Source organism: Rhineura floridana, chromosome 3 (genome assembly GCF_030035675.1).
Source record: "Rhineura floridana isolate rRhiFlo1 chromosome 3, rRhiFlo1.hap2, whole genome shotgun sequence".
NCBI lineage: Eukaryota > Metazoa > Chordata > Lepidosauria > Squamata > Rhineuridae > Rhineura > Rhineura floridana.
Genome location: NC_084482.1, coordinates 26834087 through 26899019, shown reverse-complemented (window position 1 = coordinate 26899019; position 64933 = coordinate 26834087). Strand labels below are relative to the sequence as shown.

At 46.4% G+C, this 64933-nt stretch overlaps 1 protein-coding gene and 1 pseudogene across 2 annotated transcripts; both read left to right on the top strand.

Annotated features, from left to right (window-relative positions):
• Positions 1–5192: 5192 nt before the first annotated feature.
• Positions 5193–18667, top strand: GPR84 (G protein-coupled receptor 84). Of its 2 annotated transcripts, none has more exons than XM_061621736.1 (2): positions 5193–5353; positions 16260–18667. In XM_061621736.1, the coding sequence occupies exon 2, from the start codon at positions 16333–16335 to the stop codon at positions 17479–17481; it is 1149 nt and encodes a 382-aa protein (XP_061477720.1). In that variant the 5' UTR covers positions 5193–5353; positions 16260–16332; the 3' UTR covers positions 17482–18667. The 2 variants fall into 2 exon arrangements, with proteins under 2 accessions (XP_061477720.1, XP_061477721.1); XM_061621737.1 differs by lacking the exon at positions 5193–5353 and adding an exon at positions 12057–12109.
• Positions 18668–42145: 23478 nt separating this feature from the next.
• LOC133382512 (5S ribosomal RNA) lies at positions 42146–42264 on the top strand (annotated as a pseudogene).
• The last annotated feature ends 22669 nt before the right edge of the window (positions 42265–64933 follow it).

The window sequence follows — 64933 nt, the reverse complement described above, 5'->3', positions numbered from 1 at the left end:
TCCGCTTTGGCTTAACCGCGAAAAATGCAATTCGCTTTTTAAAATCGGGAATCATCCGCTGTGCCTTCAGCCGCTCTGATGCAATACCGCAGACTTTACAGCTGTGGGCGGTTCTTGGGCGTTTCCTTCCCTCATTCCCAGCCAATCACGTATTTCCACTTTTGCGCATGTGCGCGAATGTCCGGGGAAAGCCCGGGAAAAGGGAACCAATCAGAGCAATGGTCCAGTGTTGGGGGGGGGCTCTGCAACTTCTACTGTGCAGATACAGGAAATATTGGCACAGGAATACCTCGCATTAACGTACTCAGTGGGACCAGAGTGAGTACGTAAACCGAAAATGTCCTTAAAGTGAAGCACTACCTTTTAAAACTTTTTTTACCTCTCCTTCATGCAGAGCCTCAAAGCCCCACGCCTCTCAGCTGATCGCACCTCCCAGCTGATTTGCGGTGGCGTGATTGTGTCTATTTCCACCCCCACATGCTAAAGCCTCTGCTGCTGTGCTGCCGCACCTCTCAGCTGATTGCACCCCCCAGCTGATTTGCAGTGGTGCGATTGCATCTATTTCCACCCCCACACGCTAAAGCCTCTGCTGCTGTGCTGCCATGCCTCTCAGCTGATCGCGATCGCGCCTCCCAGCTGATTTGTGTACATTAAGTGAAGGTCCGTATAGCGGGGTATTCCTGTAAGTGGTTTGCTAGAGCATCGCACTGCGTTTCTGGAGAAATAAGTGGAATTGCCAGCCATGTGTATCTCCAGAAACGTTAATATGCGTAAAGGTGGAAATGCATACAGTCGATTTTGCGAAATATCGCAAATACAAACTAACAGAAATACAGGTATTATTGGCATATAAGTGGTTTGCATGTTTCTTTTATCAGTGGGAACACCGCAAAGCCTGTGCTGGCTGCTTCAGTGCAGCTTTGCACGGCAGCTCGCAGGGCTCTTTTCTGCAATTTTAATATGGATTTATGGGTGGGGGGAGCGAGTTGTGTAACTAGGGCGCCCTCATCATCTGCAGGGATGCTTTGAGCCACCCCGCGTGAAACTGACTAGCCTGTTCCCTGCTCTCTTGTCAATTTCAGAGGGGAGATTTTTTTGTGTGTTAAAAAATCCCTTTTAATAATCAGCATGTTAACCCCACGCAAAGTCGACATGACTACGGCTTGCCCCATTCTCTCTAACCCCCCCAATACCTCGCAGAATTGCCTGGATCTCTCAGGCTTTGCACAGCAGCGCATGGGGCTCTTTGCCCACATTCCCTGCCCGAGCCAAGAGCGGCCACCCACGGAGGGGTGCTGCTTGCTTCCCTCGGGGGCAGCATTCCTGGGGAGGAGCTGGGAGCCACAGCCAAGCGCTGCACTGTAGAAAAGCTCAGCAAAAACACATAGATTTGTTTTTGCGTAATATCGAAAATACAAGCGTGGCAAGCGGCAAGGAACTCCATTACTGACACAGGAAATTCAAACTTTCGCGCTCTTACGTTCAAGCGCATGCGTGTTGCTGATTGTGGGTGAATGGGCGGAGGAGCACAGTCAAATTTTGCGCACCAATTGGCTGGTAGTGGGTTGTGTTGGAGGCGGAGCTGGGAAAAAGCGAAAAGAATGTGGGGGTCCGCCGCTGCGTGTACAGGCGTGAAAAAAGCGGGTTTTTTACATCGGGAAAGAGCAAACAAACAGGTGAGTGGGGACTGTCAGATGACAAAGTGGATATGAAAAACATGGATTATCCTGCTCCGTTTGGATGAGCCCTCAGTCTGGGGCATGAGATTGGTGCTACTTGCATCCCTGTTTAATTCACGTGGTTCACATGACGTTGCAGGCAAGGAGAAGTTATAACGAAGTTTTCCCCTTTAAATCCATATCAACCCAATTCGCTGATAATGCAAAAAGTGACTTAACCAGCCACTTCTGCCTCGCTTTTGTCCTCCCGCATTGGAGTTCTGTTTGCCTACTTCACTCACTCCCCCCTCTAATCAGTTTTGTGTTAATTGCACCCCCACCTTCAGCCTTGAGAGGTGTGCAATTTATAAGAAACAATGAAACTGACAAAAAAACCCATCCCCTTCTTCCTTGGTAATAGTGATACTCCAGAAGGAGTAAACATCCTTCCCAGAGGAACGCCAACTAGTGTGAATGGAAAACAGTAGATTTGAAGGTAGGAAGTGTGAATCTTGCAAATCTATCGTGATAGCAAAAGCTGCGTCTTTAATACGAAGTTCGGCTCCCATGTGAATGAGCCCTATTTGTAGTTGCAGTCATGAGGTACAAAATCTTGTCTTAAAAAACATGAAGGCAAATACTGAAGTATTCAGTTCTCACAAGAAGCACGGCAAAGTGGCTGCCCTGAATCAATGTTTTGAAAAAGACAGAAGGAAGCACCTTTTGCACACTGTAAAACCTGAAAGCAGAAAGATTTTCCAGTTTCCCTACTGCTCTCCTCGAGGCTTCCTTTCCCCTGCCTCTATACCTTCAGAGGTGCTGTTCCTGTGGAGCTCTTGATTTGCTAACTCCACTTTTGTTCAACAACCCTTATTGTGGAGAAACTATGCGTTTGAAAATGAGGTATGATGGGTGAGGAAGATAATATGCCAGGATCCCAACCAAGTGTGTGATGCCTCTAGCCCTTCAGTTTCCATGGTTACTTCCATTTCATTTCATACCTGTTTATTGAGCATAGATTCAGATTTGTTTGCAGGAAGATTAGATGATATCACAAAAAACAATGGTTAGCTCACATTTTCCAGGGCATTTTCTCATCACTTTCCTTACTGCAAAGGCCGCTTCCAGACTGTGGCAATTTTGCAAGGGGGAGTCAATCATATACTGGCAAATATACATTGCACAATTAGAATGGATTTGTCACTCTTGCGCAATAAACCCACTTTCTTTAAAGTAAAGAGAATGATGGGGAAATGTACTGGCAAGTCTGGGATAACAAAGCATGGGGTGCAATGTTGTATAACCTCCATGCAAACAAATTAGAATGAATGCTCAGTTAAGAGTGGGCATTGTACAACCTTCTTGGAAACTTTGTGAAAACAAATCAGGATGAATGCTCAATAGACAGGTCATGTGGAGGAGCTCATAATGGGTTTTTTGCACAAGACTGATCTTTATTGAGCATTTATCCTGATTTGTTTGTGGGGAGGTTTTATAACAATGAGCATTATTCCTGATTTGTGTGTGCAGTATTTATGTGTTCATGTTAACTGTAAAAAGTCCTTTTTAAAAAGTGGATTTGTTGTGCCAGGGCAACAAAGCCCTTAATCTATTTTAATTACACAAATCTAAATTTCTGGTATTCACTTGAACCCTTACCTCAAAATGCTGACACTCTGGAGGTAACCATAGTGGGAGCTCTTAAGCTGCCATTTTGATTCCTAGGCTGCACTCATGGTCTAAGCCTTTATCTGAGTAATTTATCACTGGAGATTTTTTTTAAAAAAGACTTCTGCATCAGACCTGAACTCAAGAATTCATCCACATTTTGGGTAACCCCTCCTCCCTTTGTTTGATGCAAAAGATTGCATCTTGCTTGCTGTATTCATATTACTGGTATTTCTCATAAACCTTATAATGCAAGTGATCATCTTTCACTGTCGACCCAAATTGAGCCTTGATCAACTTCATGGTTGAGAATATCAGTTAGCTGAAGTGTATGCTTTCAAAGACACTATGCCTGTAGTCAAATTTAATGAATTAATTGATCAATCCATCTGAGAACATTTTGTGCCTGAGAAACTTGAATTATATGTGCTCAGATCATGTGCTTCATAGGATTTATTTATTTGGTAATCTGCTGTTTTTGGCAGTAGAGAGAAACCTTGGTGAGCTGCACATGGCTCATGGGTTGCACAATGCCTAAAGTTCCAGTAGAGTCTCAAAGAATATTTACTAGGCAGTAAGTTCAATGATGCTCACTCCCTAGAAACTTCAGCATAAAAAATATTGCTCTTCTTTAGTGCTCGCTTTAACCGAGGTATCGCTTACACAGCACAGTTAGGTGAAGCAATAGCACCACCTGCTGGTAATTACAGAAATAATGATACAATGATTTCAACACACTTTGTTGCAATTCAATTTACTGTAAATCTCCTTGAACAAAGCCATGGAAATGGTCATTGTGTGAGCTGTTCATGGTTCTGGAAGAAATGGAACTGGTTGTTACAAATTGCCTCAACATTGCTACACAGAAATTGCAGCATTGGAGGAGATGGGATGGAGGAGGAGTCCTGTACTGCAAAGGAGTGTAGGGAAGGTAGCAAGTCATTATTAATACACTGGTGCCTCCACTAACCTTACTCCAGTACCAGCTTCTCATTGATTGATTGATTGATTGTCTTCAAGCACAGGCTGGACAGCTATCTGCGGGATGCTCTAGCTGTGGATTTCCTGCTGTGAGCAGGGGGTTGGACTCGATGGCCTACAAGGCCCCTTCCAACTCTATGATTCTATGATTTGTATACCGCCTCATAGCTGAAGCTCTCTGGGTGGTTTACTTTCCGCTCAGACACTTTCCTCACAGAATTGTTAGTTCCATAAATGGACATGTGCCCAAATGTCCCAATCTAAGGGCTCCTCCAAATAACTTGTTTATTTAGCATTCATCCTGATTTGCTTGCACAGAGCTTATAAGGTGGTTAGATTATGCCAGCTTTATTTAGCATTTGTTCTGATTTGTTTGCGGGAAGCTTATATTGACAATGAGCATTCTTCCTGCAGTCATCCTGATTTGCTTGTGAGGTATTTTACATGTCTTAGTCATTCATTTATCATTCATTTTTCAATGCATGTCTCCATCACTTTCCAACCTCCAACAAGTCAGCAAGGTTGTGGGTTTTTTTAAGTGAATTTATTGCACTAGGGTGACAGAGCCTTTTAATCCACTTTAAATGCACAAATGTAAAGTTCTTGGATGCTCTTGACTTCCTCCAGGAAAACTCAGAGGGTCTGGAGGCACCCCAAGTGTCAAATTGCTTTGGTCTTGCCCCACACCCTTTTTACTCCAGCCCAGTTAGTGTTAATCGTTAATTAATTTATTTATTTTTACACTTGTTTAAATCTCTGCTCTGAGCTTCTCTGCGCGAGTCTGCTTAAATCCATGAATGCAGGTATATATTTCAAGCACTGTGAGTATGCGCAGGTCTGGGCAGACATTTACGAGCAGACGTTAACCAGCCTCCAGGGAAAGAGGAAGTTCTTCAGGGAGTTTGAACATTTGGGAGTTTTTCCTTCTCTCAGCATAAGCAATGAGGAACCTTTATAAATAGCTATCAAAAAAGTGAATACACCAAGTTCTATGGACATCGGGCACCATCTCTGGATCATCTGTTCCTCAAGCTCACCTTTTCCAAGTAAGTTACTTTTGCTCTTTTAACATTCTTAAAGTTTATATTTAAGAGAATCTAAAGTTTATACGTTGAAATATTTGGGTGGCTTTGTTGTTCTTTTTTGTAGGTCTCTCAGAGGTAGATTTGATGCTATCTTTCAAGACTGGTTTACTGCAAAGGCAGCATAGAGCAGGGGTAGCCAATGTGGTGCCCTCCAGATGCTCTGGACCATAACTTCCATCATCCCTGATTATTACCCATCATGGCCAGGGGCTGATGGAAACTGTAATTCAAAGCATCTGGAGGGCACATGTTGGCTCCCTCTGGCTTAGAGGGTTACCTGGTCTTGTGCCGGTTCCTGCTCCTGTGGTTTTAACATAGCATCTGTTGATGTACAGAGATTAACAACTGATCGCGCTTATTTCCTTGCTGGGAAAATGTTAATGTGCTGACATGCATGTATTCTGTGGGCTGTTGCTCAAGCTATTGTTAAGAGCACAGGAGCAGGCTAGGATCCCCTCCTCTCCAAGAGCAGTTGGAAACCTAACAAATAGGGTCTCCACCAGTTTTTTGGACTCTGCTCTTTTATCCTGAACAGTAGCCCAACATGCAGAAATTCCTGGCATGGAGATAAAACAAGAGAAAAGAGTGTGAGGCCATGTTAAAAGCCATAGCAGCAGGGCCTGGAGGGGAAATGGTGGCAAATGTATATGATCTCTTAGCCATGAGAGAATGTTTGAACATGCCCAGATGAAATCTTTTCCTTATTACATTGTTTGTTTCGAGGCTGAACATTGGCTCTGTTTAAGCCATGACTCCAGGACTCCAGATGACTTATTTACTGAGCATACATCCTGATTTGTTGGCACAAAATTTGCAGGGAAGTGATTACATGTTGGCGTTTAATGAGCATTCATTCTGGTTTGTTTGTGGGGACGTTATATGACATTCCATCAAGAAATTATTATTCTACACTTTCTAGTATATTTTCCCTTCATGTTCCTTACTCCAAATATTTCACAAAACAAAATCTAGAAGAGCCCCTGGAAACTGACATGGCTGTGTCACTTTCCTTCTGCAATAGGTTTTTTCAGAGGATAAGTAGGAAGTAGCAGGAAAATGTTATTTTGTGAATCAAATTAAGGTAAGGTTTGGGTGGGAGTAGGAGGAAAAGAGCAGTGGTCTGACCAGAGCTAGGGTGAGGAGCAATGCTGGCACTACTGATGAAATGAAATTTCACATAAATTAGAAATTTGGCAGCATTTCAAAATCTGAATTTTTGAATTCTGAACATTTCCTCTGTTCAATTTTTGTGCTCTGGGTTTGAGGGAACCTTTTCAAAAGCTAACCTCTTGCTGATGAATTTTTTGGGCAATGATGTTAACAATCACATCTCTGAACTAAATGCTTACGTATTATTGGATCCCACCCTCTTATATTTCTATAAACCCCAAAGCACCCTTAACTAGGAATATTGGGAAAGGGTGTCATAATATAAATGTGAATTTTCATGAGTAAAATTCAACTAGGAGAATTGGCTTTATTTCCCCTGCCCCTACAAATAATGATTTCTCAGTGCTCCATGGCTGCTAGGTGAATGTGTGAATTGATTCTCCTGAGAATCTTTTTTTTTTTAGATGAATAGAGAAACAAAGCTGGTTTATACAACACTTTAGCATGCAGTAACTCTGGAACTTCCTAACCACCAATTTGTTAACAAGTCCAAAGAGTGGATCAGGCTGCAACCCTATTCCCACTGATGAGAAAGTAAGCCACATTGAACCCACTGGGATGGACTTCTGAGTAGGCATATATAGCATTGCATTGTCAGAGGCTGAAGTGATGTAAAAGTCAGCTTTTAACTCATCTCTCTCCCCCCGCCCCCGCCTGGGATCAGGTAAATCATAGTAGAGTTGGAGGATTGTGGATTCTGGAGAAAATCCAGATGGAAAAGCCAAATTTGCAAAAACTTTTTTTCAGATCTGTACTTGGCTTTGGAACCCAGCAATAGTTGTAATGATTATGTGAAACCAACCTGTAGATTTACCTGGGTTCCACTGCAGGCTTAATCTGTGCAAGATTATGCCTTCACACTCAACATTGGCTCATTCAGAAGAACTTCACAGTCTCAAGAGTAGACTGGAATGACTGCTCCACCCATCAGAGCACTTTGAAAAGGCTGAAAACATCTGCCCTTTAACCACCTTGGTTGTGAATACAGCAAGAAGTTTAAAAGGTGTTGATGTGTATCTAATCTACATTAATTTATTCTTGTATTGCAGCCTTCAGACAGGCCCTCTGGTGTTAGAGAAAGCCAATTAAGATTGCCGCTGTTTTTTTGCTAGTGAAGGGACAATCTGGGAAAAGTCTTTTGTTACATTGTTTTGTGTCTTTGTTTCTTTTTCCCCTCAAGCCAGATCACTTTTCCTTATGGTCTAGGGAGCTCAGCCTGGTTTTGGAGAAAAGGGCAAGGGTGGTAAATTCAGGTAGTACTTTAGTGAGCTTATTTTAGATGCAGCTACATGATGTTTTTGAAAAAGGGATAATGTGCATGAGCTAAGTATGAATTAGAGTTCTCTATTCATGATTACATTATTACATTTATATCCCATCTTTTCTCCAAGGCACTCAAGACAGGGTGCATGATTCCCCCTTTTAATCTCTCTCACAATAGCCTTGTGAGGCAGATTAGGCAGAGAGAGAGAGAGAGACTTGCCTAAGGTTACCTAATAATCCTAAAGGCTGACTGGGGATTTGAAACTGCTTCTCCCCTATCCTGGTCTGATGCGCTACCTGCTGCATTGCACAGGCTCTCCAATATTGCCATTTTCTTTTCTTGACGTCTTTATGCCTTTAACAGCTGTGTGACAGGTAGGAATTCAACAGGTGATGTCCATTCCCCTTTATCAGGCTGCAAGTTTACATTGAAAACATCATATTTGTTTTATTTAACAAAATTTATATGCCGCTTGATTATAATTAAAACCTCTAGGCAGTTTACAAAAAACATTAACATTTTCGGTAAAACAGTTAAAAACAAGTAATGAAAAACATTTTTAAAGCAATTAAAACAGCAACGGACTAAACAAAACACATCAACATCTATGTGCCTGGATAGGCTTGTGCTGAATGTGCCTGTTGTGCACCTGTTTAAAAGTCTCAGAGCATCTGGTGCGAGGGGAGATGGCAACCCTAAGCGGTCGCCATTGTAAATCCGGACCTGTATCTACCACATTCTCAGCCCATGCATCTGGCAAAGCAATAAATCACTGCTACAGGCTTGCTGCCAGACTTTGGGCTGATGCAAACAGGCTTGCACGCGTCCCAGCTAATCAGTGGACTGTGGGAAAATCTCTCTTCTGTGTGCTTCTCTCTCTCCCTGTTCCCCACCCACCCTGTTGCATGCTCCTTCTGTCACCTGTCCTTTTCTCTCCCCCCTTTCTTCCTTCTGTCCTTGCCTCCCACCTCTCCCTTATATGGATTGCAAGGGATGTTAACTCAGAAATAAGTCCCACCGAGATCACTGGGATCTTACCTTACTTGCTTATTTTCACTGAGACCAAATGCCCTGACCCGAAGGGAAAGGAAAGAGAAACCACCACTGTCAACGTAGGAAGCTGCCTTATACCAAGTCAGACTTATTGGTCCATCTACGTCTGTATTGTCTACACTAATGGGCAGCAGCTCCAGGTTGGTAGGCCGCAGGGGACATTCCCAGCCCTACCTGGCCATGCCAGGGATTGACTGTGCCCCACCTTCCTCTCCCCATCTATCTGTGCCCGTCCTCAACCGTGGTGACTATCTTTCCAAATAGGCCATTTGTTCTTTGCTGCAGCGGGGATGACTGCTGCTGAACAGCAGTGTCTTTGCAAGGACGACCTTCAATAGCCATGGGAGCAGTTGGTTTGATGGGGAAAGAAGCAGCCATGGGTTCTCCTTTTTCCCCCTCCCAGTGATAGCATGAGGCTGGCAAAGGGGAAGCATGCGGAGCAGACAGTAGACCATCGGCTAGTGGAGGAAGGAACCAGCACACCATCCTCCCCGTTGCTTCTCCACTGCAAGTGCCTCCCATCATTGCCAAACTAGGGGAATGAGCATTAAAATGGCAGATGACATGCAATGTGAGCAACTGTACAGCGATGGGCAAAATTTCACATATATGCTCATGGGGTCTGAACAGGCAGTTGACCGACTAGGAAAGAGGTCCTGGGTTTGTGGCGGGGTAGCTCAATGAAAATGCTCACGCAATGTGTGCCAGCCGTGAAAAGGGGGGAATTCCATGTTTGGGATCATTTGGCAAGGGATTTGAAATAAAACTGCCGATATCATCACAATGCCATTCATTATACAAACCTAGGGTGTGACTACACTCGGATACTGCGTACAGTTCGGGTTGCTTCACCTCAAAAAGGATATTATAGAGCTGGAGAAGGTGCAAAAAAAGGCCACCGAAATGATCAAGGGGATAGGCCAACACCTGTATGAGGACGTTTGGGCCTTTTTAGGGGGGAAAGTAAGCGAGATGTATAACATTATGTATTGTTTGGAGAAAATGAAAAGAAATACGTTTTTCTCCATCTCTCATAATACTAGAAACCAGGATCCTCCGATGAAGCAGAATGTTAAAAGACTCAGGAAATACTTCTTCACACAGTGCATAGTTAAAACTATGGAATTTGCCACCACAAGGTGTAGTGATGGCCACCGACCTGAACGTCTTTAAAAGGAGAATGGACAAATTCATAGAAGATGCAGCAATGAATGGCTGCTACCCATGATGGCTGTGCTCTGCCTCCATGGTGAGGCAGCATGCTTCTGAATGCCAGTTGCTGGAAACCGCAGGAGGGGAGAGTGTTCTTGCACTCAAGTCCTGCTTGCAGACTTCCTATAGGCACTGTGTGAGAACAGGATGCTGGACTGGATGGGCCCTTGGCCTCCTCCAGCAGGGCTTGTTTTATGTTCTTATGTTCATTACTTGTGAGTGAGCGAGCCTCATTCAACTTAATGGAATGTAGTTCCAGGTAAATTTGCATATGATCAGGCTGTAACTGAGGTGCACTCTTGCTCATGAGCCGCCCACCTCTGCTGCCGTCCCACCCACCAGCCTTTTGCATGTCGTGCTTGTGGCAAGGCTTCACCACCACATGTGCAATGCAGGATACTGTCAGACTCTCAACATCAACATGGTATTTACTTTTATAAATGGTATTGCATATGAAGCTCTGTGAGAGCTGAGGAAAAGCAGCATGTTGATGGTCCCATCCACACCATACATTTTAGACACATTTGAAGCACAAGGCTTCTACCAAAGAATCCCGGGGACTGTAGTCTGCTAAGGGTGCTGGAAATCGTTCTACCAGGTGAAAACTACAGTTCCCAGGATTCTTTGGGGGAAGCCATGACTGTTATAAATAAGTGGTATGAATGTGCTTTAAATGTATGGTGTGGATCTTGAAGCGCCTTGTATTGCATTGTATTTGTAGCAGTGAAGTTTTGCCACAAACACCAGATGCAGCTGACAGAACAGAAGCAAAGGTAGGCAGCAGAGGAGCAAGGGATATGAACTTAGTTACAATAATTCCTTCAACAACTCTCTAAATCAGGGCAATATTATTATTCCCATCTTGCAGATGGATGACATCAAGACCTATAGCAATATCCAGAGCTTGGAAAAGTTACTTTTTTAACTACAACTCCCATCAGCCCAATCCAGTGGCCATGCTGGCTGGGGCTGATGGGAGTTGTAGTTCAAAAAAGTAACTTTTCCAAGCTCTGGATATCACATGATAATATGCATGCATGAATAGATCCCACCCCACCCACTGGAGTCTGGTTTGGGCAAAAGCCCTCAGTCCCAAGCAACGTAAGGGGCTTGCACTCTCCTAAGATTAGGGGTGCTTCCAGACGACCTGTTTATTGAGCATTGAGGGCGTGCTAGATGATGCTAGCTATTTAAGGAATGTTCTTGATGTGTCTGAGGGACGCTAGATGATGTTGTGTCCAGGAAAGTGTTATACCACGCTTTCTGGTGCATTTGCCTCTCAATTTCTGTATCGCAAAAAAGTCTGATTTTTTGGGAGGAAGCAAGTTGGTTGCGCAAGACCTCCCAATCTACTACTATAACTGTGCAATGTGGATTTGCTGGTATGTGATTGAATCCCCCCTGAAAGTAGAGATCCTTTGAAAGTGCCCTAAGAGTGAGTAGACAGAGGCCTCACGACCCAGTGAGCAGCAGCTTCTGAACCTCTCAGCTGCCAACTTGAAAAGCAAAAATAAAATTAAAAAGTGAGGAACAAAACAAGATCTAAGGGAACAGAATCTGGCAGCAGGCCAGTTTAAGATGTGAAAGCTCACGCTATCCCTCACTCTCATCTCAGAGTGACCTTAGAAAACTGGACGCCAACCAGGGCTTTTTCACTCTAGTCTGGAACTAGTGGGTTGGAACAGGGAAGTTCTGAATGAAGAAATGTATTACAGCAAGGACAGGAAGGGGAACCGGTGGCCCTCAGGATGTTGTTAGCCAGCCTGGCCAATGATGGGGGTTGGAGTCCAGCAACATCTGGGAGGAGGTTCCCCTTCCCTGTATTATGGTCACAGACCAATGACATTTGATAAAAACAGAAAATAATAGGTAAAAAGAATACCGATACATTTGCAGAGGAACCAAAAGTAAGTGCTTTCTTTTCCATCTGCTTCTTAATTTGTATTGATGTAAGGAGGAATCTTGGTTGAAGGCAGGGATGCGTAGTATGTGCCCACGTCATTCACACGACATGAGAGGTAGGTGGGGTGCATGGGTGGGCTTATTAGCCCTGTGCTGCCTGTATGGGGGGGTGTTAGCCTATGGCCCCACCGGTCCAGGGCAGGCCCAGTCACACCTAATGCCAGCCCTGCTGAACTCTCTCTTTTTCACCTCAAAAGGTTTTTTTTATATGGGCAAGTCAAGTCTCTTCAGAGAAATGTTACAGGAACAATTTCTTCTTTGTCAACTCACTTCCCTCTATCTCCCCCCTCATGTCTCCTTTTCAAAAATCACCAGAAGGACCACTAAGTCCCTCCGTCCCCACCACCGCTCTGTTTATTGGAGATCATAAGCTTTTGGCAGCAGAGACTGTACACTGGAGCAACATTAACCATCACTTGAACTAGAGCCAGGGCACCCAAAGTGATGCCCTCCAGACATTGTTGGACTACAATTCCCATCATCCCTGACCACTGACCATGCTGGCTAGGACCAATGGGGGTTGCAGTCCACAACAGAGAAAGAGAGAGCACCACGTTGAACTAGAGATAAGGTTGTCAGCTTCTCAGCTGACTTGCAGATGCTTTTAACAGTGACTTGATTTGCAGACCTTAACATGTGAAAATACTTAATATCTCACACACACAAAAGGAAAAAGGGCAGAGGCAAAAGTGAGCAGAGCAGTGCATATAAATCTTACATTTGTACAGTGGGGTAGTTTCTACACACACTCACACACCCCTCTCTATCAGAGCTTGGAAAAGTTACTTTTTTGAACTACAACTCCCATCAGCCCCAGCCAGCATGGCCACTGGATTGGGCTGATGGGAGTTGTAGTTCAAAAAAAGTAACTTTCCCAAGCTCTGCTCTCTATCCTCCATCCAGGCAAGCAAAAGGCATGATCGGAGTTCAAGGGCACATCCCAGCCAGGCAAAACCATTCAAGGTGTGCAGCAGGGCCAGTGAGGGGTGTGGCTTTGGAAGGGAGTTCTGGAGGGCTGCATTTAGCTGAGATTTCTGGCGAGGGTTTTTTTTCCTGGTCAGTTGGCAACCCTAAGAAGCGGAAAAAGCGGAGCACAACATGTGCCTCCTTTTCATCATGGAGGGTGGGGTGTATGTACATATAGATTGATCTGTCTGTCTAAAGGGCCACAATAATAGGCTCATCAGGGCTAGCTGCACTAGGGGTTCTGACGGCCGGTTTTGGCTTTCCCAATAGCTAAGGATGCCTGCTTAACTAGAGGTTTGGGGGGGGACATATGCCTTCTGTCTCTACCCTCCCAGGCATTCTGTCTCAAACTTGAAAGGCAGAGGATGGGACGTCTGTTTCCGTGGCAACGTTCCAATTAGGCCTAGCAAGGAGGGAATGGGGTTATTCTGAGATCTCTGTCTTCCCTGGAGGAAGCTGGGATGCAAATCGGAGAGACCCTTATGCGTGTCGAAACCAAAAGGCCTCTGGCTTCAGGCTGACAGGCAACAAAGCCTCCTCTCCTTCTTGATATGCCAGTCTCCAGTCTCTGTGTCTTTCCAGGTTTCTTCCACACATCATGGCCGGGAGCCCTTAATTGGGCCGGGAGCCCTTTCACTCCAGACAGTGGCATCAGCTTACTAGACAGACTCTGCCTCCAAAGAAGCCCCAGCCTCAGTAGTGCAAAGGCAAGAAGCCTGTCAAGGAGGAGAAGAGGCAGAAATGTGGAAGGGCCGTCGCTCAGCGGTAGACCATCTGCTTTGCATGTAGAAGGTGGCAGGTTCAGTCCCCAATGGCATCTCCAGGTAGGGCTGGGAGAGACTCCTGCCTGAAACCTTGGAGAGCCACTGCCAGTCAGTGTAGACAATATTGAGCAAGATGGACCAATGGTCGGGCTCGGTATAAGGCAGCTTCCTATGTTCCGTATGCCACACACTCCTCAGTGTTTGACAATGTAGCGGCGATTGCCTCCATCTCAACCAACTCTGGCTCAGATTGATCAGGAGTTGCTATTTGGGGTCAAGCTGGAACATATGGTTCTCCGTGCTCTCTCCCATATTTTATCCTCCCAACAACCCTATGAGGTAGGTTAGGCTGAGAGATAGCGCTTAGCCCAAGTTCACTCCGTGGGCTTCATGGCTGAGTGGGGATGTGAACCCAGGGCTCTCTGGTCTTAGTCTGATCCTCTGACTATTGAGAGGCTCACTGAAGTGCATGAGAAAGACAAGTCATAGCAGATGTCTGTCAATGGCTGCAAGCCATGAGCAGCTGCTTGGAACAGAACTTCCATATTCTAATTCGAATGATCCCCGGTCCCTACCAGAATTAAGCCAGGAGGTTGGTTGGTTTGGTGGTCAGAATTTTATAGCCACTCTTCAGCCCAAGGGCTGTCAGAATGGGCAATTATACAAATAATATTTCAGCAGTAATAAGACCAGGACAGAAACTGCTGTTTGTTTGTTTTTTAAAAGGACAGATTAGTACATTTAAAAGATTTTCAAAGCATGTGTGTGGAGGGGGAGGAGTTCTTCCACACAGGGCATTGAGAAGTCTCTATGGTAGATGAGGCTCCCCTGGGGACAAAGTTCTAAAGTGGGGTGCCATGACTGCAAAGGTCCTGTCACACCATTGCTCCCCATCCTCCTAACGTCTGAAGAGTAAATATGCTCCTTCTGGCCTGCCCCTTTTGTTACTTGATGAGGGGACATGCAGAAGGACTATCTTAATACGCAGGCAGGTTCATTCAGGAGAGGACAGTCTTTTAAGGTACCACATTTCCAGATGGAATCCCCAGCTTGGATGCATCAAGATCCTGGCTTATGCTCAATGCCACTGGCTACATGTGCTGGAGGCCTCAAGGTCTGTGCACCAGCGTTGACTCTCCTAGTATGGATACAGTTATGCAGAGGGGCAGACCAGAAGGGGCATCTGGGCCTTCGTGCATTTATTGAGTGATCACTAGAGCTCTAGGGGCCACCCTTGCCTGCTGCATTACCGGGTGCGCACTAGAACCTACAGCAGGTATGGGAAACCTGTGAGCCTTCTGGATGTTCTTGGACTCCATCTCTCATCAGCTCCAACCAGCATGGCCAATAGTTAGGGATGACGGGAGTTGTAGTATAATACCTGGAGGGCCACAGGTTCCTCATTCCTGGCCTAGAGGCTTCTGGAAAGGCCTGGGTCCTTTTGAACCTTTGAACTATTACAGGTGCCCATTTATTTCAGCCAGATACCAGAAATGGATCAGAAACTCCTCCCAAGTCTGACATTGTAATATGATTGAAACAAGAGTCTTGCAAAGATGACTAATTACGAGAGGCTAAGGGAAAAATCACAGAGATAGCACTATAGCCATCTTCTTGAGAGCTTCCCTGGAATATCTAGTTGGCTGAAGGTGGCTGCCAAGGAATCTTGCAAACGAAGAAAGGCATTGATGGTACCTTTTTCTTGTTGGCTCCCCAGTATCTGGTCATCAGAGGCAGTAGTGTAGTGACAAATTCAGAAGTGCAGGGTCCCATCATGATAGTCGCAACCTCTCCTCCTGACCCCCTTTTTTGCTGTCAGGTTGAGAATGAGATCCTTGTCAATGCCTTCTCCCTCAACAGACGTCCCTAGGAGCCAATAAGCATGAAAGGGGAGTGTGTTAGCTACTGAGAAGAGTCTTCTCAGCGGCTAAATCATCTCCTTTCACTCTGATTGGCTCCAATCAGCAGGAAAAGACAAGGAAGCATGTTAGAAGACTCTTCTAAGTGGCTAACAGACTCCCCTTTCATGCCAATTGGGTCGTAGGATGCTGGAGATATAAGGACCCTGCTGGGGCCCTGCTCCCCAAAAAGTAAGGGGTCTAAGACCCAATGAGACCCCAGACAACTACACCCCTGATCAGAGGTATTCTGCTTGGGAGTGCAAATTCTTTGTGTAGCTGTTGTGGTTAAGAGTTGATCAAAATTCTAGATTCCTTTAATTTATCTAATGCTTTTTTAAAAAACTATTTATTATGGTGGCTGTGACAACATCCTGTGTCAAAGAATCCCACAAGTTAATTTTGTGTTGCATGAAATATTGCCACCCTGGGCTCCTGCTGGGAGGAAGGGCGGGATATAAATCTAATAAATAAATAAATAAAATATTCTGTTGTGCCAACATTGACGTCACTGCAGATTAGTGTGCTGGGAAGCCACGTTTTTGCTGAATTCTTTCTCTCTCCCATGTCTTATATAGGTACAATATTGGCCTAGTAGCTCCCAACCTTTCCACTAGAGGGCGGCATAGCCTGGAACTGCTTCCTCCCAAGATGGCGAATCTTACCGACAACTTCTCCTGCTACGACCCATCCATTGTCACCTACCGTTATGTGTCAGTGAGTTGGGGCATTGTGGTGACAATTGTGGGAACGATAGGAAACGTGCTGACCCTGCTGGCTTATGCAGGTGACACCAAGCTGCAGACCCGCTTCAATGTGCTCATCGTCAACCTGACCTTGGCAGACATTCTGTACTGCACCTTCCTCCAGCCCTTCTCTGTTGACTCCTATCTTCATCTCTACTGGCGGGCGGGGGCTGACTTTTGCCGGGTCTTTGGGATGCTGCTCTTTGTCTCCAACTCAGTTTCCATCTTGACGCTCTGCCTCATTGCCGTAAGTCGCTACCTGCTCATTGCCAACACAGCACTCTTTGACCGCATCTTCTCCCGCCTTGGGGTAATTATCATTGTCCTGGCCTCCTGGGTTGTTGGCATTGCCAGTTTCGCGCCCCTGTGGCCCGTTTACGTATTAGTGCCCAAGGTCTGTACTTGCAGTTTCCATCGCATCCGTGGACGGCCCTATACCACCATCCTCATGGGGTTCTACTTTGTGGTTGGCCTCAGCTGTGTCGGGATCTTCTACTTCCTCATCCATCGCAAAGTCAAGAGCGCCGCCCATGCCCTGGATCAATACAAACTGAAGAAGTCTAGCCTGAAGGGAGTTCATGTGGCTGGGACCAGCTCAGCTACACCGGGACAATACCATGAGCTGGACAGTGGAGTGGACAGCCCAGGTGCTTCCCAGAATTCCTGTGAAGCTCTATCTTCTGAGCCCACTTCCAAGACCCATCTCCCATCAGCTTCTCAGAGCAGCGAAACTCCTGTGCCTCAGCCCGTGGCCCCACCTAAGAAAGCCGCCCTGTGTCAGCCCAAGGATAGCAACTCAGACTTCCGTCGGGTGACCCGCATGTGCTTTGTGGTCTTCCTTTTCTTTGTCCTCTGCTACATCCCTTTCCTGCTGGTCAACATCTTTGATGCCAAAAACAGGGCTCCAACCGTCTTGCACATGATCGCCGCCAACCTCACTTGGCTCAACAGCTGCATCAACCCAGTGCTTTATGCTGCCATGAACCGCCAGTTCCGTGAGGCCTACAAAGGTGTGGTCTACAACTTTGCACAGAGATTCCACTGGTGCCGCTGACTGGGAGCCTAGCCACTCTCTGTCCCCAGTGAATGGATGCATTTTTCCCCCTGACCCCGACTTGCTTTCAGGGCTGGGATGTCACCAGAAAGCAAAGCTGTCTAGGTTTCCACACTGGACTAGTTTCACTATATTTAACTCAAGCCTTCACATGGGAATTCAGTTATTTTGCTACTGTATATTACTGTAAATTGTATTCTATATTCTGTTGTGGTTTGTGTGGGTAATACAGAAATCAGATTGAATTGATTGACCGGGCCTTGCCTTTGGCACTTTTCTGACGCTGGGGGAAAATCTCCCTTTTGGATTTGTAGCCAATCACAGAAGAATTGTTTGGCCTTGCCAAGCTCCAGATATGAGAGCAAAAGTTGCACTTCCACAAAGCCTCTTGTGGACAGTCATCCATTTTTAATAGGCGTGGACACTAAGATGCTACAGCACCTGGTCTGCACTTTGCTGCTTTTTTTTAACTGAACGGTTTTGTAAATAATTTATACTGATCACTTCTCTGTTGACCAGCATTCACCTCTCTTGCTGTTCTGACCATTCCCCTTTTTCACAGCAGCCACACATTAGGTCAACATGAGGTCCCACCATGACCTCCAAAGTCTCTTTTCTGGCCAGTGGTCAGTCACACTGCTAGTTCAGATCCCATGAGCATATATGTGAAATTAGGGGGGGGAAATTTGCCCCCATCTGCATCATTTTACACTTGCTTACATTGAACCTCATTTGCCATTGTAGTGCCCATTTCTCCAGTTTGGAGATGATGGGGGGCATTTGCAGCAGAGAATTAACAGGGAGAATGGTGTGCTGGACCTTTCCTCATCCTGCTGATAGTCCACTGCACCACATGTCCCCTTTGGCTACCTCATGCACTCTCTATTTTAAAAAAAGATGTGACAACCAGAACCTTACATGGTATCTATCAAGAGTGAAGAGGAGGGTCTTATTAGAATCCCTTCTTCTCTGAAACTATGAAATGCTCACTTCCCCTCATTTTCCTCTTGTGCTTTTCAAGTGGCCCGCACAGTGGACATCATTATTTAAATCTGATGTCCTCCATTTTGAAACCCAATCTCTTTGATTAAACAATATAGTCATTGATAGTCTATTTAGAAAAGATGTCACTATTGGATGATGTTCTTTGCATACTTGTGGTTTTGTTGGTTCCTGTTGTTATTGTAAGTCTTGAATAAAAAAAATAATACTATTTATTTATTTGGCATTTATCGCCTACCGTTCACCACATAGTCTCAAGGCGGGTCACGTACAGCTCACTACAAGTCAACTGGGTCATACCTAAGCATTAGATATTATTTATTTATTATTTATTTGTTTCATTTATAGACCGCCCATAGCGAGTGGCTCTCTGGGCAGTGTACAAAAAAGTTAAAATACAAAATATCAACAATAAAATCAGACAACAAACAATAAACACAAGCAGCAACAAAAGAAAAAAGAAAAATATAAAATTATAACATAAACGCTTAAAATGCCTGGGAGCATAGCCAGGTCTTAACCTGGCGCCGAAAAGATAGAAGCGTAGGCGCCAGGCGTACTTCTTTGGGGAGGCTGTTCCACACTTCAGGGGCCACTACAGAAAAGGCCCTAGATCGAGTAACTGTCCTCCGGGCTTCTCGATGGGTTGGTACCCGGAGGAGGGCCTTAGATGCTGAGCGAAGTGACCAGGTAGGTTCATAGCGGGAGAGGCGTTCCACAAGATATTGCGGTCCCATGCCGTGTAAGGCTTTATAGGTCAAAACCAGCACCTTGAATCTGGCTCGGAAACAAATAGGTAGCCAGTGCAAACGGGCCAGAACAGGTGTTATATGTGCTGACCGGCTGGTCCTCGTCAGCGGTCTGGCTGCTGCGATTTGCACTAGCTGAAGCTTCCGAACTGTCTTCAAGGGCAGCCCTACGTAGAGCGCATTACAGTAATCCAGCCTAGAAGTTACCAGAGCATGAACAACTGAGGCGAGGTCATCCCTGTCCAGATAGGACAGATGGGAAAGATGTTCTTATCTCATCTTCCACCCCAAAAGACTGGCACAAAAAAGGACTCGGGATGGGAGTGAAATTCAGTTCACATTTAAAGGAGGTCCTATCTAAGCTGCACTTGCCAACACAAGATGCAAACTGAAACAGAGCCATCCTTTGAATCTGCACTTCTCTGAATTTTGTAGTACATTTCGCCAGGCAAGCAATGTGTACAAAAATGCCCATATTAGGACAAAAAGGCAGATATTATTTTTAAAAAATAACATACAAACATGCATTATATGGGAGGGATCTTTAGTAAAATGTGCATATTAGGGAAAAACACTTTGTAAAAATGTGCACATTCAGAGAAATTCACACTAAAATGCAGATGAGTTTTCAGGAGGACTTAAAAATAATAATTACAAACTGATGTGAAAATGTGGACAACTGAACTGAAAACTGAAAAAATAAGAAACTGAAATTGACAGATTTGCCCATCCCTAATCTTCACCCAATGTCAAGATCTATGTAACAAGGAAAGCATTCCACAACCTGGAGGCCACCACAGAGAGGGCCCTCTCATGCACTGCCTCCCAATGAACTTTGCAGAGCACGGGAACTATCAGCAGGGTCTCTCCTGAAGATCTAAACAACACCTATAGGCACTCCTTCAGATCTCTGGGGCCCATGTCATTTAGACTCTGATCTCTAAATGTCATGCTTCTTCTGATCAGTTCCACCTTCCCTGTGGCTTCCTATGCATTGCTGTCTGTTAAATTGCTCAAGAGATGAGTTTAGCAATACAGCTGGGGCATAGCACAGGTTCATGAAGAATGCAAGCCTCTGTGCATACTTACGTGGGATTCTCAGTGGTGGGGCTTATTTTTTAGTAAAGCATTGAGCTGCAGATCTGAGCTGCTAAATAGCTCAGCTGTAAAACTGCCATCTTTCCCGCCCCCGTTGCCCTAGCAGGGCTCCCATGCCTTTGACAGCAGTCCGGCATGCAGAAACTCAGCAGGTGCAGATTTTCTGAGCATCAAGTTTCTTGCAATTTAGGGTTTTCACTTGGTGCTACCCCTGTGCTGCTAATGTTCACTTACTCATTTTCTGCCTGCCATGCAGCTGCTAATGGGAAAGTGCCTTCAGAAAGAGGCACTAACCCTGTTTTCCAGTCCTATCCCCACAATTCCATCTTGCTTTAGTTTGGTTTGTTCTACATATGGGCCACACATTCACACCATACATTTATTCCACTGCCGTTCTACTTTAAACAGGACATGGCTTCCCCCAAAGAATCCTGGGAAGTGTAGTTTGTGAAGGGTGCCGAGAGTTGTTAGGAGACTCCTATTCCCTTGACAGAGCTCCAGTGGCCAGAGTCAGTCCTTCTCCCCAGAGAACTCTACAAATTGTAGCTCTGTGAGGGAGTTCGGGGTCTCCTGACAACTCTCAGCACCCTTCACAAACCACAGCTCCCAGGATTCTTTGGGAGAAGCCATAACCGTGTAAAATGGAATAATAGTAGAATAAATGTGTGGTGTGAAAGTGGTGTCAGTCAAGGCTGGCCCTACCTTGAGGCAGAGTGAGGGAACTGCCTCAGGCAGCAGAAGCCTGGGAGGGCAGCAGTGGCAGCCCCCTTGCTGTTCCTTTTATTCTTCTTGGCCACTCCCCTCTTTTTTGGGGGGGGGCAGAGCTGTGTATGCTACATGGCGTGTCCACCCCCCACCTCCTAAACTAGCCTGCTGCCCTCAGGAGTGGTGGAGGATACTATCCTGTCACCAGTGCTGAATTAAGATTCAACTGCCAGTCCATTCAGTGTCTGTATGTGGAATTGAGAGGGGGTGCCATCTTGTTCTTTGCCTCTTAGGCAGCAAGATGGCTTGAGGCATCTGGATTTGAGGCGTCAGTGTCCAAACATGGTAATCTTGCTATTATTATTATTATTATTATTATTATACTGGCCCAGTGCCTTTAGCAGCAGCCTGCACAGACGAAGCATAGGAACCTTCTGCCACTTTTCTCTAAGCCAGAAAAAGCTCCCCCTGCTTAATTTCTTCCTTATGAGGCTGCTGCAAAAAGGCAGAGGAGCAAGACCAGGAAAAAAGGTGGCAGTCCACAATGATGGGAAATATGTGAGTTATTTCCACCAATCCTCACATTCTTCGTGTGTCTATCAACCAGGGGCTCAGCCCCACAGAACTGCACCACTGAACTATTGTTACCCCCTTTCTTTGCTTATGGCCCCTGGTTTAGCTGTAGCAACCCATATAATTCATTTTAATGCTCTTTGTTTATTTAATACATTTATAATATTTCATCATATCTATCCCAGGGCAGTTTACAGTGCCGATTAATCCAAAACCAACGATGAAACATACAATTGAAACCAATCAACAGCAATTCCTTGATGTTACTGATATGCAATCTCTTTGCAGGACATAACTGGGTGTTTCCTTGGTGTCAGTTTGTGTGGAAATGTGTTGCCTCTCTCTGAACAAATGTTGACATGGCTATGCAAAATGTCGTAGTGCAAGACCAGGCATATGAGTCGGAATGAGGATGTGGTGAAGGAACAGGAAGCCTTTCTCCTCCTTTATGCTTCAACTGTACTTTTTCACTTTCTTCAGCTTGTTCCCAAACCTTTTCAGTAGTTTGGACCCACTTGGCATCCCCTCCTAGTGGACGTCTATAAGAAACCCTGAGGTGCTGCTGAACTAGCATTGGGCATGATTTATCATGATGAATGTACGTTACTGGGAAGGGACCCAGCTCAACAATGATGTAATGATATGGCCCCTACTGTGCAGAACAGGCCCAATCTGTTCCCTACCCTGAGCTACTTTAAATTCCCTGTAGTTCAGAACAATATAGAAATACTTTCAGTACATGGTAAGTTGAGCCACGGTGGTCAGCTATGTATGCGTTATTTCCCTCATAAATCCCGTTGCCCATTGCACAGCAATCTCTGCCCCTGCTACTCAAGGGTGTGGTAGTTGCAGGCTCCATAAAGGCTGGATAGACTACAGAGACAATGGATGTGGTAAAATCCCATGTACCATGTCAATAGTAAAGCGATGCTTTGGGGCCAGCAGCTACTTGTTGTTGTTATGTGCCTTCAAGTCGATTACGACTTATGGCGACCCTACGAATCAGCGACCTCCAAGAGCATCTGTTAGAAACCATCCTGTTCAGATCTTGTAACTTCAGGTCTGTGGCTTCCTTTATGGAATCAATCCATCTCTCATTTGGTCTTCCTCTTTTTCTACTCCCTTCTATTTTACCCAGCATTCTTGTTTTTTCCAGTGAATCATGTCTTCTCATGATGTGTCCAAAGTGTGATAACTTCAGTTTCATCATTTTAGCTTCTAATGATAGTTCTGGTTTAATTTGTTCTAACACCCAATTATTTTTCTTTTTTGGGGTCCATGGTATCGGCAAAGCTCTCCTCCAACACCACATTTCAAATGAGTTGATTTTTCTCTTGTCCGCTTTTTCCACTGTCCAACTCTCACATCCATACGTAGAGATCGGGGATACCATGGTCTGAATGATCTTGACTTTGGTGTTCAGTGATACATCTTTGCATTTGGTGACCTTTTCTAGTTCTCTCATAGCTACCCTCCCCAGTCCTAGCCTTCTTCTGATTTCTTGTCTCCATTTTGGTTAATGACTTTGCCAAGGTATTGATAATACTTGACAAGTTCAATGTCCTCATTGTTGACTTTAAAGTTACATAAATCTACTGTTGTCATTACTTTAGTCTTCTTGACTTTCAGCTGTAGTCCTGTTTTTGTGCTTTCTTATTTAACTTTCATCAGCATTCGTTTCAAATCATTACTGGTTTCTGCTAGTAGTATGGTATCGTCTGCATATCTTAAATTATTGATATTTCTCCCTCCAATTTTCTGTCGTGGAATTACGACTGAGTTCTTTTTGAGGAGACTTAATAATGAAGCCAAAGCCTGTTTTAAGGTTGTTTATTTAGCTAAGCGCTTAGCCAGAGTAGAGTACAGGACTCAACTCTCTTCCTCAAAATGGTGGTTAGTTACAGACAGTTATATACCTTTACCTCCGTCACAATCATGGCAACAGTTACATTGCATTATTCTATGTTACAATGCTACAATGATGCTCTGCCCCCTGTTCCATCCATCCTCCCTTCATTCCTGCAATATCAGTGTCCTTGGCACATTTTCACTACAACAGCACTATTCTCTATTGTCTACCTGACCTCCTGTCTAGGGAAAATGGCAGTCAGACTTGTTCAGTATTGATCAAAATCCACCTCACTCCCCCCTATGGGACTCCTTTCGAGTCCCATCACAATTTGCATGATAGATAACACCTTCTCTTTCTCCTCCATCCGTTGTCTATCAAATTCCAAGTACATTTGTTTCACTTCAGCCTGTGTTAACATTTGGGTGGTCTTTTGCATGGTACTCTTTAAACAAAACAATACACAATTAACCAAGATATACATGGCAAAGAGGAACAACATACTCAACAATAGTCCTAGGAGGATTGATTTTATCCAGCCTCTTAGGCCACTGAACCAATCCCCCGGACTCCATTGCCACCCAGAGGTCTTAACCTCATGCACCTTAGATGCTAATAGGTGAATATTCTCAATAGATCCGGTGATATTTACAGAGCTGTCAACAATGTAGGTGCAGCATTCTGGGCCAATAAGACCTCAGACTCTGCCTTGCGATGTCAAAAGATAGTCCAACGTTATGCGGTTTTGTAAGACAAACTGTCGGACTTGTTTAAGTTCAGTGTTTATCATAGAAAGGGCATCAGCAGTTTCATTCATGAAGTTCTCCAGCAGAGTACAAATTCTTAAGATATCTAAATGGTTTGCCCCTGCCCCATAAAAGGGGAAGATACCTCGTAGCCAGGACTCACCTGGAACTTTTAGATCTTTATAAGCTTCCAGGATTTTATGACTTGGGGCTACCCTTCGATAATTTCATATCAGACCCTTAGGAAAGGTGTCCACAATCCTGATTCCAGGGGCTAGAAGTCCAATATAACAAGTTCCTTTTGCGTTAATGGGTAATTTCTTCCAATCCTTATATCCACAGATCCACCAAAAACTATGTGTTGTTCCCATTAAGGGAGGAAGGATGTGAGCAAATCTATCTTGTCTCACCCCTTCCTCGCCATACATAAGCATGGCTATGGTGGCTTCTTCTTGAGTACAGGTTTCATTGTAATATGAGAGCCACTGGTGCCCGAGAGCCATACACAATGGTTCCATTACCCTCCGCCTGTTCCTCATAATTGGCCCAGTGGAGTTACTGAGACTCCATTTACCTTTGGCTCGATGAAGGACCCATTCCCATTGGCTGCTACCAATGAATGTTTCTTCCATGAACTTTAAACAAAGTTCACCTTTTGTCCATCTGGACAGGGCTACATACTGAGTAGTATCGAGACTTTTCAGAGACTCATCATTCATCTGAGATAAGACCAGTTGCATTCAGAGGTATTCCTACCAGTGGGATGCCTTCCTTTTCGTAAGTTGGGGTATGCATACAGATCCAGCAAGTACTCTTGTTCATCCCTCTAGCGAGATCGACCATTAGCCTTAGGTATGTGTTCCTACTCCAATCAGGATGTCCTGTAAAAAGGAGGCTATACAATATTAGGAAAGCAAGCCTAACTCCCACAGGAGCCATATTATAATTGTGATTATAAGAAACAGCAAGCAAACAGCAATGAAGCCAAACTTATCTCTAGCAATGCAAGACACTGGCCTCCCCACCTCGGTGTGAGAAGGTCCAAAAGAGTCCAATGGGCTACGTGCTACTTTGATAAGCTCAAAGTCTATCTGGGGAGCTGATCTGCCAAAGGGGTTGCACCTCATTGGCTCTAGAATGGATAGATGTTATTTGTCTTGTCTTCTCAGACACTCTTCGGTTTCGTAGTCCTAACTTCTCCTAGGTAGATAGGATGTCACTCATGAAGTCCTCTGGCAGCGCGAGGGCCTCTCCTCAGATGGTAGGGATGGTGGTCCTTAGGAAGGGACTCCTTTCCCTTGGTCTTTCCTCCTGGTGTCCCGTCAGGATCCAGCTGGCCTCTCTCACTCTCGCCTGGCGGCTGGGCCTTTCGACAATGGGATGCGTGTATCCAAGCTGTCCTCTCAGCGATGCGCAGTGCTGTAAACGTCGTCAGGAGTATCTGAAAAGGACGTCTTTCCCCACCGTCCTGCTGCTATAAATGGAGGAAGCAAGATTTGGTGGAATTTTCCTATCTCCACAGCCCTTAAAGCTACAGGAGCTTTCTCTCTGAACCTGCCAACCTTTGCCACACAAGACATGAGTTGGATCCAGATTAAGTTGATTAAACTTTGGTCTGATTGAAATCAATGGGACATGTTAGTCATGATGACTAAGTGAAGTCCCATTTGTTTTTGTGGGATCTAAGCAGAGCTTGGAAGTAACTAGTTACAAGTAAAGAATTACTTGTAATTCATTACTTTTTTGAGTAATGAGTGGGTAATTCCTTTACATTTTGATTGCAATAGAACTAGGAGTAATTTTATTACTTTTGTGGAGTAACTGTAACGTTTCCAGAATTACTTTTGGGCATTACTTGGGGGGGGAGCAGGGGAAGTCTTCTGCTCCTCTGATTTGTGGATGAAAAACATGTGCCTCAAACTGGGCTTCTGTGCAGTGTCGCTCTTTCCTTGTGCTCTGTGGATGGGCAGGAGGCGACGAGGCGGACAGTGAGACGGGGTGGAGTGGAGAAAACAATTATTTAAAAAAACAGATAGTGGTGGTGAAGAATGGAGTGGAGGGGAAAAGGATCTGGAGGTCAAGAACATGGATAAAGGAGGATAAGGAGGCAGCAGCAGAATGGAGATAAAGAACTGTGGAGATGAAAGATGACAACGTGTGTGTGTGTGTGTGTGTGTGTGTGTGTGTGTGTGTGTGTGTGTGTGTGTGTGAGAGAGAGAGAGAGAGAGAGAGAGAGAGAGAGAGAGAGAGAGAGAGTTCTGTGTTTGCAGTTGGCACACAAAGTGGCCTCCACCACCCTCTCTGGCTACTGTGCTGCATTTGCAGAATTTTAACTTTTTTGCATCTCAGGGGAAAATGTTTGCTTGAGTGAGTGTCCCTTAGTTGGTGGCAGGGCAGGGTCCGGGAGGTGGTTGAGTGAGAGAGATTATGCTGTCTGTCTGAGTGGGGGGGGATTTGCACTTGATTTGACGTGCAAAGATCTGAGTAGTGGCCTCAGCCTCCCTCCCCACCACCCTTACCAGCGGAGAGACCACCATGGCTATCTTATGAATAAAAATAATTATTCTACTACCTCTGTATGTGTGTGTTTATTTTTAATGTTGTTTTAGACTACTTAGATGTGCAGCAGCCATGGCCAGCACCGTAGGCGGTTTTTTAAAAAGTAACTGAAATGTAATTGTAGTGATTACTTTGAAGGAAAAGTAAAGTAATCAGTTACTTTCAGAGCAATTGCAATTGTAATAGTAATTACTACTTTTGGGGGCCATGTAACTGTAACTGTAATTTATTACTTTTAAAAAGTAATCTTCCAAGCTCTGGATCTAAGTACAGCTAACTAAGTGTGAATGCAAGCTGTCGCTCTGCACCAACTCTTGCATTTTTAAAGTCAATAAAAAGTGATAATCGTCTCATGGACTTTGTATTTTTTATTTCTTTTCTTTTTTTTTAATTACAAGGTGTATCCAGTTTAGGTTGCAATGATTCAAAGTTCAAAGCAATTCATATTATTGTCTGGGAGTGGGAAGAAATGCACAAGTTTTGCCACAGCATTAAAGGACAGGCCTTTTTCATGTCTATCAAAAGTTGGGTCAGTATTGTCTGTTTTTTTTAAAGCTTTGTGCTTTTAACAGTAGCATAGCAGGTGGAAAACAACAGATGCAACTTTTCCGAGCATAGATGCAAAAGCTTTGTATAGTCACACAAATTTGACCCTCACCAATTTTGGCCATTGGCCATGCTTACAGGAGCTGATGGGAGTTGTAGTTCAGCAACAGCTGGAGAGTCAAAGGTTCTCCAACCTGATATAGTAGCTAAGAGAGTTGGACTAAGGTACAGTGATCCAGGTTCAAATTCACATTCAGTCATGAAGCTCACTGGGTAATTTTGGGCCAGTCAATCTCTTTCAGCCTAACTCTGCCTCATAGGGATGTTGTGGAGACAGAAATGTGGAGGATTAGAATTCACCACCTTGATTTCCTCAAAGGGAGGATTTTTTTAAAAAAAATGCAAATAAAAAGTCTTTCACATAGCTCTTAATGACATGAGGCATCTTCCACAAAAAGGTAGCAATGCTATAGGCAGGGGATCCACATATCATAAGTACAAGGCTGTATTTGAGAGCAATAGATAGCTGAATGATGACCACATTTTTGGAGAAAATCCAAAGTGTGCCTCCAGCCCTCCTAGAAAAGTTACAATATAATGATAATTTACATGGCTTGCGACCACAATACCTGACGAAATGCCTCTCCCAACAAGAACCCACCCATACACTACACTCAACATCAAAGGTCCTCCTCCAGGTGCCTACTCCAAGGGAAGCTCGGAGGATGGCAACAAGGGAAAGGGCTTTTCAGTGGTGGCCCCCAAATTATGGAATGATCTCCCTGATGAAGTTTGCCTGGCGCCAACATTGTTATCTTTTCAGCACCAGATCAAGACTTTCCTTTTCTCCCAGGCATTCTAACAGCATGTGCTGAGCTCTGACCCCAGGTCTTTCACCTGGTTTATCTGTGCTTCACGGTTTTAAACTTTGTACGGTTTTAAAAATTGTATATTTGTTTTTAATGTTCAGTGTTCTTAATTTTTGTAAACCGCCCAGAGAGCTTTGGCTATGGGGCGGTATATAAATGTAATAAATAAATACATAAATAAATACTATTCTATAGTAACAGCTGAGATTGAAGGGCATAAAGTTAACATGTTAAAAGGCAGCTCTAGGAGGAATAACTACCAAAACAAACCCACCCCTGCTACTGCCCATTTTTCAAATATAACCTTGTTTTATTTATTTAATTCCAAGCACGTAATATTACCACTTACTATTAATGATAATATGTTTGTTTTCTTAAAAAATATAAACAAGATAATGTCCAAGCAGGCTGGCAGTTAGTCCCTAGCCGCCTGGTTGCCCAGTTGGGGTGAATTCAATTGTCAGACATGTTTGGATCAGCCTATGCTGGTAGCTGCCAAAATGCCACCTTCTGGGCGTACAGCAGCCTTCACCAAACTGGTGCCCTCCAGATGTTTTGGACTATGACTTCTGTCCGTCACTGCCAGGAGAGCCCCAGTGTGCTGGCTAGTGTGGATGGGAGTTGTAATCCAAAAGCATCTGGAGGGCACCAGGCTGGTGAAGGCTGGCATAAGGGCTGCCTATGGCTTGGTCTACATGATATGAAGGTCTACATGATATTGCAGGAAGCCAGATTTCGACTGAACATCAGGAAAAACTTCCTAACTGTTAGAGCCATACGACAATAGAATCAATTACCTAGAGAGGTAGTGGGCTCTCCGACACTGGAGGCATTCAAGCGGCAGCTGGACAGCCACCTGTCGGGAATGCTTTGATTTGGATTCCTGCATTGAGCAGGAGGTTGGACTTGATGACCTTATAGGCCCCTTCCAACTCTACTATTCTATGAAATAAATAAATAAATTTATACAATCACATGCATAGCTACTGAGAAGTAATGGGGTTCATCGGGGGCTTACTCTCAGGTAAGTGGGCTACTTACATCGCATTGCATTGTATTGCACATCAAGTTGATGCATAACAATTTATAACCCAATTGATACCTAATTGGTAACCCATGGTAATTGGTAAAGCAGAAGCATGTTGTGAGCCGCTTTGGGCACAGCTCATTGTGGAAAGGCAGCATATAAATGAACTCAGTCAATCAGTCAGTAAACCAATCCACCCCAAAACTGCTGCCTGAGGATGGCTATTTCAGCCTGGCTAATGAAAGGGCTGACCTTAATCACACGAGAGCCTACTATTAGTCATCATTGCCCTGTTTCTCACGTTGATCTCGTGGGATTTCTTGAGAGTGGAGGAAATATTTTATAGGTGTTCCCAAAAGGCTGTGATGCAAAATATCTGTTTGCATCGCTTCCTCATTTTGCACAACCATTACTTTTTTACATGGGTTTAGAACATGCTCATGTTCTAAACATAGCATTTAGAAGGTTACTGTAGTCATGCTTTCAGAGAGGGAAGGGGCTGTGTGGCTAGGGGGTTGCCACTATCATTTTACTGCAGCCGGGGCTGCTACCCGCTGCCCTGGAAGGGCCTGATGCAGCCCACCAAGGTCCCAATGATTTTCGTAAAGAGGGGGCACTAAACTAGATGTGGCACTGGGATGAGCAGAGAGGTTTAAACCTCTCCCTGCCCAGCCCAGCACTCTGATGGAGATGCCATTCCCCAGTCATCAGATTGATAATCTGATGAGCAGGAAGGGGTGATAATCCCTCTTCTTCATTTGATCAGCTGTGGAGGGAAAGCTGTGTGGTCACACCCTGTGTGTGTGAACGAGAGAGAGTGTGTGATGTGGTATGGCCACTTCCACAACTGGCATGTGGTCCCTGGTGGGTTGTCCAAGGGTGAAAATGTGGCCCTCCGGCCAAAAAGGGTTACCCACCCATTTTACTGGATCAGCTACTGTGTAGCTACACCCGCTAAAATCCCCTCTTCTGTGCAACTGTTAAAGGTGCAGGAACCCTAGCCTACTTGGCATCTGGCCACCCTAGAGCGAAGTTTCAGGCTTTGGCCTAACTTATGATTAGATCCACACTACACATTTAAAACACATGACTTTCCCCAAAGAATCCTGGGAATTGTAGTTTGTTAAGAGTGCTGGGAATTGTAGCTCTGGGAGGAGTAAATTCTAGTTCCCAGGATTCTTGTGGGAGAAACCATGTGCTTCAAATGTGCTTTAAATTTATGGTGTGGATGTGACCCAGGGTCCATTCTCAGGGTCCGCCCACTCCCCTGAATCCTCACAGTGTTTGCATCTCTAGTTTTGCCCCTTTACTGCTGGGCAGCATCCTGGGGCCTACCTAGGTATCAGGATTTTTCATTTTTAGGATTGGAGGCACCTTGACATCATAGCAGGGGTGTAGTTGTCTGGGGTCTCAGGGGATCTTAGATGAGTTACTTTTTGGGGAGTGGGGTTCCAGCAAGGTCCCCTATGTCTCCAGCATCCTACTCAACAATTAGCATAAAAGGGGAGTGTGTTAGCCACTGAGAAGAGTCTTCTAGCATGCTTCCTGTTCTGTTCTGCTGATTGAAGCCAATCAGAATGAAAGGAGGTGAATCAGCCACTGAGAAGACCCTTTCAGTAGCTAAGTCCCTCCCCTTTCATGTTGATTGGCTGCTAGGGACATCTGTTGTTGTGTGGAAAGGCATTAACAAGGATCTCTCATTCTCAACCCAGCAGCAAAAAAAGAGTGGGACGAGGTGGGGCATGGCACAGTGTAGCGTGGCGGGGCTGTGATTATCATGAAGGCACCACGCATTTCTGAATTTGCCACTATGCTACTGCATCACAGTGCCACACCCCAAGATATCCCTCTCCACCCTGCCTGCCCCATGAGTCTCTGGCTTAGGGATTGTGGGCAATGCTCCGCTTGTCACTTCTGGCCCTGCTCTTGGTCCTTTAACAGCAGCGTAACAGACATTACTTCAAGAGGTGAAGGTTTTCTCCATCATCTGTCTCCATGTCAGGAAACACTGCAGCCAGGGCTCATTCCAGGTTCGAGGGGGTGTCCCATTCTCTCTTGATGGGCCCTGCTGGGCTTATGTGCTGGGGGTGAGCAGCAACAATGCTGTCTGAGCAGGCCTGGGTGGCTGAGTCTAACTTCCATTTGAATTTCCCATAGTGCCCCACACTGACATTATGTAGAGGCATATTGGGAAATTACAATGGTGACTAGATAGACCCAGCTTCCTGGTGCTGCTTGGAGCTCTGGAATGGGGGCGGGGTATTTTAAGATATCTGAAATAGACCCTGCCAGGTGTTGGAACCCTAGCAGCTGCCCAAGGATGCCAGGTACTGAAGCTGCTGGCCTTGGCTGCATCTGCTACGTTAAGTTATGTCTGATGGCTGTTAAATGGAAAAGGAGCAAGGCTGATACAAACAGTGGTGATCAGGGCCGGCCCCAGACATGCTGGGGCCCTTGGGCACAAGACTTCCCCAGGCCCCAGCGCTCCCCTTCCGCGATTCGCTTCAGGATCGCTGCCACGGATCGCACGTCGAGAGCTTTGGGGCTCCGACATTCCCTTGCTTAACCTGCCTTGTTCTGCAGTTGCGCACACAGCGGTGCCCTTAACAAAGATGGCAGCTGAGGTTTCCCTAAGGAGCTGAAGCCTCTGCCGCCATCTTGGTTCATGGCAGGGATGCACACAAGCAGAACGGGGAAGGGGAGCAGAGGGGCACCCCAGGGGCCCTCAGGCCAGTACCTCACCTGGCCGCCCTTTAGAAGCGGCCCTAGTGGTGATCCTACCAACAAAGCAAGGGGAAAGGCCATGGCTTAGGGGTAGAGCATCTGCCTTGCATGCAGAAGGTCCCTGGTTCTATCCCTAGCATCTCTAGGTAGAGCTGGGAGAGACTCCCCATCTGAACACTTCGAGAGCCATTGCCAGCCATACTGAGCTAGATGGACCCACTCTGTATAAAGCAACTGTCTATACTTCTATGTTTCACCCCCAAATTTGGCTCCTTGGTGGGAGGAGAGGTGCCTGCCTTTTCACTGTTGGGCTGATAAGCCTGCATGTGTATCTTTGGTCCATTCCGGATTTCCATGTTCTCACCCCAAACATTTCTGCCCCTTTTCAGTGCCATCACCCTTAAAGCCTGCTTTCCAATGCACCCCATCACACACAACATACTTCAAGCCTCTCGCACTCTGCCATTAACTGTTCCACGACAGCCAGACATTCAACAGATGTATATCTTTTCTGGCACATTGGGGTGAACAGGTGCTGTTGAATGTCATGCACTTGTTTATGCCTTTATCAACAAAAAACCAAACCAAACCAAGGTGGCAATTCAAAGTCCTGCTTTGGTCACAGAAGAGATGTCGGAACGCTCTGTCCTCAGCCGAAGAAAATAAATAAAAAGCATCGAACTTGGGGAAACCCTTCCTGTCATTGTCAGCGAAAGTCAGTGGGCTAAATGATGCAAGCCAAAGCTTCTTTAGCAATCACTTCCCGCCACAGAGACAGGATGTTCTGTGCAGGGAATGACAAGGGCAGGGCATGGGAAGTGAAAGGCACTTCCTGGGGTTTGTGGAAAAGTGTGTAGTAGGCAGTGGCCATGGGGCCCCAGGGATGCCACCTTTACAACTGACTTATGTATGAGCTCCATGAGTCCTGAGCAGACAGGCATAGGATTGCACTGTCAGTTGCATCGAGGACTGTGGGGTTTATTGTTGAGGCCTCCTAGTCCACACAACCTGTTTAGGGAGCACTCGTCCTGATTTGCTTGCACAAAGCTTACACAAAAGATAGACTGAGCATTTGTTCTGATTTGTGTGCAGGGCTGCTATAAACGTTCATCTGTAGTTCTTGGTCAGGGATGCTGGGAGTTGTAGTCCAGCGACATCTGGGGTACCACAGATTCTCCAGCACTGGGGTTAGAGTGTCAGACCGTGACGGGGGTGTGTGAATCAGGTTTAAATCGCCACTCAGCTTTAAAGCTTATTTGAGTGACTTCAGGCCAGCCACTATCTCAGCTGGGGCTGATGGGGGTTGTAGTACAAAAGGTTTGGGGGCACCCGGTTGGGGAAGACTTAGCCTAACCTACCTCATAGGGTTGTTCAGGAGATTAAAAAAGGGTGAGCCACCATGTAAGTTGCGCTGAACTTGGAGGAAGATTGGGATCTCCTTTTATGTGCCTCATAAGAATGACAGTGATATTTCCAACACAGATTTGTCAGAATATTTCACTTTCTTTTTTCTTTTGAAGCAAAGGATCTTGTACGTTTGGCATGCATAGCTAGTACGCAGGCCTGCTGCTTTATTAGAAAACCAAGGCATTGACCAGATACTGTATATAGGTATTCCTGAGAAATAACCACAGGCACACTCTTGGGGCCACAAATTCCTGCTTTTCCCCAATGGCACCCTTGCTCTTTGCTCTCCTTTTCCATTTGATTGATACCCTCCCCCCAGCTATCCCCCCTCCACTTGTCAGAGAGGCTGGTTGAGGGGATTTTGTTACTTCCCATCTTGTTAAGAAAGATTTTCCATCCCCTGAAAAGGTCTAACAATGACTTCAACAAACTTAAAGTTTCCCCAGATAACTGACTGGAAGCAGCAGCATGTGATGTCAAGGGAAGTAGGCAAGCTGGAAGCTCAGGGCTTGGGCAACAGGCAACAGCGGGCTATGTGACTCTGGGGAGGGAGACTCACCAGGCTGGGGATCTGGGCTCATAGAGAGAGAGAGAATGAGAGGGAGGAATTCCCCAAATTTTAGCATGAAGGTTTGCTCTGGAGATCAGTCAGTCTTTCCCCATTGTCAGCAGTCAAGGGATGTGTGTGTGTGGAGAGAAAGAGAGAGATTTCACAAGACCGTTCTGAACTGGTGAGTTGATCACAGCATGGCATATCCATCAAAATGTGGCCAGATTCTGCTGCATGATGATGACCTGGCCTGTGAATGACCTGACACTTTTCTCTGTTGCATCACAATCACCTTGATATCAGAGGTTTAATTTGAATGAGATGATCCATAGATTGTCTGTCTGCTTTGTAACTTTTAGGTTTTCATTAGTATTTTTTTAGTTGTTTTATATTATAATTATTGTAGTGTTGTATGCTGTAACCCACCCCAGGATTATAAACTGATGGATGGATGGATGGATGGATGGATGGATGGATGGATGGATGGATGGATGGATGGATGGATGGATGGATGGATGGATGGATGGATGGATGGATGGATGGATGGATGGATGGATGGATGGATGGATGGATGGATGGATGGATGGATGGATGGATGGATGGATGGATGGATGGATGGATGGATGGATGGATGACAAGGTTTCCTTGGGGCTCAGCCCCAGGGACTGTTTTGATCTGAACACCAAAGTTCAGCCCTGGGGCACAGAATGCCTTTGACCAAGTGCAGAGTCCCCTTTTCTTACCAGGGAGTAACTACAACCGATTCCACCACACACACACAAATGTTGAAATAGGAAAATTGGGATTCTAGGTTAGAAGGTGTGGTATGGCTGAAGCCCAGAATATGACTCATTAGAAATTGAACAGTGTTTTTCGCTTGTTCTGAGATGTGCAAAAGTGGTCATCCTGTTTCTCCACCCTCACACACATGCATGAATTGGCAATTCATGGTGGCTTCACAAATCAATGATGCAACTGCATCTGGAATTGTGTGTACAGCTGTGGTTGCTTCACCTCAAGACATATATTGCAGAGTTGGAAAAAGTTCTGAAAAGGGCAACCAAAATTATCAGGGGGGTGGAGCAACTCCCCTATGAGGAAAGGTTGCAGCATTTGGGGCTTTTTAGTTTAGAAAAAAGTTGAATAAGGGACAACATGACAGAAGTATATAAAATTATGCATAACGTGGAGAAAGTAGATAGAGAAACATTTTTCTCCCTCTTCCATAGCACTAGAAGTTGTGGACATCCAATGAAACTGAATGTTGGAAGATCCAGGACAGACAAACAAAAGTACTTCATGCAGCACATAGTTAAACTATGGCATTCACTCCCACAGGAGGCAGTGATGGCCACCAACTTGGGTGGCTTGGGTAGACAAATACATGGAGGATAAGGCTATCAGTGGCTACTAGTCATGATGGCTATGCTCTGGCTCCATAGTCGGAGGTAGTATACTGCCAAATACCAGTTGCTGGAAACTGCAAGAGGAGAGAGTGCTCTTGCGCTCAGGTCCTGCTTGCAGGCTTCCCATAGACATCTGGCCGCCCACTGTGAGGACAGGATGCTGGACTGAATGAGTCATTGGCCTGATCCAGCAGGCTTTTCTTATGTTCTTACTGTCACACAAATAATAGAATGAAATAGGACAGGGTTTTTCAATCTTGGGTCTCCGTGTTGTGGGACTACAACTTCTATCATCCCTGACTATTGGCTGGCTGGAAATGATGGGAGTTGTAGTCCAACAACATCTGGAGATCCAAAGTTGGTAAGCAGTACATTCACACTGCAAATGGGCTGTCCTGGACCAGTGTGAGAGACTGGCTGATGGAGTCTGCTTTGCTGTCATTGGTGTTTATTTAGACTTGCCTGAGCTCAGCTCCTGCTTCCAGGCTTCCCATAGAGGCCTCTGGTTGGCCCCTGTGAGAGCAGGATGATGGACTAGATGGGCCTTTCGTCTGATCCAAGCAGGGCTCTCCTTATGTTCTTATGCCTGCAGCAGGCCCTCCCTTAGCATGTGCAGGGCCGGGGGCAAAAGCATAGTTGCCCCCACACACACACATTCTTTCTCTCTATATATATCCTTTCCTCTAGGCAGTGGCGGAGGCTTTGTATTTCGGCTGCTAGGAGCTTGCGGCTGCGGCTCCCGTTTTTGCAGCCTTTGTTGTAGACTCGCTTAGCGTTTCTCGCTGCGAGGTTTTCTCCTTCCCGGCTCGCTACCGCGGCCGTCAGGAGACCGCCGCTGCACCTCTTCCTGCTGGCTTGTTTCTACGCTCCCCTCAGCTTGCTACTGCAGCCGTGAGGAGGACGTGGCTGCTGCTTTTATATGCAGATCGCCAAGCGCGGGGGCCCCCCAAAGCGCGGGGCCTGGGGCAACTGCCCCGCTTCCCGGTGCCTAGGGGCAGCTCTGGCCTGCAGTGCAAATATGAAATCTACATTGATTAGGACATTCAAATTGCAAATGTGCCTCTTCCACTTTTTAATCTCCATTAAGAACGATCACATATTATGAACAGGAAATTGAGACCAGTGTGTAGTTGTTAAGGTGTTAGACTACGACCTGGGAGACCAGGATTCGAATCCCCACATAGCCATGAAGCTCACTGGGTGACCTTGGGCCAGTTACTGCCTCTCAGCCTCAGAGGAAGGCAATGGTAAACCCCCTCTGAATACCTCTTGTCGTGAAACCCCTATTCATAGGGTCGCTATAAGTCGGAATCAAAGGCAGTACAACCAAAGTATAACAGTAGGTTGTGAGAAAGGCACTGTATGAGACAAGCAAGAGATGAGCAGATGGCGCCACCTTGTGACAGAGGTGCCTAACAGACCAAATAGCTGAAGTTCAGGGCTCATTTGTAAAACTGCCACTGGCATCAATAGAAGCTCCTGTGCTGGGGGACAGTAGTGCTGTCACGGCAGGGCTTTGGGGCAGACATTCAGGGCTCAACTCAGCCGACTGAGCAGGAGTGCCCCCAAATGCAGCAGTGCTTGCCACATTTGAAGTTGTTATTATTCATGGTCATTTTCATGGTCATTTTCTACAAAAGACTTCCAAAAATAAAATGTGTACACAAGTACCTCATAACAAATATGACATATGTGACTCTGTACTGGTAAGACCATAAAGTCCAGAGTCAAAAATAACGTTATTGCATCACTGTCTGGGGCAAACAGCAATAGAGGGATTGGTGGTTTTGGTCAGGACCATGGTGTAGAGGTAAAGGTTAAATCCTGCTCCCAATGTGCCTTTCAAATAGATTGCTAAGAAAGGGTGTGATCATCCTTTGGTGGCAGGGGGTGGGTGGGTTGGGTGGTAGGAAGAGGGCAGAGCTGTAACTCAGTAACCTAGTTCCATCTCTTAATTTAAGGGTGGGGAACCTCAGGACTGGTGACCAAACGTGGCCCTTCTCTCTGGCCCTCAGAACTCTCCCCAGCCACACCCTGTGTGTGTAAACTAGCCTACTGTACAAAAGTAAATTTTACATTTGTTGTTTCATCTGGTTTTGCCTCGGACCCTCAAAAGGTTGCCCAGGAAAAAAAAACTGCAAAGGTTGTGTAACTTTCTCACAGGGGAGTTGCTCCAATCCCTTGATCAGTATGGTTGCCCTTTTCTGCATCTTTTCCAGCTCTATAATATCATTTTTGAGGTGTGTTGACCAGAAGTGCATACTATTCCAAGTGTGATCACACCATAGATTTGTATAACAGCATTACGATATCAGCAGTTTTATTTTCAATCCCAATGATCCTAATATGGAATTCACCTTTTTCACAGCTGCGGTACAACTGGAGCTACCCTGTACAACCCCAAGCTCTTATTGCTGGTCAGTCACCACCAATTCAGACCCCATTAATGTATATGTGAAATTAGGGGTTTTTGCCCCAATAGGCATCACTTTACATGTGCTTGCATTGAATTAATTGCATTTGCCAATTTACTGTCCATTCATCCAGTTTGGAGAGTTCCTTTTGGAGCTCCTCACAATCTCTTTATTTTTTAACTGCCTTGAACAATTTTGTATCATCAGTAAACTTGACTACATCACTCCTCATTGAATATGTTAAAAAGCACAGATCCCAATACCGAAACTGGGGGACTCCACTTTCTACATCCCTCCATTGGGAGGACTGTCCATTTATTCCTCCTTTCTGCTTCCTGTTCCTTAACCAGTGTCTGATTCATAAGAGGACCTCTCCTCTTATTCCATGACTGCTCAGCAAACTTGGGGATCTGATCAAAGTGCAGATGGAGCCCTCAGCAGACTGTGGCTGGGAGATCAGCTAAATCAGGAGTGGGGATGCTCCAACTCCCATGGGCAATGGTCAGGGATGATGGGAGTTGTAGTCCAATAGCATTTGGAGGGCTACAGGTTCCCCACCCCTGGGCTAAACTAAGGAAAGCAAGTGGCCTATTGTTTGCTTCAGTTCAGACTAGATCTTAAATGTGTGTGCGATGGTGGAGATGTGTAATTGGACTTGGAGAATGCACAACCTGTAATGCACATCACCTCAGCTTCATTCCCCCATCCTTTAAGCTGCAGTGGCACAATTAGGTAATTTTAGACTTTGGACTTAATGGTCACATGCTCCCCTCCCTAAGCTGCCAAGGAAATGCCCCTTGGAGGATCATGGTGACAGGAAGAGTGATCAATCTCAGAAGATGCACACAAAGTCCTGATTTCTTTGATTTTTCTGGGTGATTTTGGCATACATACAACCATTGCTTACTATCAGCAACTTGCACTGCCTAATGTGGTTAAAGGTCTTCCAACTCAATCAAAAACAAACCAATTTATACCAACATGACAAAGCCTATCCCAATCCATATTCCTTATATTGTGCATGCCCCCTTAGTGCAACAGAGTGCTTTACATACATTATCTCAGTCATCCTTACAGGCCTGGAAGGTAGGCCAGTATTGTTATCCCCATGTGACTCAGAGAAAGCTGAAGCTGAGAGAGCAGCAGCCTACCTAAAGCCTCTAAGTGAGTGTACACCTCTGAGAGTTGAACAGCAGGCTTCCAACTCATAACCCATGCCCTTAACCACTATGCTGCACCAGCTCTGGTGCATACGCAAAGCTTACATAGTCAGTTTAGTTGAACACAAGTTGCCTCTGCTCCAGAATCTCCTTCTGAGGAGGACCCACCTGCCTAGGCCCAAGCTGTCTTGCCTCTCTGCAACCTCAGATCTGCAGGCACAATGGCAGCCAGAAGGGAGGGAGCTGACACCTCTGCCTATCCTGCAGCATTGTGACATGAGGACAGATTAAGTCTTCACACTCACAGCCTGTGAAGATGCTAGCTCTTCTTCCTGACAGGCCGTACTGTGAAACAGTTGACATGTGACCAGATTTAGATAGCTTTCAAGAAGGGACATTGCGATGGTGGAGATGGGCCTCACTCGAATTCAGCTTCCCCTCCCCAGATCTTGGGGTCAAGTAGAATTTCATCTTGAGACCACTGAACAGAGCTGCTATATCGGGATGGTTTTTGTTGATTGTCTTCCTTCCTCCCCCCTTCTTTCTCCTCACACTTGGGCTTTATCTCATGTATGCAGAGACTGGAACCCTTCGGATGCCTCTGGACTGTAACTCCATCATCTGTGACCATTACCAAAGCTACCCAGAGCTGATGGGAGAGTCTGGCAACATCTGGAGAGCCATAGGTTCCCCCCCCATTTTCAGGGCTTCACTGCCCTACTTTAGGGGCTTCACAGCATTATATTATTATTATTATTATTACTATTATTATTGTTGTTGTTGTTGTTATTATTATTATTATTATTAATTTCTCAAACTTTATTATAAGGCCTCAGAACAAGTAGTCATCATGTTTGCCATTACTCCTAAAGAAATGCAGAAGATTCCCCCTGTTATTAAAATAATGGGGAAAACAGCTCAGACAGTCATATTTTTTTTAAAAAAAAACTTGATGAACTTTTATTGTATATCGGAAGAATAATAAACATGAATATGCATTAATTTGCAAATATCCAGGAAGAGGTAGAAAAAGAATATTTGCTATCATCTATTTAGATATGAAACACATTCCTTGGTTAGCTTTCTCTATTTGCTGGAACTCTTCTTGTTAAACCAGGGTATGCATACATCTCTCTCACCAGTCCCACCCCATCACAAACCTCTCTTGTTGGCTCCCAAGGAGCTTGTGTCTTCTTGCTACTATGAATGCTCTGCCGTACTTCAGGGGTTTCACTGATGATGATTTCAATTTATTTTCCACCCTTTTTAACAATTCTTCTTTCAATTTATTACAGTATTCTTATTTTCAGTTATTTCAATCCTGTCCTTCACTATCCTTAATTAGAATCCTCCACTCTGTACAGAAGACTAGGGCCAGAATCCAAACAGCTAATTTGGAGCACATGCTGATTGGATTTCTGCATGCTCAGTGATTGCCTTTTGTTTTTTAAATGTTTGTTCCCTTTTGAACAGCATCTGAAAGTGCCCTCATTTTCAAAAGGCAGTTTGCCTTGGAGCATGGGGACCTGCCATTTTCAGAACCTGAGTCCAAATGCTTTTTTGGTATGCAGAATTTGAGCTTTGTGGCACTTTGGGTCCTTCTCTAGACTGATCTTGGCATAAATTAATAGGTGCTGTCCTCAGTGCTGAAGATCAACTTCCATCATTCAAATGCAAGTTATTTCCTGAGTAGGGCCTGAATAGCTTTGCCTGACTCAGTGGCAGACATCTCCTTGCAATGAATTGCATGGAACCAAAGCAGACTCACCCCCTATAGAGTGATACTGAACATAGGGGTGGGATTTTGGAGCTATTTAACGAAGTAATTTTCAAACTGTAGGCTGAGGACCACCAGTGGGCCTCTGCCCTCTTTCAGGTGGGCCTCAGCGCCATACTATTGACTTTTGGTTGAACTAACATCAATGCCAACAGCTCTCCATGCACCATGCACAGGTACACATGTTGTGAGAGCTAATTCCACAGTTTAACTATGTACTGTGTAAATAAGTACTTCCATTTATCCATCCCCGACTCACTCAACATTCAGCTTCATTGGATGGCTCCTGAGTTCTAGTATTATGGGGGGGGGGTTAAACTTCCTGACCCTTTGACCATGCATGATCAGTAACATCAGTCATTGTCAGCTGACTAGGCCAAACTCTGCCATCATCTGCCCTTCTTTTGTAATAGGCTCTGTCCCTGCACTGCCATTTAGACCTCAGTCATTTTCATCCTTCTTGTGGGCCCTGGGGAGAGAAAGTCTGAGAACCCCTGATTTAATCTGTGTGTGAGCCTAGAGAGTTGCTACCAGGTGGTTGATTCACAGATGTGATTCATAATTTAAATTCAGTCTTATTACCTCTTGGCATGGGTCACTTCCTTGGGCTTGCCTCGTTTCATCCAGGAGGCACACTCAGAACAGTCATTTACACAGAAGCAATCAAGTGGGTGGGCTCCTCTGACCGTGAACTATTCTTACTCTTTTGCACTGTAAAAGAAAGCCTGTTCAGGTGACAGATGTGACCCACTATGTCAGGGGTGGGGAACCTTTTTCAGCTCGAGGGCCAGATTCCCTTTTAGGCAACCTTTCAGGGGCCACACGCCAGTAGTAGGTGGGACCAGAGGCAAAACTGGGTGGAGTAATGAATGTAGATTTCCCCTTTGAATGGCAGGCTAGTTTATACACACACTCACCACACCCCTCTCTATCCTCCATCCAGGCAAGGAAGAGCACCTGAGCACAACCATTCAAGATGCAAAACAAGGCCAGTGTGGTGTGTGGCCTGGAGAGAGTCCCAAAGGCCAGATAGAGAGGCTGCTCAGAAAAACTCTCTTGGTCATGGCACATCCTGCAGATATTCATCTTAAGACCAGTTGGAGATAGGGCTTTCTTTGCAGTGGCCCCCACCTGGTGGAACAATCCCCTCCTTGATATCTGGCACCAACAGCTAATAAACCTTGATCTGTCCACTCAAGCCTTCCTGGCCCTTTGATATGTTTGTATACCAGTTTTATTGTTTCTTATATAAGGCAGAAAAGAGCCAGTGTGGTGTAGTGGTTAAGGTGTTGGACTATGACCTGGGAGACCAGGGTTCGAATCCCCACACAGCCATGAAGCTCACTGGGTGACCTTGGACCAGTCACTGCCTCTCAGCCTCAGAGGGAGGCAATGGTAAACCCCCTCTGAATACCGCTTACCATGAAAACCCTATTCATAGGGTCGCCATATGTCAGAATCTACTTGAAGGCAGGCCATTTCCATTTTTCATATATGGCAGATTACTATGGCCATACTACCCTGAACACACCCGATCTTGTCTGATCTCAGAAGCTAAGTAGGGTCAGGCCTGGTTAGTGTTTGGATGGGAGACCACCTGGGAATACCAGGTGCCCTGGGCTTAGAGGAAGGCAATGGTAAACCACCTCTGAATACCTCTTACCATGAAAATCCCATGAATATATCCACAAGATTCATAGGGTCGCCTTAAGTCGTAATCGACTTGAAGGCATATAACAACATACATACATACATACAGATCAGGGTGTAAAATGTGTTCTGGTGGACGGTCTGATTACGTTGTACACCACTTTGGTAACTTCTAGGCTGCATACATGCCATACTTTAAAGCCCATGTAGAGCACATGACTTCCCCCAAAGAATCCTGGGAACTGTAGTTTGTTAAGGATGCTGAGAATTGAAGTACTGTGAAGGGTTAGATACACTTCTAAGGATTCTTTAGAGTGGGGATGTCATGTGCTTTAAAAGGGTTTTAAATGTATGGTGTGTACACAGCCCTAATTTTACAAGGGACCAATAAATTATAATAAATAAAACAATGTTCCTGCCATTTTAATTCAGAATGAAGAGTGTGCCTCAGTTATCAGAAATCTGAAAGACACATGGGCTTGGGAGGGGGGCAAGTTATCTTACAAGTGCTGCTGTTCTTGGCCTTAGAGCCCCCACCCCTTGCTGGAAACATACCCATTTGGCAGAGCTTTGCACCATTGAGCATCCCCCCATCCAATCTTTGCCTTTTTCACTTCTTTTATTTTTTAAAGGCATATATAAAGTCACATCATATTAATTTAAAAAAAAACTCTGCACAAGGACAGAGAGCCTTTCCTTCACACATGAGAAACTGGGGGATGTGGTGCTTTCTAGGGCAGATGAGAAAGGCTCTCAGGTGGGCAGGCCCAAGGCCTTGACATCTCTCTTTTTAGAAACAAAGCACTGCCACTTTCTCCCTTCAGAATGCAGGAGAAAAAGATAAATATCATAGTTAGGGAAGCATGTCGTTTGCCTCCAGTTATGCTTGGCTTTTATATTATTCCTGCTATTTTTGATGTTCAAGGTGTGTTATTTACTTAGCCAACACAGCACCATCCATGCACAAAGGGAAGGAATCAGCAGGCTTTGAGGCAATCCCAAGATTTGCAGAACTACAAAAAAAATATTAGGGGGGATCCTAAGGGAGGAACCCCCTCCCAAAACAAACAAAGAAACAAAAAGATCAATTAAGAACTGAGCATGCTCAGTGGCCATGAAATGCAGACTAACTGTTGGGGGGGGGACGACACAGAAAAGGGAGGGTAGAATGGACCAGAGTTGCTGGAATCCTATACAGCAAAACTCTCATCATATTTGCAGAGTGAGACAACACAGCATCTCTCTATCTTTGGGAGATTCCATTTCTGGGAATGAGTGAATACCACAAATGTACATTAGGGGGCATCATATGTCTATTAAGTCTAGTTTAGCTCATCATCTTCAAGCTACAGCACTAGTACTCCAGAGATGACACCTGCCCCCTCCAGTTATGTCAGAAGATTCATATGCATAAAGTGTGGCATTTTTGCTGTGACTGCAAGGCTTGAGCATCCACAGCATGTGTGTTGGCTGCCCAATCTATGTGGAAAATGGAAATGGACTGCCTTCAAGTCGATCCCGAATTATGGCTACCCTATGAATAGGGTGTTCATGGTTAGCGATATTCAGAGGGGGTTTACCATTGCCTCCCTCTGAGGCTAGGGCCTGCTCAGCTTGCCACAGCTGCACAAGCCAGCCCCTTCCTTGTCTGCAACTGCCAGCTGGGGGGCAACTGGGCTCCTTGGGACTATGCAGCTTGCCCACGGCTGCACAGGTGGCAGGGCACGTAACCCCTGAGCCACTCACTGTGGGGGTGATCTTTAGCTGGCCCTTGACACCCAGGAGACACAAGCAGGGATTTGAACTCACAGACTCAGGACTCACAGCCAGGCTCCACTTCCCACTGTGCTATACCAGCTGCTATGCCCAATCTATGTACTCTTGTGCCATACTTCATACTTATATACACAATATTCCCTGCATTTAGACAAGTATGTAGTCTGGGGTGCTGCTTTGTCATTAGAGGCCCAAGTGACCTCAACAGCAAGGAGTGCCTGGTCATAGCTGGACTTTAGCTGGTCAATAGCTGTGGCTAATATGCCAGCTATGACTATTTCTGGTTAGGGATGCCTTGATAACTTCCAGATTGGTTTACTGTGGGGCTCCCCTTAAGGTTGGTCCAGAAGCTGCAGCTGGTGCAGAATGTAGTCACTAGGTTGCTCTGTAGGGCTTCCACCCACATGCACATGACACCAGTGCTGAAGGGGCTGCACTGGCTGCTGATTCGCCATATTTAAGGGGTTAGTTTTGGTCTACAAAGCCCTAAACAGCTTGGGACCATGTTATTTGAGAGACTGCATGATCCTGTACAGGCCACCCAGGTCACTGTGGTCCACAGATGAGGCCTTCCTGATTGTGCCACATCTCTCAGAGGTACATCTGCTGGGGATGCAGGGGGTTCCCCACTGTTCTCCCTGTTGAGATTGGGGGGCACCTGGGCCAGGGATACCCAAGATGCTGTTAAGACTACAACTCCCATCATCCCTGACTGTTGGCTATGCTGGCTATGGCTGATGAGAGTTGGAGTCTAGCAACATCTAGTGCATACCAGGTTGGGTACCCAGGACCTAGGAGTTTCCTGGAATGTTGACCCAGGGAAACCGTTTTGGAGTTTTTCAGCATCTTTTTCTGAGGTCACTTTTGTTGTGATTTTGGAATCCTGACAGGGGGGTCACATTGTTGGGCCTTTTTTGGCATCTTTTCCTAAGATTAAGGTTTTTTTTTTTATCCTGACCTGCAGGTCACAGTTTGGGGTGATTTTTGGCATCTTTTCCTGATGTCCACTTTTTTTGGTGTTTTTGGAATCCTGACCTGTAGGTCTTTTTTTTTTTTTTGCCTTGTTTGGCATCTTTTCCTGATTTCCGGTTTTCTGCATTTTTTTTAATCCTGAACTGCGTGTCACGTTTTCGAGCCTTTCTCACCTATTTTTCCTCAAGTCCCTTTTTTGGTATTTTTGGAATCAAACCTGTGGGTAATGTTTTTGGGTGTTTTCCATCATTTTTTCCTGAGGTCACATTGTTTGGTGTTTTTGGAATCCTGACCCACGGGTCACATTTTTGGGTGTTTTTCAACATATTTTCTGAAAGTGCACTCTTCTGATGTTTTTGGAATGCTGACCCACAGTTTATATTTTTGGGACTTTTTTGGCATCTTTTCCTGTGGTCACTATTTTTTGTATTTTTGGAATCCTGGCCTATTAAGTGAAAGTGGTTGTGCTGGCTTTTACACAAAACGCACTGGCCTTGCTTAACACATTCATTTCAGTAGCCCTCAGTATTTAACACGATCTGACATAACAGTCAAAATCTGGCAGATTCTGACAGCTGAAATGTTTAACAGTTAACATTTGATACTGATAGATACTTTCCAAGACAATGTTTGCATATTTTATATCAGGGGTGGGGAAACTTCATCAGCCCAAGGGCCCCATTCGTTTCTGGGCCATATGCCAGGAGTAGAGACGACCAGAGGAAAAGTGGAGAGAGCAATGGTAAGTGTTACCTTCGTACAGTAGGCTAGTTACTACACACATTCCCACACCTCTCTCTGCCCTCCATCCAGACAAGCAAGAAGCATTATCAGAGTTCAAGTACACATTCCAGCCAGCCAGTCCCCCCCAATACATCAAGGAGGGTGCAAAGCAAGGTTGGGATGGGTGCGGCTGAGAAGGAGGTGTGGGCCAGGAGGAGTCCTCAGGGCCAGTTAGCGAGGCCTGGAGATCCACATTTGGGCTCCAAGCCTGAAGTTCCCCAGCCCCAGCCCTCTTTCATCATTAATCCAACTCACTGAAACAGACACAACTACAATTTGGATGTCAAGTTTTGATACTGCAGATATCAAACCATGAGACTAAATTTTGCCATCAACATCTTATTTTCAAATTTTTTAAGACAAGTTTGGCAAGGTAATACATCACATTGTTGCAAAATGTATTGACAGAACTTAAAACTGAAGATTTATTTCTTTACGTCCTTTCATATCTGGGTTTTGAAGTGAAATCTGTACATTTTGTGATTTCCTCTCTTTTTTTAATTTCAAAATTTCCCTACAAAGAAAAAAGCCAAAGGGAAAAAAGCACCTACATTCAAAATATCCCTTGAAATGTAGAATGTGTGCAGTTTTTTCCTTCTTCGATTGTATTACCAGACAGCAACCTTTCCACCTAAGGCAGCTTGCGATGCCACCTGCAGAAATGCTACTGATACGTCGCTGAGCAGAAAACATAAGCAGTCCTACATCGCACACTTGATGTCATTCATCTCTGTGATGTCAGACACTTAACACTCTTGGGAATATTATTGCAATAAGTAGGGATCAACTGTACGTTTTAGGTGTACTTGCAAGCAGGCATCTCTGTTTCCAACTAAACCCTAGATATATTGATGTTTCAGCCATAGAGTCTGCCATCTGGCCAGTTTAAACTGGAATTGGGCAGCAGGTAACAGATATTCAAATGAAGCTGTTTATGTGCCATGAAGGTATCAGGCTGTACCAAGGCCTGCTGGTGCAAGGAGTGTAACAATGGAAGCAAGCGGTTCATCTTGTCAAAGCCATACTGCTTACAATGCCTGAACATTGAGAGTGGTCAGCTACATTCTAAAGAAGAATGTGATGTAAGGTAAGGATGAGAACCTTTGTCTCAAGGGCAGAGGACCTGATACTCTTCAGATGTTGTTAAACTACAACTTCCATCAACCCCAGCCAGCATGGCCAATGTCAGGAATGATAGGAGGAGTTGTAGCCCAGCAAGATCTGGAGGGCCACAGTGCCCCCACCCCTACTTTATAAGAATACACACCAGAGAGTAAGATAATGGAAGGATCATATTGTTGGAGATGTTGGGGTGAAACTCAGCTTGTATTGAGAGGCTAGTGGCTTTGCATGGGGAAGGGTAGACAGAGAGGTGAACCTCCATGCTTCCTGAACTGGTCTTCTGACCTAACTTGTGCTGACCTTCCTTCAGGAGCTAGAAACTGATACTGTTAGGGTTGCTGAGCTCATTTCCTGCTCCTGTTCTTCTTCATCCTACCTTGGGAGAGGAGACATCTTTCCTTTGTCCATCTCTCTTTCCTACAGAGATGAAAGAGCAACTATGACTGTTTGCATCTCCAAGCCAGAACTAGGGATCTTTCCTATCCAGTATGCATTTCCTACGATTAATATATTTGTTATTGTTTTTTTAAAGCCAGAGTCTCAATAGGATAGTGCCCAGGGTAAAGTGTGCTCCTTCAACTGAGATCCTGCTCCAGTTCAGCTTCTGCCAGCATTTCTGTCCAATGCCAATACCTCTATAGGTGGGAAGGATCCCCTATAATAGGGGCTGCTTATGTCCTGTAGCCTTTCAGCTGTCGTGAGCTGTGCAGGGAGGGGGCGGATAGATGAGGAGGAAACAGAGGATGAGGACTTGGACTAGGATCCCGGGGAGGAGGCAGACAGCGGGGTACCCCAGCCCCTGTCTTTGACAGCTCAGCCCCCTCAGCTCTTACCCCCCTGTGGAAACACCACCTGGCATGTCTAACACTGTCCAACTGGACACACCACCGCTGCCGCCAGAGATTCAACCTTGCACATCAGACGTTTCCCAGCCGAGCGCTGCCCAGCTTCCCATGCCCAAACTGACAGCTAGCAGCCCCCTCTGTCAGAGGGGGAGGCTGAGATCAAACCACCTTCACCCCACGCTTGGAGGCGCTTGAGGTGGGAAGTTCAACAGATAGAGCTGAGGCAGAGTCCTCGTTTACATGTGCGATCCAAGTCTATTTAATGGGACTCGGGGGGGGGGACCCAGTTGCTGAGTCAACATCTTAGAGTCACGAGGTCATGCTTAGTCACAGTTAGAGCAGTGCAAAGTTCCTAGAAAGAGTAGGCAGGTTAATGCGGCGAACTGCTTTGGATGTATCTATTACTTTAATAAAAAGAGAAAAAGCCACAGCCGAGTCTGAGCCTGATTTCCTCGACTTCGGGCAGGACATCAGCTCTCAGCTGCATTCTTAGCCCTCTCCTCCATTGTCAGCCCCCAGTTATACCCTGGCCCCAGGGACATGGTAGAACCATTTGAGGCCCGCTGTAAAGAATTTGCTAGGCACTTCCAGTATCTCTGTGTGAATATTTTAAATATACTTTTACTGTTGAACAAACATCCGGCTGTAATATTTGTTTATTTATATGTTTGTTGTTGGACTATGACCTGGGAGACCAGGGTTCGAATCCCCACACAGCCATGAAGCTCACTGGGTGACCTTGGGCCAGTCACTGCCTCTCAGCCTCATGAAAACTCTATTTATAGGGTCGCCATAAGTCGGAATCGACTTGACGGCAGTACATTTACATTTTGTTTATTTATTTGTTTATTTATTATTACATTTACATCCCACCTTTCCTCAAAGGAGCTCAGGGTGGTGTACATGATTCTCCCTCTCCAGATTTTATCCTCACAACAACCCTGTGAGGTAGGTTAGGCTGAGAGGCAGTGACTGGCCTGAGGTTACCCAGCCAGATTCATAGCTGAGTGAGGATTTCTACCCTGGTCTTCCAGGTCCTAGACCAAGACTCTAACCACTAGAGCTCTTGATGCCACACCTCTCACCCCACCACCACCACTGCAACTCCCTCTATTCACTCCACACAGGAACTTGCCTTGTACCGAGTCAGACCATTGATCTATCTAGCTCAGGACTGTCTACACTGACTGGCAGCAGCTCTCCAGGGTTTCAGACATGGTTTTCTCCCAACCCTACCTGGAGATGCCAGAGATTGAACCCTGGGCCTTCTACATGCAAAGCGGATGCTCTGCCATTGAACTACAGCACTTCCCCTTCACCCACTTTAGCCAAACCTGTCGTTTTTTTTTAGTTCTGCCGTTGTTGTTTTTAGTTCAAGCAGATGTCATTCTTAACTGAAGACATCGCCTGACAATGAGATCCTAGGCATGTCTAAAGAGAAAAACCCATTGTTTTCAATTGAGCTTATTCCCATTCCAGGTAAGAATCGCAGAATCGGTCGCTCTGTTCTGAGTCTCCTCTCTCCACCAGGGGCCTCGGGATTTTCTGTTCATTGTTCTGCTCAGTGATGCATTTTAAACCATCACCCGCAGCAGCAGATTGGATATATCACCACCAGTTCACACTTAAGGGCTATAAATCTCCCTCTGCCTCTTCAAGCTCTTCAGGAACAGCTCCCTTAGCAAAGGCTCTTCCAAGAGGCCTCTGGGGCTGCAACATCGAGGACCATCTCCTTCCTCAATGAGCATGGGGGGGGAAGGGCATTGCTAGGAATTTCAAAGGCTCAGGGGAGAGGGCACAGGTCCCCATGACAGTAATCTGCATATACTTTCCATATGCCAATTCATATGTATCAGATGCAAGTTTAGGTCTCTGAGCAAATGGTGGTGAAGGTCTCCCAGGTGATGTGTTTTGCAGCAGCCCTGTAAGCAAACTATTTTTTTTTAAAAGAGTTTAGAAAATGGAGGAAGGGGCAGGAGATCTGGGGTCAAAAGACCCAGGGCTCAGGCCCCCATGACTCTCAAAGTGAGACCTACGAAGAAGGACTGAAGACAGCCTTGAAAAATTAAGAGTGTAATCCCAACCACATCTGCTCAAACATAAGTCCTACTGAATTCAATGGGGCTTACTCCAAGCCAGGTAAGTGGGGTTAGGACTGCAGTCTAAGTCCCCACCACTTTAAATGCAGGGCAGACATGAATGCAGACTTTGAACACAGATATGACTTCCCCCAAGGATCCTGGGAACTGTAGTTTGTTAAGGGTGGTGGGAATTGTAGCTCTGTGAAGGGTAAACTACTGTTCCCAGGATGCTTTTTTAAACCATTCATTATTTGTTATTCTGTTCATTTAAAAACAACAACACAACACATGATTAAATTCATTTTATTTTATTTTTGAATATATATTTTTAAAAGTTAATAGACAAATTTTGGGAGGCTTGAGGACCCCACAAAAAATCTTTCAGCATCATGGTGTCACAGCAGGGGAATCACAGGAGTAGTCAATTTGTTTAAAAAAGCATTTAAATGACAAAATTGGGGGGGAACGGAGTCGGGGGCACAAAAACCTTTGGAGGGTTAGTCCCCTGTGGATTGGGCTATCTTTCAGTTGCAAGGAAAATACTTTCTGCACATTTCCTCCTCAAGGACATCTCCTCCAAGCCCAATTTGTCTTCGTCCCCAAGGGAGTTTTAAAGGAAACTGGCCCTTCATAGTTTAAGGGATCATGGGAGGTGGGATGGAGAGGGATTACATTCAGAGATTGCACACCCTCATGTGTGTGTCCTCCAAGCCTTACTCTCCCTCTTCTAGGATTGTTTAAAATGCTGGCTGGGTGGGTGGGTTTAAAGGACTATGGGGTGAATAGAATGCCCACCCAAATGCACATTGGAGTGCAGATGTGTCTTTCTGCACTGCATTGCTTTCTCTTGAATGCACACACTCTCAGATGCACATCCAAACATACCTCCCTTGTTGGAAGTAAACACCAACAAATGTTATAAGTGACCTGAACCAGTAGGGGGTGATAGACAGAAAGGCAACCTAGTCTTCCTCTGCTGGTTCCTCCTCTAAAGTGCTTGTTGTTTTTGCAGGCTTTGGTTCTTCCCTTCCTCCTCTTTCTGTCTTTGGGCTTATCCACATGGGAGCATTATTTTGTACTAAAGACGCCGTTTTTACCTCCATTTTCTGTTTACACCATCCACATTAAAGGCTCAATGCCAGCTGCAAACACAGTGTTTTCTATTCACACTGAGGGGAAGGATCAATCACACAGTTTCCTAATGGCCATGCCCTCTAATTTAACATTTCCACTACCTCTAGTTACTTGGCAACCGAGCATGTTCAGTTTGTTCTACCAGTTAGTTTAATTTAAAAAACAACAACCCAGAAGTGCGATTATTTGCATTTTCACTGGTACAATACAGCTGAAATACAAATCTTTGAGCAGTGTTATGCTTTTGCACACAAGTTAGGGGGAAAAGAAAAATAAGTCACCGTTTGCAGCAACATAAAAAAGGCTTGCAGAATGGGGGAGAGCAGCCTGAAGTTTTTTATCAGTCCACAGGAAATGAAATGAAAGAAGGGAGGAGGAGGGAGTGGTTGTGGAGTGGGGGAATGACTGACACATCCACCTAAAAGCATTGGAGCAAAACATTTGCAAGCACTAGAGATACGGAGTGAAGACTTTTTTCCTACCCTTTCCGTATTATCAGAGGATTTACAGGGGGGAAACTGCATGATAGCTTCTGTTTGCCAGTAACGTCATGTGAGCCATGCGAATTAAAAGGGGCTGTAAGTGGCACCAAACGCACACTAAACCACCGTGTAGATGAGCCCTTTGTTCTCAGTCAGTTAGTAATGGCTCCCTGGGTGCAGGCTGCATGGCTGCTTCAGCATGTATAACTTTACCTCTTTGTAGTAATAAATCTTAAGCTTCTTTATTCTTTCAACTACCAGTCTTAAGAGTCCAGTTATTTCTGCACTCTGCTGCAATATATATCTACCATCCCCACCAGGATATTCACTGACAGCAATGCTGTGTGCATAGACAGTATCCAGTTTGATACACACCCAGTTTAAGACAACCTGTGCATGGTAGATCATTTGCTTTGCATTGAAAAGGTCCCAGGCAAGGTGTAATCCCTGGTTTCTCCAGAAAGGGAAGGAAAATTTCCACCTGGAACCCGAAGGAACTGCTGCCAGTCAGTGTAAACAATCATGAGCGCTGCTAGAGGGACCAATGGACGCTGACTTAGTATAAGGCAATTTCCCATGTTCCTGTTCCAGCATGTGATGGGCATTCAGAAGTCTCTTTTCCCCACATGGGTCTCCTTAGCTGGATCTGGATGGGGAAGCATGAGTTGCAAGTAGAAATAAAAGGAATTTCCTATTCTTTGCTCTGCTTCCTCTTCTTCCTTCTGGGGTGGAATGTAAACAAAAATGGAAAGAACAAAAACAATCAGATTGCAAAACTTTGTTGAAACTTTTCAACTATTTATATTCTAAATTTAATTCTTTGGACACTCCCATTTGTAAAATAACGCTGGATTTAGCTATAAAACAGCAACCACCCAAAGTATAAATATATTACATTTGGAAAGTTGATTTTAACAGTATTGACTTAGTATTCATCAAAATGACAAGACTGTGCAGCCCTGTAAAATCAAAACTCTTTTATTTATTTATTTATTAGATTTATGTCCTGCCCTTTCTCCCATTAGCAGCCCACTGATTTATATCCCATTGATTTTAGTGGGAGACACTGAAGCTGTCGTGAAACTCTCTCCTTGAACCCAGTAAGACTTGAATGTACTTTACTTTGCTCAGATCATTCTTTCAAGTATGTTTCAGTATTTTTATTAATTAATTAATTAATTAATTAATTAATTAATTACATTTATATCCTGCCCTTCCTCCCAGTAGGAGCCCAGGACAGCAAGGTTTCCTTCAGAGTTAAACCTCAAAAAGAAAATGTGGAATTCTTTCAGAATCTGAATTCTGAAATGTTGGCTTGCCTTTGTATGGAAGGGCCAGAGCTCCATGGTACAACACATGCTTTTGCATGCAAAAGGTCCCAGGTTCAATCATTAGCATCTCTAGATAGAGCTGGGAATGTCCCATCTGAAATCCTGGAGAGCCACTGCCAGTCAGTGTAGGCAATACTGAGTTAGATGGGCCAATGACTTGCTATAAGGCAGATTCCAGTTTGGTTCTGCTTTGGCTCATGGCTTTTAAAATGTGTCTTTGCTCAAAAGTGTCACTAGGTGGCAGCCTCTCCACAGCCTGAAAACTGAAGCTGTTGAAAATGAAGACATTGGGGGCTGGAGGAGAGTGTATGTGTGCTCCAGGGCTGGTGGCTTGGAGTTTTATGATGAACTTTTGTTCTTGGCTCTGATACTTCACTGTACCTTTTACTGCCTTCTTTCCTTTCCCTGCAGTCACAGAGGCATTTATACGGGTACACAAAGAGGCATGCAAGCAGCAACTAACTGCTAATAACAGACTTGCAATGTCCCACAATTTCTTAGGCAGACTAGTGATGCTTTATTTTACCTCCCCCCAAGGTCAGCCAGGTCTCTGAGCTTGTTTGGGGAGGAGAGTGTCTCTGGGCATGTACAGAGGGCTGACTATGGTTGTTCTCTCTTTCAGTGCTCAGGGCACAGGTGCAGAACATCTGACTTTGGCAAGGGTACCTCCCTGTCCCCTGGCTAAAGAACATTCATTGAAACCAGACATTATCCTTTATTTTTACAGGGTTAGATGCAGAGATAGACAGGAAGAGCTACCTAGAGAACCCATGCTGACATTTATTTATTAATTTAAAAGTACTTTCATTCACTTGAAATGTACAAACTTAAAATTCTGTTTGACTCCTCCTGCAGAAGAGTGACAGTCAGGAGGCGCTCACCATCATCCTCGTAAAAAGAAAGCGTCAAATGCCTGAATGAACAAATAAGTTTAACTTGGTGCTGAAACTGTAACAGTGTTGGTGCTTATTTGTAAGGGGGGGAAGGAGGATGTGATGCGTCCTTCCCTGGCTCTCCCTGTCAGGTTCCTACCTGCGCGTGGCTACTGCCTGTCACTAGGCACCACCAGGGACTCCACCAGTCTGGACCGCTCTCTCTTATGGTTTCTCTCCCCGCTCTAGCACAGATCTCAACAGATCCCCCTGCTAGGCAACCACCAGTAACGTCCCAATACTAGTATTCCCAGAGACTCTGAATACTGGTATTGTTATTCTCTTCACCGCTGCCACCATTTGTTACAGTTCCCCTTCAGCCTTGGTCATTACCTTACCCTCCCTTCTGGTCTGTGAAACCCCAGCCAAGGATCAGGCCTTTGGTAAACCAAATTAAGTATTTATTACAGATAACAAAGCTAACAAGATTAACAAGATTTCTTCTTAAGGCACATAAGCATATGGTTTTACTCAATACTAATCCGAACTCCACCTCCCTCCTGGTAAACAACTCTCTAAACCCCACCAAGCAACCCACTCAGTTCTCTTCTCCCCCCCAGATTCCACTCTCACTCTTCCTTTTATACGTTCAGCCATTTTAAACACTCAGCCAATCATCTCGCATTCTACTACCCATTCACTCCCCCTCTTTCACTCCACTTACCATGTATCTTCTAAACAACCAACACTTACCATATATACATTAATATAGGAACATCACATTTCCCCCCCCTTAAACAACAGCAGAGTATTATTCCTGTTCCAGGATTTATACGTCGCGTTAACAAATAAAAGTCTCTATGGGGAAAATGTCTTTCTTTGTTCCTCTGTCTGGTCACGTCACTGCAGTCCCAGCCACTTGCCTGGAAAGTCCATCGGCCAGTACATTGTCCTTGCCTTTTATGAACTGGAAGTCCACCTGATAGTCCTGTAGGGCCCAGGACCACCTCTGCAGCATAGTGTTATGGTTTTTCATAGTCTGCAACCATAACAAGGCCCGATGATCCGTAGTCACTGTGAATCTTCGTCCCCACACGTATGGGCGCAACTTGTTCAGTTCCCACACGACCGCTAGGCACTCCTTCTGGACCGATGAATAGTTTTTCTCCCTCGGCGTCAGCTTGCGACTCAGGTACGCCACTGCATGTCTGGTGCCTTCTCTCTCCTGTAGCAAGACGACTCCCAGCGCCAGGTCCGACGCATCTGTAGCCACGATGAATGGTTTCTCATAGTCTGGTGCTATTAATATGGGTCCTTGGCACAAGGCTTGCTTCAGTAGATCAAAAGCCTTCTGACATTCATCCGTCCATACCACACGCTCAGAACACTTCTTCTTTGTTAATTCATGCAAGGGGGTTGCTATTTCCCCAAAATTTCTCACAAACTTCCTATAAAATCCAGCCACACCCAAAAATGCCCTTACTTGTTTTTTGGTTAAGGGGATTGGCCACGCTTGTATTGCCTCCACCTTGCTCCATAAGGGGGTGATTTTCCCACTCCCCACCTTATGTCCTAAATAGATTACTTCCTTTAGTCCAAACTGGCATTTCTTAGCTTTTATTGTGAGGCCTGCTTTTCTTAAGGCCTCCAATACTGTTGTCAGGTGTTGGACATGCTCAGGCACCGACTTGCTAAAAATGGCCACGTCATCGATATAGGCCACTGCAAAATCTGACATGCCTTGCAACACAGTATTGATTAGCCTCTGAAATGAACTTGGTGAGTTCCTTAGTCCCATGGGTAAGGTCACAAACTCATATAACCCATCTGGTGTACTGAAGGCAGTTTTGGCTCTGGATTGCTCGTCTAGTTCCATTTGTCAAAATCCTTTACAGAGGTCTAACGTAGAGATAATGGTTGCTGCCCCCAATAACTCTAACATTGCGTCTACCCTGGGCATAGGATACGCATCTGGGACAGTAATTTTATTGATTAGCCGATAATCAATGCAAAACCTTGTCGTTCCATCTTTTTTCAGAACCAGGACAATACTTGAGGCCCAGGGACTGATGGATTCCCTGATCACTCCTAATTCCAGCATATCTTCCACCTCCCTTTTGATCTCATTCAAAACTTTCCCATTCACACGGTACGGAACGGATCTGATTGGGGCATGATCTCCAGTATCAATGGAATGTATAACTATACTGGTTCGGCCAGGTTTGTTGCTAAAGAGATTCCTATAGGTTTTCAAAACTCTCAGAATCTCTTCTTTTACTTCCTCCTTCACCTCCTCCGACCATTCCACTTGATCTACCCCTCCTTTGTCTTTGCTTTCCTGTACCAAATCTGGAAGTTCAGGCCCACTTCCCTCAGGGAATAAGGTAACTTGCAACACCTGTGCATCCCTGGTATGGTAAGGCTTTAACATATTTACATGAATCACTTTGCTTTTGTTTAATTGGTCTGTGGTGATTACATACGTCACTGTGTCAAGCCTTTCTCTGATGGTATATGGTCCTTCCCAGTTAGCCTGTAATTTGTCATGTTTCCTGGGTATGAACGCCATAACCATATCTCCCACATCATACACACGTTCCCTGGCTGTTCTGTCATACCAGTAACTTTGCTTCTGCTGAGCTTGACTGAGATTCTCTTTCACCACTTCCATCATTGATGTTAATTTATTGCGGAATTCCAATACAAAATCTACTACAGATGTTTTGTACTCTCCCAGGGTTCCTTCCCATGAATTTTTTAATAGTTCCAAAGGTCCCCTCACTTTTCTAGTGAACATGAGTTCAAAAGGTGAGAAGCCTGTTGACTCTTGAGGGACTTCTCTGTATGCAAATAAGAAGCATCCCAAACGTTCATCCCAGTCTTGTGGGTGATCTTGAACATAGCTTCTGATCATGCCCTTCAAAACGCCATTGAATCTCTCTGTTAACCCATTAGTGGCGGGATGGTAAGTAGTGGTCTTTAGATGTTTTAGACCACAACATTTCCACATACATTGCATCACTTCTCCCATGAATACACTGCCTTGATCCGTCAGCACTTCATGAGGGAAACCCAGTGTCATGGCCCCGTCAGAGGACTCCTCAGATGAGGACGACTCGGGAGTAACAGCAGCAGACCCAGGAGCAGCAGACTCAGAAGGAGACACGGAGGAGCCTCCTGAGAATCCAGCTCCTTCTCCCCCTCAGCTGCAGAGCACCCCAGATACAGCAGAGGCCCTGCAGCCAGACACAGACAGTGCACAGGATACTCCCCCCTCACCTGCAGAACGTAGACAGCAGAAGGTCAGGCAGAAGAGAGGCAGGCCTGTCTCCTTAAGGCCCAAACGCTGAGGGCTCACACCTGCTGTCCATCCTGCTCTTTATAAGGCACACCTTGGCTGCAGCTTGTTGCTGACTGCAACGTCAGGCGTGGCTTTGTGTAGACCTAGTTTCCCTCCAGCATCTCTTTGACTGACCTCCTTGGCAATTGATCCCGGACCTCCACTGACCTCGCTTCTGGACTTCTGACTCGGCAAGTACGCTTCGGATAGGCCTGGCAGATTTACAACCTCACTGCTGGCTAAGGACTTTCCTTCCCTGCCAAAGACCCAGGAATTTCCAGCCCCCCCTGACACTGCTGATGCAGTGTAGAGCTGACAGTTTGCAGTCAGCCCAAACAAAGCAGGCAACAAAGGAGTGGGGGAAGTGCTGACCATGGAGCAACTCCAGCAGGAAAACTTGCTCCTGCGCTCACAAGTAGACCAGCTGCTGTTGGCCGTCCAAGACTTGCAAACCCAGCTAGCAGCAGCCCCACCCCCTCTCCCTACAGAGAGAGCCAAGTGCCCTGTGACTCTCCCAGAGAAATTTACTGGGGCTTCCGACCAGCTCTCAGCCTTCTTGGCCCAGGCCCAGCTCTTCATGGAGTTACGCCCAGAGGCCTTCCCAGATGATAAGACCCGGGTGGGATTCTTGATTAACCTCTGCACCGGGGTGGCAGCTAGATGGGCCACGCCCCTGCTCCTCGAGCGGAGCCCCGTGCTCAACGACCTAGCCGCCTTCACCAGAGAACTGAAGGCTATGTTCGAGGACCCAGTCCAATCTGCCACAGCCAACTGCCGGATACGCAGGCTGCGGCAAGGCCGATGCCCCTTGGGGGAATATGTAACAGACTTTCGTCTATTGCAACAAACCCTGGGCTGGAACGAAGCCGCTCTCATGGACCAGTTTCAGGAGGGGCTGTCGGATGAGCTCCTGGATGAGCTAGCTAGGGTGGAGCGCCCTGGAACCCTGCAAGCCCTCATACGCCTGTGTCTCCAGATTGACGGGAGGCTGGAAAGCAGGCGTGCTGCCAACCGACCCCGGCCAGTCTACAGAGCATCAGCCCCAGTGGCTGGGCCCTTGGAGCCTGTCGGCAAGGACCCTACACCCCCGGCAGAACCGATGCAGCTGGGAGGGGCTCGGCCATGTCTCTCTGCGGCCGAAAAGCTGCGACGCCGGCAACAGGGCCTCTGCCTGTATTGCGGGGCCCCAGGACATTTTGCAGCCCAGTGTTCCACGAAACGACCCACAGCCCCTGCCTCGGGAAACGCCCATGCCCGGCCTTCACAGGCCCCTGAGCCGGGGCACCCTCATGATTCAAGGGGCCTGCCACCTTAGTTCCTCACCGCCCAAGCATCTGACCGTGTTGATCGCACTGACAGTCCCCAGAAGGGGGACCCTACAAGTACCCGCCATGCTGGACTCAGGATCCACCAGCAATTTTATGGGCGTGTCCTTTGCCAAGCTCCACCGGGTTCCTAGTCAACCCATTCACCGCCCCCTCCTGGTGGAGACTATTGATGGCCGGCTTCTCGCCTCGGGCCCTGTAGTACAGGAGACAGTGCCGCTCGACATGGCCCTGGGGGAGCACGAGGAAAGCCTCCAGTTCTACCTGGCTGCCGCACCCCACTTCCCGGTCGTGCTGGGCCTGGCATGGCTCCAGCAGCATGACCCCATCATCCAGTGGTCCACGGGCCGACTGACCCTCGGATCCCCCTATTGCCAAGCCAAATGCTGGAGGCCGAAGGAGCACATCCTGATGACCCAGGAGGCAAGCTCCGTGCCCGAGGCCTTACCGGAACAGTACGGGGAGTTCGCGGATGTGTTTGGGAAGCAAGAGGCAGACCAGTTGCCGCCCCATCGTCCTTACGACTGTCCCATTGCCCTGCTCCCCGGAGCCAAGATTCCCGTGGGCCGGCTTTATTCCCTGTCAGAACCCGAACTGGCAGCCCTCAGAGAGTTCCTCGACAAGAACCTGCGCCGAGGGTTCATTCGCCCTTCCACGTCCCCTGCAGCGGCCCCTGTCCTCTTTGTCAAAAAGAAATGTGGGGAACTCCGGCTGTGCAATGACTACCGTGCCCTCAACCAGATTACAGTTCGGAATCGCTACACTCTGCCCCTGATCCAAGAACTGTTAGAGCGGCTGCGGGGCGCTCGCATTTTCACCAAACTAGACCTGAGAGGGGCCTACAACCTGGTGCGTATGCAGGAGGGCGATGAGTGGAAGACGGCCTTCCGCACCCGTTATGGGCACTTTGAGTACACCGTGATGCCGTTTGGCTTGTGCAATGCTCCTGCCGTCTTCCAGCACTTCATGAACGACATCTTCCGGGACCTCCTAGACCACTTCCTGGTGATCTACTTGGATGACATCCTGATCTACTTGCGGAACCCCTTGGAACATAAGGAGCACGTTCGAGCGGTGCTGCAGCGCCTGCGGGAGCACCGCCTCTTCGCCAAGCTCGAAAAATGTGCCTTTGACCTCACGACCATGAATTTCCTAGGCCATCGGATCTCGCCCTCAGGTATCCAGATGGACCCCGCCAAAATTGAGACCATCCTCCACTGGGCAGCTCCGCGAAGCCCCAAAGATGTGCAGCGCTTCTTGGGCTTCGCCAACTATTACCGCCGGTTCATCTCCCACTTCTCCGAACTCACCACACCCATATCAGACCTGCTTCGAGGCAAAGAGAAGTTTGTTTGGACCGAGGCCGCTCAACAGGCCTTCCGGCGCCTCCAACACGCCTTTACATCTGAACCCATCCTCCAGCAACCCGACCCTACCCGACCTTACATAGTGGAGGCCGATGCATCGGATAAGGCAGTGGCAGCGGTCCTACTTCAGCCAGCGGGGAGCAAGCAATCCCTGCTCCCCTGTGCGTTCCACTCCCGGAAACTCAACGCTTCGGAACAGAACTACACCATTTGGGAGAAGGAGTTACTGGCCATCAAAGTAGCCTTCGAGACCTGGCGTCATCTCCTGAAAGGGGCACGCCATCCGGTCCAGGTACGAACAGACCACCGAAACCTGGAGCACCTGCAAAGTGCCCGACGGCTGAACCAACGCCAGATCCGGTGGTCCCTGTTTTTCTCCCGGTTCCAGTTCACGGTCACCTACCTCCCTGGCCGCCGAAACACCCTAGCAGACGCGCTCTCTCGCAAGCCAGAATACCGAGCCGAGCAAGTCGATCGCCCCCTTCGCCCAATTCTTCGCCCAGAGAACTTCGCCGCTACCCACCACCCACAACCCCTCCTGGACCGGGTGCAGGAACAGCAGCAAAAGGACCCCTACACCCTGGCCCAGCAGTGAGAGCTCCAGTCAGGGATGCCCGCCCGGGACAGCCCCTTTTCCTTGCAGCAGGGCCTCTTGTATCACCGGAACCGGTTGTATGTTCCCCCGGGAGCTCTGCGGGGAGAGGTGCTCCACCTCTGCCATGACAGCCAGCCGGCAGGGCATTTTGGAACGTATAAAACCCTCCACCTGGTCCTACGGGATTTCTGATGGCCCCGGGTCCAAGCGGACGTCAAGGACTATGTAGCGGCCTGTGATACCTGCCAGCGAGCCAAGAGCCACCCCGGCAAGCCCCCGGGGCTCCTGCTCCCACTGCCTACCCCCCCCGGGCCCTGGCGCTCGGTCTCCCTGGACTTTATCACGGACTTACCGGCCTCCCAGGGAATGACCACCATCCTCGTAGTCGTAGACCTGTTCACCAAGATGGCCCATTTCCTCCCCTGTGCCGGCCTACCCTCTGCCCCAGAAACTGCGCAACTGTTCTTGACCCAGGTTTTCCGGTTACACGGCCTCCCCGACCACCTGATCTCTGACTGAGGAGCCCAGTTCACCGCCCGGTTCTGGCAGGCCCTGTTTCGGGCCCTGAACGTCCAGATCCACTTGTCCTCCGCCCACCACCCTCAATCAGATGGACAAACAGAACGTACCAACGCCACCGTCGAACAATACCTGCGGTGTTACACCTGCTTCCAACAGGACAATTGGGTGGATCTGTTACCGCTGGCGGAGTTCGCGTATAATAACTCCGTGCATGCCTCCACACGCCAGACCCCGTTCTTTGCCTCTTATGGCTACCACCCCCGATTCTTCCCCTCAGTGCGACCCCCGTTGCCGGTCCCCGCTGCGGATGTCATGCTGCAGGAGTTGCAAGCCCTGCAGGCAGTCCTGAAGGAGCAGCTGGAGCAGGCCAAGGACGCGTATAAACGCTTTGCTGACCGCCACCGCCAACCAGGCCCGCCGCTGAAGGTAGGCGACCGGGTATGGCTCTCGATCAAATTCCTGCGTTCGCAACGGCCGTCTCACAAGCTGGAGGCTCGGAACGTAGGTCCCTTCCGGATCACCCAGCAGATTAACCCGGTGGCGTTCCGGCTCCAACTCCCTGCCTCCTTCCGCATTCACCCTGTCTTCCATAGATCACTGCTGACACCCGCTCTCCCGCCTCACCCCTTGAGTAGTAAACCGCCGGCCCCGCCGCTGATACAAGTCAACGGGGAAGAGGAATTTGAAGTGGCACAGATCCTGGACTCCCGGAGGCATCGTGGCCGCCTCCAGTACCTCATAGACTGGCAGGGGTACGGCTCTGAGGAACGTTCGTGGGAAGAGGCGACGCAGGTGCATGCCCCTCGTCTGGTCCGGCGCTTCCACCAGCGCTACCCGGATAAGCTGGGCCCTAGCGGGAGGCAGAGGGTTGGTCGTGGGGCGGGGGATGGTGTCATGGCCCCGTCAGAGGACTCCTCAGATGAGGACGACTCGGGAGTAACAGCAGCAGACCCAGGAGCAGCAGACTCAGAAGGAGACACGGAGGAGCCTCCTGAGAATCCAGCTCCTTCTGCCCCTCAGCTGCAGAGCACCCCAGATACAGCAGAGTCCCTGCAGCCAGACACAGACAGTGCACAGGATACTCCCCCCTCACCTGCAGAACGTAGACAGCAGAAGGTCAGGCAGAAGAGAGGCAGGCCTGTCTCCTTAAGGCCCAAACGCTGAGGGCTCACACCTGCTGTCCATCCTGCTCTTTATAAGGCACACCTTGGCTGCAGCTTGTTGCTGACTGCAATGTCAGGCGTGGCTTTGTGTAGACCTAGTTTCCCTGCAGCATCTCTTTGACTGACCTCCTTGGCAATTGATCCCGGACCTCCACTGACCTCGCTTCTGGACTTCTGACTCGGCAAGTACGCTTCGGATAGGCCTGGCAGATTTACAACCTGACTGCTGGCTAAGGACTTTCCTTCCCTGCCAAAGACCCAGGAATTTCCAGCCCCCCCGACACTGCTGATGCAGTGTAGAGCTGACACCCAGCCTCATAAAGATTTTTAATAAAGCCTCTGCCACTACAGGGGCTTCCACGGATCTTAGTGCTTCTGCGTCTAGGTACCTGGTGGCAAAATCCACCACCACCAATAGATATTTCTTGCCATGCCTTGTGGGTTTGGAAAAAGGGCCCACCAAATCTATTCCCACTCTATAAAAGGGTTGTCCAATTATAGGAAGGGGCTTTAAGGGTGCCTTAGTCTTTACTCCACTTTTTCCCACCTTTTGGCATATTCCACAAGATAGACAATGTTGTTTTACATCTTTGGAGATGTTTGGCCAATAATAGTGTGCAGCCAATCTCCTCTTGGTCTTTTTTATTCCCAGATGTCCTGCACATGGGACATCGTGAGCTACCTCTAGCAATCTGGTTCTGTATTTGCTAGGTACTATCAATTGCTTCACTGGTTCACATTCATCCTTTTTCTCAGCAGGCATCCACAGTCTATATAAAATCCCATTCTCACACACAACTTGATTCCTCAGTTTGTCAGTGAAAGGAATCTGTTGGGTCAGGGCTTGTTCCTTTATTTGATTCAAACTGGTATCTTTATGCAGCTCTTCTCTGAAATGCTCTGTCTCTTCCCCAGAGACCAGCTGATACAGTTTGTCTCCTTCAGCAGGCCTGCTAGTGGTTGCTATGGTGACCTGAGGCTGGTTAACAGATTCCACCCTGTTTGTTTCAGCCCCCCTTAATATGGCTTCTTTTTCTCTGCCAATTTGCTGTCTGGTCACTACATAGATCTTTCCTTGGGCTCCCATTACATCTCTTCCCAGTATTACTGGTTCTTGTTGCTGGGCATTAATGCCTACTTTATATCGGCCCTCTCGGCCTCTCCAAGTCATATCCACCAGGGCCACAGGCAAACTTTCTGGTTGACCCCTCACTCCTTGGATAGTCACAGTTTCCTGAAGTAATATTACCTCAGATTTTATTAAATTCGGCCTCAGTAATGTCTGAGCGGCACCAGTATCAAGCAATGCCCAATAATTTGCCCCTTGTACACTCACTTCCTCTCTCAGACTTGAATCAAGGTCTGTTACTTCTGTCCAGTTTATCTGGCAGAACTGAACCTTTTTCGCTGTTTCTAAAGCCTTGGGCTCTGTTTCCACTGTCCTTGTCTGAGCAGGATTACTAATGGGGTTGGCAACCTCACATTGAAAACGTAGGTGCCCCGGTCTACCACATTGGTAGCATAATTTCTCCTCACTTTTAGGGTACACAGATCCACTCTGGGGTGTCCTGTGCCCTTCAGATTTTACTGGAGGACTCACTCTCTGTGGTACCACATCCCTTCTGCCAGCGTTATATGGTCTGGGTTTAAAATCTCTTGATGTTTTCCCCACCCAGCCAGTTCTGTTGGAGGCGAAGTGATCCGCCATCTCTGCGGCCTCCTGCACCGATGTAGGGGAACGGTCTTTGACCAGGAGCCTTATTTCTGGTGGTAACTGATGGTATAATTGATCCAGTATCATGAGGTTTTTCACCTCCTCCACAGACTGAGCTTTTGCACTTGTCAGCCATTTCCCAAATATGTCCATCAGTTTTGCCCCCAGCTCCACGAAAGACCTCCCTGTCTGTATCTGGCAATTTCTGAAAAGCTTTCTAAAATAATCAGGCCCCAGTCTGAATCTTTTAAACACTGCTTCTTTGAATTCAGCATAGGTGACGGGCCTGTCTGAGGGGAAATATTGGTATACCTCAGCCAATTCCTCTTTAATCAGGTTTGATAAATACTGCATGTATTTATCTTCAGGTAGCCCCCACAACTGAGCTGCTTTTTCAAAGGTGCTGAGGTAAATTTGAGGATCTTGACCAGGCTCATAGACAGCAAAGTCCTTTGGAGTAATTTTTATTTTTGCTCCATCTCTGTCTTTCCTTGTCTCCTCAGAGTGAAATTTCTCTCTATCAAATTTTAACTTTTCTACTTGTAATTCAGCATCCAATGCTCGTTGCTTCTCCCTCTCCTCAAACCCCATTCTCAACTTCTCAGTTTCCAACTCCCTCTGTTTGTCTTTTTCCTCAGCCTCAAAGACCCGCTGTTTGTCTTTTTCCTCAGCCTCCCTCCTCAATCTCTCAGTTTCCAACTCATGCTCCCATCTTAACTTCTCAAGTACTCTATATAAGCGGGATTGCTTGAGTATCCTTCTGGGGTCTCTTCCCTGATAGGTTGTCTTTGCTGGGCAGTAGCAAATCCTATAAGTGCTACCCTCAATTCATCTACCCCTTTACCCTCGTGAGGTAAATTGAATGTTATGCACTTCTCCACCAGCTCTTCTCTTTTCATTTTTATATATTCAGCCATGGTGTTTGAGTTCACTCACTCTTTGCCACACACTCTTTGCCAGTCACTCTCACAAGTAATCTTGTTTTGTTATTTCTGTTTGCCACACCACTGTTAGGGATTCTCCAGTATTCGTACCACTGCTACAGCCAACACCTGTGACGTAGTCTCCTTTGTCACCACGTGTCTTTGGGATTCTCTTTGGTTCGTATCCCACCGCTACTGCCACCACATGTGACGCCCTTCCCTGGCTCTCCCTGTCAGGTTCCTACCTGCACGTGGCTACTGCCTGTCACTAGGCACCACCAGGGACTCCACCAG

What these genes read in the sequence shown, in the direction of transcription:
- GPR84 (XM_061621736.1), top strand. Translation starts at nt 16,333, where the DNA reads ATGGCGAATCTTACCGACAACTTCTCCTGCTACGACCCATCCATTGTC.